Here is a 70,493-nt window from a genome sequence, read left to right as displayed (position 1 = left end):
CCAAGCCTTCTTAGAAAATAATCAGCAATTTATCACGTTTTGTTTTGTTTTTTTTCTCCACAGTATGAACCATTTAACATTGTACTGGTAAACACACAAATGCAGAGAGCCTGGCATTGTTCTGTCCTTACTTTGCAATGACAAATAGGGTTTAAGACTTCCTGAGGTTGGTCACAGTGCGGCGCCAGCATCCTGGAATTCTTGCACACGCACACACAAACACACGCACGCAAACGTACACAATGAGTGACAGGTGTAAACAGTTTAACAGGCACGCCAACAGCTGGTCTTTCAGCCCACAGTGACTCGGCAGCTATAAAACCTTCCAATGAGCTCATATTCTCGGTATAAGCGTGGTTCTGCACCAGTGGCTCTGTAGTTAAAAGTCCTTAAAGGCTTGCAAATTAAGTAAACGGCTGTTTTTTCTTTTTTTTTTTGAGCGATGGTTTCCTGATGAACAAGCAGAAGAGCGCAGTGCCAGAGTGGAGGAACGCAGACTATGCTGGGAAGGAAATGAAGGCGTATTGTTCAGTATGGATGTTTTGGTTCGGGGAGGGTGGAAAAGTTGCTGGAGCGCCATTACTCCAAAATTCCCCGCAGAGTAAGGCAGGTTCGGCATGACAACCGATGCTTTGGGTCGGGGTGAGAACATGGGAAACAGCTGGGACGGGCAAGGTATAGGTGGGGGAGGAAACGGGGAGATGCCAGAACTGAGCTCAAACTTCCCGACAAGGACTAACACAAACAAACAAGTTGCAAACAGCCCGAAAGGGGCGAGAAGTGATCGTCTGATCATTATACAATGAGTTCAGTTGTTTGCATTGTTGCAAGTTATGCCTAAATGACTGAGCTCAAATGAAGAACCACCTCACATGTTTTTTGATTACAAGATTCGAGCAAAACTGGCATGAATAAAAGGACGGAGTAAGGATTTTGAGAGGTTTTTGGCAAAGATCTATCGCCCCATTTAACGACAGCACTCGTGCATTCCGGTGACAGGGAATCTCCACGCTTTGCTTTCTTCAGTACATATGGAATTATGCATATAGTTAAGCATTGATGAATAAACCTTTCATACTCACATTCACACACTTAAGGACAATTTTTCAGTTACCCTTACATGGTCATGTCATTCGTCATATTCCTCTTTCAATGTCAATCCTAAACATTTTAAGTCCGCAGCAAAAGTATCACTGTTCCAATACTTTTGGAGTGGAGTGTGTATTATTCTGTATTTATTACCACCTCGGATCGGACACTTGCTGAAGGGTAGGAACTCTCTAGGGTAGCATTTTTTTCCCCTCAATACTACTCTTGCATGAAATGAATTTTTTTCTTCACAAACCCTCCAAACACCAGCGAAAGGCCCTTTCTTTTGGACGGGGCACATCGGATTTTTAGCCCTATTCTCTTCAGTCTAAAATGTTGCGACGTCAGCTTTACAGCTGCCATGTGTCCTTTACAGGCGAGGTTTCTGTAAGCTTCGTTTTACCTACTGTGTTAACCATTCCTCGGCCTATGGTGCGGTTTATTTGTGGGTGTGTGGTTGTTTTCATTTCGCCTCTTAATTCTCTTCACCCCCATATCCTCACTAATGAGGCTGCATTTGACTTAGCCCCCTCGTTGGTTCTCACGCGTGGACCGTTTCCCTTGTGACGATTAAAGCGGCATCGTGTCAATCGGGTTCGCCCGTTGCGCTTATACGTCCATTTAAGTCACTAGCCACTGGCTGAATAACAGTGACTCATCCTCACAGTGCTTCCCGCCCCCGCCCCGCACAACCCAGACTGATCAGGCTAAATCCAAGACTCCTCAATTGGATGCCCTGGATTCATCCCGCAGGATAAATATATACAATGTGTTTAACAGATTAACAAGCCTCTGCATGCACACACACACACACACACACACACTCACACTTTGTGTACATTTGGCAGTGTCGGCAAAAGAGGGCAGAAACAAGGCCAAGAGAACACGCTGAACTCTATGTGCCTTGGGTTTCTTTAATTCATGTCTTGACTTTAATTACTGACATTAAAATCCACAATTAAGACAAGAAAAACAAAGTATAAAACTACAGAGCTGCCTCCAAAAGTATTGGACCGGCAAGGTCAATGCCTTTGTTTTTGTTGTATGCTGTTGGTTTTCCTATCAAAGGACGAAGAGAACACAAAAGTTATGAATTCCAGCTTTCATGTTATGGTATGTACAACTCAGGACAGAGTACTAGTCCTTGCATTCTGAAGTCTACAAAAACATTTTTACAGTGGATTTACAGGAAAATGCGTCCAATTTAATGGGGATAAATGGGGGAAAAAAGAAAACGACGCAAAACACACTGCCAACACAACAAAGTACTTCATCGGGTGGAAAAAGCGGAAGGCCATTCCATTCCACAAGTCAATCACCGAACCTTAACCCAATAGAACACGCATTGTATGACAGAGGAGACTGATGGGAAAACCCCCCAGAAACAAAGCAAAACTGTAAGAGGCTGCAGAAAAAGGTGAACTTTTGTGTAACATTCATCTTTTGATCGGAAACCCTAATTTCTTCGGTATACAACAAAAACAAAAGATATTGACCTTGCCACTCTCAAGACTTTTGGAGGGGACTGTATGTTAACAAACTATGGTCGTTACTAGCTTCAATATAGGAAAATATTTTCTTGGAATTGGATTGATAGCATGCAGTAAAATCCTATCGATCCGAAAGTGTCCTGTGTAGTCGATGGCTATCCCACTATACCGTTGATTGACCTTGATAAGGCAGCTTGTTGACCTATTGGGAGAGCAGGCGGGCACATTTAAAGAGCCGGGTCTATTCTAAATGCATATCAACGGTAGCAAATGGCCCTGGGCAGCGTTGGACAATGACTGGCCTTGAAGGCGGACTTGTTCAAGGCCAAAACTGAAAGGAATAAGGGAGCTTGACGGGAGGACTGAGCAGCAAACACCGCCGTGGTAATACATGTGTCTGTATTGTTGGTGCGGATGTGTGCGCGTGCGCGTGCGCGTGCGTGTGACTGTGTCGTGCCTGCTTCCATCTCCCAAACCTCAGTGTGCCTCTAATTCATAGTGACCGCTTCATTGTTGCAGAGCAGATGAGCTGGGTGCAGCGCCATACTGATTGAATGGAGTACTCCGGAGCCGCCTCGGTGTTTTCTCCACTATTCCCCTGGCTGTCTCCCCTCATTCTCATCGCGGCGTACTGTTAGAACCGAGATGCCCGGGCGACACATACACACGCATTTACAGAGAGAGCCCAGGGCAAAGCAAAAGGGCAAGGGAGAGGGGTCCTTCTTTATTGCTCTGATCAAAACATTCATCCATCCTATCCATCCTTTTTTCCCTCCATCTCGTCCAGCCTCCTTATTAAATCATTCCCCTCCTATTTCGCCTGGATTTATCCACGGATATTACCCTTGCCCCTGACTCGGTGGGCGCCCAGCACACCAGCTCGCACACAATCACACGCACAAGTGGCAATTGTGGACACATTTGCACTATTTTCCTTCAAGATAAATGAGATGGAAGTGGAACCTTAAGAGGAGAATGTGACCTTAACGTTCATACTACATGATAAGGTCAAATCAAACACACATTTTCGTGTTTCTTTTTACTTACATAGGTCAGTGAAAGCAGATTAATATAACCCATCATAGATTTGGTAGAAGAGGAAGGATTTTTAGCTTTCTTTTTTTCCTGTGGAAATGGGTCAGAGAACTCGAATTACTTGCAAGTACTCGTCAGCGCTTCCTTGCAAAAAATCGACTGCCTCTATTGAGAATGTCTTGGGGAAAGTTAGAATTAGAGCAAAAAGGATAAAGCAGGGAGCGGCGAGGATGCTGAGGCGGCATAAAATAGCACTCCAAGGGGAGTGGGGCGGAGGGGAGGGGGGGGGGGCGCTCAGTCGTGGCGTTTGAGGAATTCAGTAATCCAATTACCAAACTGAGAACATATAGTACTTAAGGGTGCAAGCCTGCACAGATGTTTGTGAACACGCGCATGCACAAAACACTTCAAAGACACCCGTTGCCAATGAGAGAGAATGCTACACATGCTCCCCGTGCTCTTTTAAATGCGTGCATTATCTATACTCAAACAGGAAAGCTCAAGTCGCGTTTGATCAACTCTTGTTTGTCGGAGAGGACCAAATGGGTCTGTTTCTACTTTCCTCAAGAGATAAAAGGGGGCAATTAAGTGCACAACACAAAAGCAGCCACTAATCTAGTAGTATGGCAAGACATGTTTGACTTTAATAATCCATGTTTGGCAGAGCAATAGAGGCGCGCAAGACTGCTAGGTATGTTGGAAACCGGCCCAGTCGATGGCTTGATTTGCGGCTCGTGCCACCGGAATCAATATTAATTTAAAACAGCTGATAAAGTTTAAAAAAAAAAAAAAAAAAAATGAGGAGCCGGGATAAAGCGTTAGGTCGACCTTGATTTGATGAGGGACTGCCGGGCTCAGAGAGGCCGCGAGTACCAGATATTTCACAGGCGGAGGCCATTGTCACGATAAAGGCGCTTGGATTGTTCCCATGGAAATCGAGAAACCCGACGCACTGGGGCACACTATCGGTGCGGTGATTGTCATTATTTCAGACCTAATCATCATTATTGAGTGCTGCTAATTTGAGGTCAGCGGCCTGTTATATAAGCACAACTGCCAACCTGACCAGATGCTCCATAGGCTAAATCACAGCTGCTCACTGGGATTATCTTCCCGCACACACACAGACACACCCACACACACACGCACACACGTCTTGACCAACACTGCACTCAAATCACACACATGCAGAATTAAAAGAGGTGTCCAATGTGACTAATCTCATCACCCGGGGCAGATTGGTATGTTGTAGACACATCTGTCACACCTAAATAAATCACTCCCACACAATTTCCCTGAGTCATACGCAGATAAATATTGACTATGTGTGAGTGTGTATGTACACGGCCATCCACAGGAATGAAGGGGCTCAATAGAAAATGTCACTGATTGATCTTTTTACCATTTGGCCCTGATTTACAGAGTGCTAAACATATGCGGGCACACACACACACACTATATAAGCACCTGCAGATTTAAGAGTCAATTGGTTCTGGCCATATGATGCAATCAAACCTTTTATACTAATCCATGCCTGGTCATCACATTACTGCTGATTAGAACCTCGTTGTCTCCATACATCCACTAAACCCGAAAGTCCTGGCTCAAAATATACGGCCGAATTATCCAAGTGTTAGCCTACATTGCAGCCACATGCAGTTCTGTATACAAAAAAATAAGGATTGGGAAAATCCGACTGTGACGCAACGCAATCCTTTACATTTCAAGCTGTGTTCATCTGGATGCACAGCCCTGCAATTTGTATTAACCGCAGCGCACCCTCATAGGAGGAGTAGGGATTTGAGGAAATGTAAGGGATTTGGAAGATGGAGGTATTGAGTGGAGCCAGAAAACCAATAAACTTAATGTGAAAAGGTTAACTATAAGCACTGTGTTATTCAAGGGAACATTTTCACTTTGATTGAGCACTGGTGATTTACTAAAAAAAAAAAAAAAACAACAACAAAAAAAGAAAACGAGGAGCACCATACATGAGCAACCAGATCATTTCGGTATGACTTATGAAGTGGGACGTGGCCCACTGGCTCTGGAACACGGCCTTTACTCATTGGACAAAAGCACCGCGAATGGGGTCATGGGAGCCACCCCAGATGGCGCAGATGTGGTACCCCCCCCCCCCCCCCCCCACCCCCCTCTTTCGAGAGGCCATGACCAACGTGTCGTGACTCCCGACCCCCTGATGCAGTCATCAGGCTGAAAAATGAAACCTTAATAGGAGGAATCATGGGATATTGATCCACATGCTCCAGCCATTTCATCACAACTGTCATGTGTTAAAACATGTACTTAGGGGGAGTAAACATCTAATTAGCACAACATTGAAGGGCATCGAAGGGCACCAGTAAGCAACGGCAACATTTTGAACCTCAAGGCTTCAAGGTTTTTGTCAAAGCGCCACAAACTTTTGTCAGTTCTTTTTTTTTACTCGGCAGTACATATTACGCCAGAGTATTACGAGTTTCTCTCAGTGATGAAGACAAACTACATTTGTACATTGGGGATGTTTCGGTAAATCTTTTAGCGGCTGAGTACCTAATTGTGTTCAAGTCAGAGTACTGCCACTTTGGAATAGTATGAACACCCCCCAAAAAATGCACTCTGTGAATAAACGGCTTTTGAATGTATCTCAAGTTTGCACTGTATTTGGCGTTGGTTTTTATATCAAAACTACACAGGACACATTTACATGGCTTGTGTGTCGATTGATTGACAGATTGTATACTGATCCAATGTACTTAACCGTTCATCTGGACTCTAACCGTGCCCAAAAAAACAAAACAAAAAAAAAAAAAAAACACTCCTACTGAAAAGAAATCTGGCTGAGTTTTCCCCAGAATGTCATCAAACAGCCTCATATCAAATGTTTGGACGTGCTGATAAATATTTTATTTGTAAAAGTAACACCAGCAGGGTGTCATGCTGTCACACCAGATTTAATCCCTTTACGAGAGTTCCCACCTTCATTTTCTCCTCAAAACTTTGACACCTGATCTATTTTTTTCGCGTTCTGTGGCCGAATCAAGTTGAAACCCTGACTGACCCTGATCATTACCACCACCGCAACCATCATCCCCCTCTTCATCGTCCATCCCCGGCTCGTCCCTTTCTATGCTCACTGGGAACTCTGATCTGATTAAGGCATTAAGGGCCTTCTCCAAACAAACAAGTACAGCGGGAGGTTGCACTCACTCGTATTTGTATGTTTTCATCAAGTAAAGTGCTCTTCAAATGAATAACATTGGGCCGTTGCCTGCTTATTGTAAAGCGTAAGAACCTTACCCGGAAAACTGACCTCCCTGACATTAAGACTCCGGTGACTTGATGATTATGACGATAAATCACTAATCCCGTGTGTTTAGGTATGCGACTTCAATAAGGTAGCAGTGAGTGTGTGCAAGTATGTGGTCGATCTCGGGATCTGCCAAGTGCTTGAGTCATGGCGCCCGAGTATTTATATATTTGGGGAATATTTACAGGAAAACACTAGCAAGCATTAGACTGAGCACTTGCGTGTGAAATCTAATCTGAAAAAAAAAAAGAAAAAAACGGAAGCAGAATTAAAAAAAAAAAAGGAAAAAAAAACAAACTTTAAAAACAACAAACGGCTGATGCTGATTCTGTTATAGTTTGGATTGGGGACAGATTAGTGGAATATTAGGATGGGATTGACTGGCCAGGTTAAGCTATTTGATCGTCAACTAAATATGGCTTAGGAGCTGCAGACGAGCTGATGTCATACAGAATTAATCCAGCCATGATTTCGTTTTAGAAACTCTGCTTTAATCCACTCATGATTTGAACATACTGTCACACGAGTTGGGGATGAGGAGGAGGGTCTGTTTGTTTCCGTTGATCATGGGCATTCATCAAGCTCTATATGGCAACCCGACATCATTTCAAATGGACTAATTTTACAATATTATTTTTGGGGGGATATTTCGATGGACACAAATAGTCACAACGATTATGTGGAGGCATGGATCAAATTCGCTATGCAGCCAGACGTTTCACTTTATTATTGAATTGTCACAATAATTACATTTTTCAGCAATTAAACACCAATTACTTTAATAATTTGAGAAGGATTACACACGTACCATTGGTGCGAGGGATTAACAATACAGATTTGCGACTTTGCCAGCATGGCAGAAAGCATTAATGGATAGTCAAGCCATTGTTGATTACAACCCTTTGTTTGTTTGTTTGTAGATGTATGATGTAGAATTTGTTCAAGGCTAACAACTTTTGTCTACATTACATAGAAAAAGTATATACACCTCTGTGATGAGAAAAGAATGAGACCAAAAAAACTTTTTCCACCACTATTGTGACCTCTAACCTGTACAACACAAATTGGGGGGGGCGGGGGGGGGGGGGGGGGGGGGGCGGCTGGTAATCGAAGAGGTGGAGTAAAAATAAACATCTGAGATGTTATTTTAGTAATGAGCAGTTTTGGGTGCCAACAATACCTTTTGAGAATTATGGGAAGACATTTTTAAACATGGTTTTACTGGACCAGAACATTTCCTCACATGCGGTTGGGAGATTTCACGTGTGTTTTTGCAACGTTTTAAAACCGAGATTGAAGATTTTGACCGTAATTACAAAAAGGCACAACACACATAGAGCATGGTGATGGTAGCATCATGCTTTGGGGCTGTTTTGTCTTCAGCCTTGGTCAAAAAGGAGGGAGTTATGAACAGTTCAAAACAGCATTTCGTGTTAGCACAAAACCTTCAGGCTTCTGCGAACAAGCAAAAACAATGTCAGGAAAAGCCTACCCCGACCATCTGAAATTGATTTGGGGTTAATCAGAGGCCCTTTAAATGGTGGCAGGTGTGTGCTAACTCCCATTGAACATGACTTTGAATGTGATTGGCTGATTGTGAACACAGCCATATCCCAAGGTGGAAAAAGTTTTGAAATGATTTAGCTTAGTCTCTAAAAAAAAAAATGGTATTTCGACATATATACAGTATATATTCATATACACATATATACATACATACAGTATATACATACACACACATCCATTTTACAATTCAGTTGGAACGTGAATGAAAAAAATAAATAAATGATTGAAAGGTTGACTGAACCGACTGTGACGGTGATGAAGGGGTGTGCCCTGTATTTGTTTTTCGATATTCAATCACATCTGTGTCAAAGCCCCCTGGACTGCTCTTCATAAAAATAAAACGCATACTCTCAGACTCGAGCTCCAAAATCCCTTTAAAGCTTTTGATCCGGCATGAATGTGGTACTAACACCCCCCCCCCCCCCCCCCGCCCCCCCTCAAAATTGGGATTAAAACTTGCTCATATCAACACTGCCACTGATTGGGGGAATCTCTTCCCTTAAAAGAGGGTGACAGAATGTGAGAATGCTGCGTGGTGCTGATAGGTATGCGCATGTGTTTGTGACAGCTGTCTCATACAACCGCAGCATTGCCGTCTTCAAACGGCAGCCGGCGAGAAGCGTGTGCGGGAACACGCCGCAAGATCACCGTTTTCGCCTCCGGGGGGAATTCTCCCCACATCCCAGCGTCTTCACCTCGTGCAAGATGTGCGTACAGTGTGGCGCCGTCGAGATGATGAAAGTGAGCGAGGGGTGACCTAAAAATGTCACCACAGGATAAAAAGAGGGCAAAACAGTAATGAGAACAAGACGAAGAGATTTAAGGGAAGGAGTCAGGGCAAAAAAAAAAAAGAAAAGATGATTCCATTTACGTTTTTTTTTTTGGTGCAAATTATCTTCCTGGTGTGCACATGGGATACATGTTCCGGGAGAAAAACAGGATTTCTTTTTGCGGCCCCTCCCACACGTCTACATATAGAAGACTTTTGCCACTTTTTCTTATGCTGACTTTGCATATAAATGAGAGTGAAGATTATCCAAATGTCTGATGCTGAAAGCATGCACCACCCTGCGCATGGGATGGGATGGCTCATTACGTTGCCGTGGCAACAGACAGCCAGAGAGAAAGCGCAGCGGGAGGGATAGTGGGGTAGATATCCAGTCAAAACATTTGACGCGTGCAGAAGGCAGGTAGGGCAGGTAAAAGGTTTGTGGGGGGGGGGGGGGGATGGGGGGGATTCGAAATTCATTGGCACAAGTGAGGCAGCATATGTGGCCCCAACCTTATCTTCACCTTCCTCCTCCCATCTTTCCCTGTATTTCTTTCTCCTCCTCTCCTGGGCAGAGAGATGGAGCAGAAAGTGGCGTGTAATTACATCCTAATCTTGACTTGGTATCTGCTCTGCTACGGGCTGTGTCGCTACAGAGAGCTGTCAGGGACACGCTGACGCACACACCCACGGCTCCACCGAGATCTTGGTCCACAATTCTACACGTTTAATCTGGTTAAATAGCTGCGCATGCGAGCCAGACATCGCCGCTTGACTGACGGACCAAGACGTTCCCACAGACAGATGGGCGACTGATTTCACTTCAGTATACACGTTATATATGCGTTGGGTTATATAATCGCACTTTGAACAGAGACCGGCAGTGTTTAATGATTTCATGAAGACTGATAAAAGTCTGGCTCTGTTAGCGCATAAAAGCTGAGCATCTTGAATGCGAACTCGGCTTATCAGTTTACTTTATAAGCCATCAAATGCCTCGCTAGCTCTTCCCCGCGCCAAGTTCTAAGTTCCGAGTGATGGAGATCTCGGAGCCAAACGGGGTCACACCGCAAGCAAGGCTATGCATCTTCTACATGCGCGGGCAAAATGTAACCGTCACTCACACGCACATAAAGCCAGCGGCCGCGTCTGTGGGAACGCGAAGCTAAAGATAACCGACTCCCCCCCCCCCCCCCCCCCAAGCATGACGGTATATGGATCCATGGCCGAGGAGTTCTGCATTATACATGCAACGCTAATTTGCGGCGCGTACATATGTAGCGGTCAGACCCTCGCACAAACATGCACTTAAGTCAGTTTAAAGTGCAAGAAAGTCTGGGAAAGTAGGCCAGGACTTGCTGGGCCTGGAAAGTGTAAACAAGTAGTGATCAGTTTGCTTCCCGTCTAGTGCGTAAACTATGAATTAAACATAAAAATTTATGCAGGGCCCAGGCGCGGACCCGGGGCTATGTTCAATCAATCCGGCTGCAATTTGAAATCAAAGGTTTGCTTAGAATATACAGTCCTGCCTGTTGTAGTTTTAGGTCATTGAATCTGTGGATTAAGCGGGGGCTGCGAGATATCACCATCTAAGTTTGTAATTAGTATTCCAACGGTGCACTGACAGACCGCAAGGTGGGAGGTAAAAATCTAAAGGGACGTTACATGAGAATTACAGGTGGTTCTTTTATGACCATGATATTTCGATTGATTATTAATGAAACTGAATTTGGCAGACATGAAGAAATGCAGTCATGCATTGATCTGAATGATTCCAACTTTCAGTTCAGTTATCATCACAAAAATCAATGTGGTTCAAGCCAAAACTGTACATGAGGAACATCAACTTAAATGAGGAGGAAAGCTAGCAATAGCACAACCGTTTACATCCCACCAAGTGAGGCCAAGAGCGTTCAACCAAAGAAAACAACAAGCAAAAATAAGTCATGCATAAACACTTCATTAGAGCACACATGACATATTTCCTCTCGTGGTAAGAAAACTCTGCTAGTCAATGTGAGGTCACCTGGACCGGATCGTTGACTTTTTGAGGAGCGTTATATCCTAAGTTGACATTGGATCAATCGCTACACGTTGCTCCTGCAAGACCATGATCAGGGTTTAGAGGCACATACCGCCGTAATAGCAACGAGCCCAACTATTTTTGGAGCGTTACCCATTTGCTGTTCAATCTACAGACCTCAACTGGAGACATTGTTTTGCACTAAAAGCGCCGCATACCTCATGCTTTTTATCCAATGTAAAAAGAGGTGAGAAAGTGCAGGTTTTTAAAACTGCATTAGTGACAGGCAAGAGGTTGAGAAAAGTCTGTTTTTCGAACAGGGTAGCTTCAGTGCAAGTCGGGTCAAAGTGTTGATTAAACGCACCAGCGATAAAGAGGAATGAGTCAGAGCAGATGAGAGCCTTCCAAATATATCGCATAGATGAGACTTTTTTTTCAGCACAGTAGATCACAGCTTTCAATGCGGTGCAGTGTTAAAAATGTTTGTATGGGCAAGGCAACTATTTAATCTCTGGTTTATTAGGGCAGCTAAGGTTGTTTTCACAAAGAATGCATGAAGCCTACTGTGTAAATATAAAACAATCAATGGAGAAATGGATGAAGTGAGGTTCTCCATGGGAGCAAAGATTGCGCAACAGTACTTTGGCATGCAAGCAAATTGGATTTTGGAATATTACACAAAAAGTAAATAATTAACTGAGAGTATCTGTCCGTATGGTTATAAAAACTCTGTGCAAAGCTAATCCGCACGCTAATGGCCGAGGCAGCTTTGACAATGCTTGCGCTGTGTTGTGTTGTCCAACAGGACCCTTAACACCATCAGCGAATGTCACTGCTGACGTGCCGAGCAGCATTCCGCCAAAAGCGCTCGGTGCGCCGGGTCATGGAGCGGCGCCCCGGGTCATCCAAGGTCATTGTGGACTGTGTGTTTATGTATCGCTGTCCATTGCCTTGCTGCACTTTTACTTATTAATGTCTGCAAGTGGTTTTGTGTGTGTTGCTTATCACAGCAAGCTGTAAAAATGGTCCGCCGAAACTAATCGGGTGAAACTCATTAGGAATGGGGCTGCAGAGTATTTTTGGGTACAAAGCATTTATTGATTCACTGTGCTGGGAAAGGGCCTGTTGCTTGCTTGCTCTTGGAGTTATTTTTTTTATTGTTGGAGTATGTAAAGGGAATGCAAGTTGAAATGAGAAAACAATGCACGTCAATGGATGAAATAGTTAAAACTCAATTCACAGGAGTTAGAGACCCTGAAAATGTTTAGAATTGCTTACATTCATTAAAAAAAAAAAAAAAGCATTTAAGCCATAATTATATACCACAAACTACAATCTCAGATAATTAATTATCATGTCAAACTCATTTTATAAATTTAATAAAGAAGTGGCTTATGGGTAATTTGATTTTGGAAAAGCGAGGATGCTGGTGCTTCACGACCGGTTAAAAAAATAGATATATAAATAAATTACTACTTCCCGATTAGCAATCTTATTACATTTTTAACTATGATAGATAAGATATGCGTACCGCAATAACTATCCCATACATTCACCAGCTAATTCAATTTCCACCACCGCCACTAATGATCTGGACCTTTCACTGCTTCTACAGAAAAGTTTGGGAAATACTGTACTCGAATTGTGAATCATGTAGGAATGATGTATTCTATATCGTTTTACAGATGAGCAGACAAAAAGAGAGTCAAGAAGACAGAATAAATCCCGTGGAAGACATTTTGCAGCACCTGTCACTCATGGAAGATAACCAGGACCATCTGCCAGATTCCAAACTAGATTTGATATGCAGCCCACATCCAATTATTGCCAGTATTTACAGACATTTGATAACAACAAACTCTGGACTTTGCTACAACATACATGAAATTCAATCCGTGACAGCCCGGGTTCATTAAACCCCCTTGTGGCTCTAACAGCTTCCACTCCTTTTGGAAAGAGTTGTAACGAGAGTTTCCAGCGCGTCTCTGGTGATGTTTTGTCGGTCCAGAGGAATTTGTATTTGTGAGGTCAGATGTCACTGATGTTGGAGAAAAGGGCCTGGGTCACCACCCCTGGTTCATCCCCAATGTAGTCTCCTAAATCGCTCTCATGTGACACTCCTCTGTGCATGTGGACCATGCTACATCATGCTGGAACAGAAAAGGGTCTTCCCAAAACTGTTTCAGCGACGGCTTCCAAGTTGGGAGCATAGCATTGACAAAAAAACGTCTCGATGAAATGATGAAGATTCGGGAAGAACTAAGATCGATTATCAATGGATATTCGACTCGAACTGACTCGTGATTATCTGGTGTAAAAGGTGAACTACAGTTGACAGCTAAGATGATGACAACGAGTTCAACAACAACTCGGCTAGAATTTTACAGGGCTACACTTTAACTCTAGCAAGACCTAAACACACACACACACACAAGGAAAGAGATTAAAAACTATCCAAACACAGCCAATGCAAACCAGACACTGCCTCTTAATCCAGGCAACACGGTGAGATGAAAAACAGCGATAACAGCGTAGAGACAAATAAAAGATTAATCTAATAAGTCTGACTCACTCAGGCCACCACATACAGAAGAACACTGCTGTATAAACAGACGTGGCTGCGGTTATGTGTGTGTGTGAAGGCCTAACGGACAGAGAGGCTGTGCAACACTAAAGCTGCCCTCACCATCTGGCCTTGGCAAAATGAACACAGTTTTCCTCCAGTCTCTCTCTCTCTCACTCACTCTCTCGCTCTACCTCAATGTTTCGCTGGCGGATTTGATACTCATCCACCCGCAGAGATTAAGGAGGTCCATATTTCAGTCATAGTCCCTGTGTTGTTTTTGCTTTCTAAAAACACTGAGTGTGTGTGTGCCAACATGTTGATGGGACAGTTGGGAAGACTAGTCGCTGGGCAGAAAGACAGCAAAAAGAAAAAAAAAAAAAAAAAACTCGTATGAAAGGGGAGGAATGGAAAAGGGTGTGAAGTGGAAATAAGTCTTCAAATGAAGGTGTGGCATTCAGTCTCTTTGTAAACACACGCTTTACTGGACAAGTCATTTGGTACATGTACGGAGATCCAATACTACAAATGCATTATATGAAAAAAATAAATTATTTTTAAAAAATAGTCAAATATTGGCCCGAGGCTTTTACTCAATAGTATCACATCTTCGTTTCAAGGAGGCCTCTATTTCCTAAAGATGTTTTCATTTGGAAATGATTTCTGTGAAAACCAGCACACAAGCGCCAGCCCTTCCACACTTATGATAATACGAGGCAAAATGTAATTCTTCAAAGTAGTAAGCAACAGAATGACTGTTCCTGACACTTTTGTGAAGTATATCAGGTACTGTTAAATGTCAGGTTTTCACGAGTGCTCGCCACTGAACGGCAAACAACGACTGATGTTTCCTTTGTTGAAGTCGTTAAGCTCTTGCACGGTGACATAAAAACTGCTACCGCGGCTATTTTCCCCACACTTTGAACTATGCAGCTTTTAAATGTGATGTGGTTTATTTATGCATGTTTACTGACGAGTTTGACGCTGTCAACAGATTTACCGAGAGCATAGGGAACAAGTGCCATAAATACAGCCACCTCTGCAGTGCAACCAAAGTCTCTCCGTTGTTTGTTTAGCAACCAACTCACACCATCGCTGGCAACGGACAATAGGCGCTAGTGGCTAGCCACGGAAGACGGCATTTCTGGCAATGGAGCGACATCCCATGCATCTCCCCTAAACACGTAAGAAACGAGTTTCCAAAGGTTGCGCATCCACGGATTTATGCAAACCGCTACCTGATGAAGCATGTTGGCGAATTGGCCTCGTGTGAAAAGAGTGACTGAGAAAGCGTCTACCTGGGTTTAAAGTAGATAAAAGTTTGGAAAAATACATCAGTGAGAAGTCTTTCTTTGCAAATATCTCATGTTTTAAACGTGGGCACCGTGGCTATCAATACGAAGCCGCCAGTGGATGTACAAAGTTGTTTTAATGGTGAAATTTAGGTGTTTGCGTCTTTTAATCAGGTGCATTTTGTCGTCCGGAAATGATGGTAAATACTCAAATTACTTAATTAGCATAGTTGACGTGTGGTCATAATAATAATTCATTCATTCATTGCAGTTGGCGTGAAATGAGGTCATTTAGGAAAAATCATCTCATTTGTACAAATATTTGCCCCTCTGTTGTTTTCCTCATCTTCGTCTCCTCTTTGTAGGAGGTGCAGGCATATGGTGAGCATGTAGTGGATTTATCATGGTACGGCTTCATCAGATACCTGCAGGGAGCCTTGTGGGTGTTAAAAAAAAAAAAACGTGTGTATGTGTTAGTGATCATAATATAATAGGTGTGTTTCTGGGTGTGAGGTTACGCTGAGGTTTAGACACTTCTAAAGCTGTGGAATTATTGTTAACTATTCCTATGAGGGCCTCCATTTACTGATGGAATACAGAAAAATTACGTGAAATGCTTTGAATGGGGAAGTCAACCCAAACATATTTTTATGTATTCACCTTTAACTCAAAATCTAAAAAGGTATAACTCTCAATAAATGGAAAAAAACATTAAAAGATTCAGATCATCTGTCTATACTTTTGAGGTCATTTAAGAGAGAAAAACATGAATAGACACAAACTCCTAAATCACTTGACAGGGGGTGTAAACCCACATCATTGTAAGAGGCTTTAAACTGAAAAGATCGCACAAACCAGCAGTGGCCGAATCAGCTTTTGGACAACTGCACTCCAGTCTTTCTGATGAACACTTGTCACTTGTGGACACATTTTATCAGCCTAGATGGTATCAAACCCCCACACGAGACCACGTCCCTCCATCCAAACAGTATGCTTCTGATTCGAGGTCTTCCTACGAAAGCCTGGGCGAGCGTTCACGCTCGCACTAAATAATTCAGGCAGGACAACAAGACTCGCCCCATCAAGAGTCTTAACCCCCCGCTGAGTCTTATCTGGCCCTCTCACACAAACACTCTAGTATTCACTCTTTCCAGGAGACCGTACCCATCCAAGGACACACAACCCTGCTAAATATTCCATTATGTGGCGTTGCATGTTTTCCTGTGGCTCATTACTGAAAAGCATAATGATGATGAAAAACAGATTGCCAGGCAGAAGGGGGAAAACAATTGCACCCAAATCTCAAGTTTCTCTCACATTAACAACAGCTAGTTTTTTTTGTTTTTTGTTTTTTAACAGCTGCATATTTCTTTCGAATCCTAGAGGCATCCTGTTTCCACTGTCACTTATTGTGGTTTTACCAGCTAAAACGCATTTAAAGTACCTGGCACAAACCAGGAATATTGTTTACTCAAAGCTGTTAAAGTCATCTTAAATGTTTTTTGGCCCAAAAAGTGATTTGGTCCATGTAAAGTTTAACAACCTAGAAAAACCTGTCTTATTACTTGAGCACTTTTCATACTCAGGGGGGCAAAATGCTTGGCAGTGTCGCACATGAAGGTCTCCACATGTCTCTCACTCTCATGGTCACACATACACGTGGACACATACACACAAGGTTTAACAGCCTGGCTGTGATATCTCAATGCACACCAGATGACCAACTGTTTTGCCGGTTAGTGGTTTTGGGATCGCAACACGACTTCCAGACATTAACATGACTCACTCTTTGCTGCAGTCACGAGCATCCAATGTGTATTCTCACACAAACACACACACACACAACGCTCTGACAATACCGGACAGGGTAAAGTTTGCTAGTAGAGTTGCGGAGCAGGGTTTGATGTGTTATTAGTACTCCTACAATGTAATGAATGAGTCGAATCAAGCAATTTTTTTCTTGGGGTGACACGTTATATACTGGCATGGGGGGGGGAAATGTGGAAACAAATTCCCGCAAAAATCGGAAATCATCCTAAAGTCAATTATCTGGCCTGACACTGGGGGGGGGGGGTCCAAGAATATTTCGGGTGAATTGTGTTTGGCGACAGCAATAGACAAGTGAACCGAAAGTTCTTGCGCCGATTGGAAGAAGAGAGAGGGAGATTAACTCCTACTGAATGACTTCTCAGACTTTGCACAGAATTTCACACTAAACATAAAACAGCTCCAAATAGCATGACTGATTTTGAAAACGTCTTTGCTTCAAATGCCGGCCTTCTCACCTCTCATTCTACTAAGCAGACTTGAAGGATAGAAGATGTTGCGGATGAGCGAGACAGACCGCAAAAAAAAAAAAAAACAAAAAAAAAAAAAATACTTGAGGCCCTCTGTCACGCACACACGCTCAAGAACTTTGACTTGAATTGAGGCTGATTGAACACCCCGCCTAAAGTCTGCGCTTTGTCCCTCCAAGCTCTGTCTAAATATTGAAGCAGATCGCAGTGAAAAGAAATCGGCTATCCAGAGGATTCCATCCAATCTGCATATTCATACAATTAATTAGGATTCCTCTCTCTGCTCTGTGATTTTTTTTTTTTTTTCCCCCCCTGTCTTTCCGGCTTTATTTCTCGAGAGGCAGCTGTAAGACAATGGTGGGGCGGTGATCGGAATCAGTCATTAGTGGGGGCGGAGGAGGGTGGGGTACAGACGAAGGAGCCGCGCGCCCACACACCTTTCTTCTGAGTTGATTGTCTGCATCAGATATGATGAAGACGGCGAGGAGCGCGTTGCCTCTGCAACTCTCTCTGTTGATACAAACTTCGGCTGATTTGTCTCACTTTGTCTTTTCGCCTCCATTGTCAAGTGACTGAGCGCCGCCATTGTGCGGTGGCGCGCACTAACCAAAAGACGCTCGGCAGACGTCACGCGAGTCTAACTCTTAATTGCAGATGAGATATTGGGGTGAAGAAAGCAAGAGTTTAAAAGAAAAAAAAAAAAAAAAAAAAGTTGTGATAAATGCGTCGTGTGGTATCACGGTTCGAATCAAGTTTTGAAGTCCTATTTCCGAGGCACGACTGATTCTCAACCGGCGCTGAGTGCGCCAAATCTCAGCCAGTTTTCTTGTAGCGTACCTTAAATTGGGCACACAAATAAGTCGTTTAAATAATAGCACTTGATGGCCCTCGCGTAAGAATGACGCGATCTGCTCAAAAGGATACGAGCCCTGCTTTTAAAAATAATGGGCAACAATGGCACATCACTTTATGTAGCATAAAGTGGGACTCAACCCAAACGTATTTTTTTTCCAGAATATGTTCTATGCAGGCCCACTAGTTGAAATACAGCATTCTGACTAATATTGCGTTTGTGGAATATAAATTTAGCAGAAAAATGCATCCACTTTTAGCCATCTCAGAGGGCGGCCATTTTGTCACTTCTGTCAACTGAAGATGACATTGAAGTTGCTCAGGGCTCAGATTATTGACCTCAGTGGTGTATTCATGTCGTGTCATAAAACTGGTAGGTTTTCAAACTGACATGACATCATACTGAGATGTTTTTTTGCACTTTAAATTGGCAACAAAAGTGCAACCAAAACCAATTAGGAGCTGTATTATGTTTGTAAAAACAGAATGTAACCTGAAAATGTATCATTACTTACAAACATATAATTACTTTGTCAGATGCTTCTTTTCAACGCCGCAGCACCCGACACCAACGTCAGCCTATCCACTTGTGCATTTTGTCAATTTTTTTTTTAATTTTTTTTTTTAGTCCACCTGACTGTATAATCCAGATAAACAGCACCCAAAAACCCAAGCCTTTTAACTGACCATTAAAATATACCAAGTTATACCTCTCGCAAGCAGATTAAACATACATTATCATTCTCAGAAGATTTAGGAAATCACTGTCAAATTAATTCTTCACCCTAAGCCTGTCAGCGGTTGTACGTCTGATTGGTCTGTAATCTAGTGAATTTAGTGCGGAGAGGAGTGTTAAAAAAACACACAGAAACTCCGGAATAAAAGGGGGATCAAGCATGTGACAGATGACAGAAGTTGTCCATTAAGCCGGCAGAACAGTTCTGGCGTGAATATTGCATTTCCATGTTTACCACGATTACAGGCCTGTTCGCCGGTTAAACTCCTCCAATGTGCTCAGACTAGGTTGGCGGGGGGTTGGAGGGGGGGGGGCAATCCTTTGGGAGAAATGCAGGCTCTACCCTGTCAATCTTACACACGCCCTTTCTGTGCAATGAAAAAGTCATCTTGCGCATTTGTAATGGTTACGCAGTGATAGGCTGTAATGTCAACAGTAAAAACGTTATTTTGGAGTCTTACACAAGCGAATTTAGAACTATTTGGTCAAATTTGGTAAAAACACAAGAAATTGTGAATTGTCTCACAAGAGCTACTTGCGGAATCTCAAGGAGTCATGTTAAATGCAGCCATACTACATAAAAAAAACAAAAAACTTTTGTTGTATTTACTCAACTGCAGAGTGGGAGGGGCCACAGATCGCGGCTGTTGCATGATGGGATTCGTGTGTTCCTTGCCTCATTCTGTCTTCATGTGCGTTGTGTTATACCTTTGTTTTTTCTCAGTCCACCTAATTAGTAACTACATAAATATAATTGCATTGTATTATTTAAAACCGTCATTAAAAAAATGTATTCGGGGGAGTGAAAATACTGAGCCCTTTGTCGCGTAGCTTGCTAGATAGCTAGCTGGCGTGTTGATGACTTTGCCCTTTAGTTACTGTTGGAGAAGAGCAAATTGTCAAGGTCAAATGCTCAGAATATGTCCATAAGAGCACATATGTTAATTGGATTGAATGAACTTGAAAAGAAGTGGTGTCGAACATTTCGCTTGCTTTGATTGGTAACTCTTTTTTGGTACATGAACTACTATTTAGCCAATCAAACGTGACTAGAAAGTAGATGCAACTTTAAAAGAATTGTGAAGGTATTTGTTAAAAAGTAAGTTTATCTACTCATAAAAGTGTATTTTAAAACTCAAGTCAGTAACTAAACTGAAACACAAAGAAAAGCTCAAGTAGGATGAAAACAAAAACCCAAGTAGGATTTATTTGCAAATGTATATATATTTTTAAAAACTTTAAAGACTGTGTTTTTTGTAACTACTTGCTAAATTGATGCAATTAGTTGCCTTACATTTTCGAAGGAGATTGAGCTGAGATTTTTTTTTTTTTTTTCCGTGTGGTTGGTATTGCTTTCGGCGAAAATGACCGTTTACTACTTTGAACTAGGAGGCCATGCAAGAAGTGAAACGAATCAAATAAAAGAACTGAAAAAGTGGATTTGCGAAGTAGAAAAAGAAGGCTGTCGTGCAAGGCTGACTCCTACACAAACCTCGCATGCCGGGGAATGTCCGAGGCCCCGTAATGGGCCTTTGTGTTGCCACGGAAAAAGCAAGACTGCTTTGGAGATATACACGCAAGGTCCAAATTAATAAGCCCTGCCGAAGGAGCCTGTCAGGGTCAAAGGCCAGTAAAATGACAACTTTGAACCGAAGGCCAAAACACAGTGGCCCCCCCGCTGCTGTTAATCCCATCTAATGATGTCCTTGTGAGCTGACATCCTTTCTGCCAACGTTCTTGTCCTACCGCATTCTGCGACTTACTCATCTGCGTGGGTCAAGATAAAAATCGAGGGCGATGGCGTGTTCCGACTTTAGCTCAAACTGTCAGAGTTGCTGATGATGTGAAATTGCCTACTAAATTTTCAGATTAGCTCTCATTTCTTTAGGAGATGCTGTCACGTAATTATCTTTTTAATTATCTTTGACCTTGCGTTCATGAATGGCTCTTGTATCTTTCCAACCTTCCCTTTACCGGTTGCATGTCGATACATGGCGCCATTTGTTCTTGGCCGTTGCCCGCCTTTTGAAACAGCCACTAATGATGAACAAACCGGCGGACGAAGCACGGTTAGTCACAGCATAAAGGCTGTCAGGAAGTGATGAAACGCTGAGCTCGTTGCATGGAGAGAGTTTGAACGCAGTTGCGACTAGTAGGGAATAAAACAAGCCAGATGGGGCTTTAGCCTTCCAAACCGGATAAGGGCAAGATCCGTACAGGCCATCATATCCTTATGATGAGTCATGTCAACGTGCGGAGGGCGAAATCACCTGCTCCACTTTCAAACCGGCATCGTAAATCTTCCTTAGTTTGCTTCAATAAAGCGGGAGGTATCCCCGCGGAGCGGCAACACGTTGTAATCCCATTACTTCAAGGTTTACCTTTCAAATGAGCTGCTAACAAGGGGCTGGTGTAAAGGTTACAGCGGAACATAATCAGTTCCACGACGCCGGTCGACCTCAGGAGTCTTTCTCTTGGGAACGATGGAAATGTTCTGTTCCAAAGACGACACCAGAAAAACGTGCAGATGGACGCGAGTCTCAACAACTTTGGGGCTTCCCTTCGTTATTGACTTTGCGTTTTGCACCGAGTAGCCACGACAAGATCATGGTCATTGTCATTTTTTTTCCTCGTCACAGCACTGCTAGCCTTGTACGTTGGCATCAATCACAAAAAAAAAAAAAAAAAAAGCGAATCACATCAGGAGTTAATCCTTAATATCGAGGCAGATTTTTACCCGAATATTAGTTGGCTTCCAACGTGTTTGATGTGTGAAGTGTAAATATTGATCGGGACTGTCTTTGATTTTGTTAGTGCTTTACTGATTATTTTTCATGCACAGTGAGAAGCACTTTCAATGTTGTTGTTTTATTACGATGACAATAAAGAAAGTTTCACTACATCCGCTATTACGTCGCAATTATAGAAATGATCAATACTAAAGAAAAAACGCAATAAAAACAGCATGGCACGTATATCATCTGGAAACATTTCGAATCAATATTTATCTAATAACATGACAAAAACATAGACAATCTAACTAAAATACATCATCCTCACCTGGGATTCTGATTATTAAATGTAATAGACCGACAGACATGGTTCATCTGGCGAGGGAAATTAGATCGTCACAACGGCAACATTCACACCTGTACACTGGTATCAATAAATATAGGAACCATCAACAAAGTAAAAAAAACGAATACAAGATCATCACTTGGGAGGAATTAAAGACAATTTAATATCAACTAAGAAGGAAAAAAAGGACAGAAGATTAAGGTGCTGCCTGTTGTTCTCCGGTAATGAATAAATATAGTCCTAGAGCAGTTTTTCTACAATTACTGCCAAAAGGGAGCCTAATATCGACAGGAATAATGACATATTGATTAATTAAGATACACCCCGTGTGTTAGCATAAAAACCTGCTAATATTCATAGTACGTATTAGGGATGTAACGATTAACTGAAAATCGATTAAAAATCTATTCAAACCGATTAATCGCTTTTAATTGAGACGAATCAAACTCGGACATCCGAGCACTCATAAGCCTGATACAGCAACACCTAACAAAAGACATAACATACCTACAAAGGTCATTAGAATCGACAAATTTAGAGTGCTAAAAAAAACGATCTGGTCTTTAATTTGGTTTCCATTCCAGATGCATGCTACATTTTGAATGTGTAGATCAAATTCTGCGCTTGTGCCAAACATCATTGCGTATTGCGTTTGTGGATGGCTGCAGCACCATGCCAGTGCACAGAGACGAGCATGGTAGCGATTTAAAAAAATAAATAAATAAAATTGGGAACTGAAAATCGAAAATTGAACGGGGCTTGAGTGAATCGTTAGATCCCTATTGCGTATGCATAATATTGTACCATGAATGTCATATTTGAAAAATGAGTGCTCATTGAGGGGAAAGAATATGAAATAGCATTTATGCTAGTACGCACTATATTGATTGTACATTGGGTATTTAGTATGTATAACGTTATTGCAGTATACAGGAGTATTTTTCCTCACTCCTCAGTGGATAATTGCTCGATACAGTGAGTAAATGAATAGTGAACGGTAGAAACGCTCATCGAAAACGTTGCTTTTCCTGCAGCTAAGCAGTGTTTTGCTAGTCTGGCTAAGTTAATATCGACGTCACTATGGGCCAGCTAGCTAGCGATTCTTTATAACGCTGGCACATATTGCGCAATGAGACATTTCAATGTTACGCAGTACTGTGCTGTGATATTTTGGAATCGGCGCTGATGCTCTTTCCTCCCTCGCACACTTAATAACACGGACGGCTCCAAATTCACAGCATGCTTCCGGTGAAAGAACCAGCTGCTTTCGAGTATGCGTGCGCCGCACACACTCGCGCGCGCGCGCGCACATTGCCAGGAAGAGGTCATATTAATGGCTGACTTTGCAGCTCTCGGGCAGACGCTCAAACACACACAAACACTCCCGGCGCGCACGCGCAATCATTTCCATTTCACTTCTCCCTCTTCTCCACCCCTTCTGCTCACTGCCGCCGTCAGCCCCAGCCCCTCTTTCCCCTCATTTGCATAATATACTTTCTCCTTCTTAAGCTCAGCGTGCACAAACGCACAGATCTGACAGATGGCACCACTGGCTCCAGAAACAGCAGAGAGCGGGAATATGAGGGGAATGAGAGGAAGAGGAGAATGTTCTGGTAAAGTAAACACACAGACACACACACACACACACGCGCTAACACCATACAGTAATTATCCTCGGCCTCGGCACTAACCTGGGGAAAACCCTGATGTGCCAACTCACCGCACCCGATGACCTACTAAACCGGCCGTGCCCAAAGTCCGGCCCGGGGGCCAAATGTGGCCCGTGGTCAAATTTTATCCGGCCTGCAGTGTCTGTCATAAAACGAATAAGGTCTGTCCCGTAGCCCCGTTGACAAGCGTAGAAAAATCAACTAAATGCAATTTCACATTTACACACAAGAGGGCAGCGGCACTCTGTCCAAGTCCATAAACCTGTGTGACCCTTTCCAGACATTTGTAAAATGGCGGCAATGAATTAAAAAAAAAGGACAATTGACAACTAGGGCCGACAATTTAAGGAAAGGTGGAGATTGGACCCTTTTCTTCACTGAAATTCGCAACAACTGTGTCTGCCTCATTTGCATGCAGACCGTTCCTTATTTCCCGGTTTTCAAATCTAAAAGTTCACTGAACGTTTATTTTCAACATTATGCCAAGTTTCAAATTAACCCTGGCCTGTACTGGTGAATGTGATATATATTTTTTACGTATTTCCATTATTGAATGAAAAAGCCACGAGAACATGTAATTGCCAGTTGTTATTCATGCTTGAAATGTGATTTGCACTATTTTCAGTTTATTTCCATGTTTTTAAATAAAAAACTTCAGTGAACATTCAATTGACAGTGATGTGTCATGTTCCAAATGGATCTTGAAATTTAAATTTAAAAAAGCCAACAACGAAAGACCGGCTTGCTAAAAAGGTGCTTAGATTTATCGGTGACCCGTGTAAAAAAGAAGGCCGGGCTAAATGGTCGCCCCGACCCCCCGCCTTTTCACCTCACCAAATCCGTCTAAAAAGTTTGGACACGCAGAGTCATGTCAAGCAGAGCCAGGTACACTAAAATATATGCAAAAACATGCATATGCAAAGTCAGTAAAGCAGGAAGGAAATCTTGCATAAATGAGGTGAAATCAACTCAATCAATCAATAAACGCAATCAATCTCCTTCCCTTTCCTCAGCCCCCCCCTCCCACCGATTGCTTTTGAAAAAATTCTTCCGATGGGACGGCGACGGCCGTTGGAGCGTGTCCGTGCTGTCAGGCGGACTTATCCTCGTACGGCTCTGGGCCTGATTATCCTGTGATGACTCATCCGGAGAGAAGGAGAGGTGAACTCAGTGCACAAGAACCCAACAACCAGGCCACTGATTACATAGAGGGAGAGGACCAAGCGAATTCCGGGCCGATTCCCGGCCGGCGCATGTGACAAGAACCGCCGCGCTTTTTTTTTTTTTTTTCGACATTCGTCATTTCGCCAACGTTTTGTTCGCCGCCGCTCGCTGGCCGTCAAGTGGCGGCGCTCCCCGAGCGGTTTTCCTCACGTCATGTCATATTAACGTCTTTAACTTGATCATGTCGTCGAAGATTCGCGGCACCGGAGAGAGGACGATAACAAAAAAAAAACAACAAAAAAAAAACAAGAGGCCCATCTGCAGCCGGCAGCCTTTGTTGACACGCTGATGTCTTTGGCAGTCGGGGGGGGGGGGGGGGGAGAAAAAAAGTTGCGTAACGTCGACTGCGCTATTAATAGTAATGAGGGGGTGACGAATGAATTCTGATGTGAGCATACGTGAATGTCTTCTAATTATTACATTTCTAGACTTCATATACTTAAAGGGCGAGTCTTTTTCCACAATATGTTGTGAATTCTGATCAATATTGCATTTGTGGAATAGGAGTAAATCCACCTGTTTTAGCTAGCTCAGGGGGCGGCCATTTTGTCACTTCTGTCGACTGAAAATGACAATCACAGATGCTCGGGGGTCAGATAACGACCAATCATGGCTCAGCTTCAGAAAACGGGTGAGCCAAACAAACGCAATGTTAAAGCAACACCGATTTTGTTGATCATAGCGGCGCCGTGTGGACAAAGGCGGTAGTGTTTTGACAAAAGTCAACCACGTTTCCCACGCGCGCCAGGGCGCCGTGTCGTGAAATCCTGAGCTCTCGCTGGCCTGAAAATTGGACTGAATTGCATTTCCATTTCCAGTGGCCGTGTGAAAGTTGAATAGCGATGAGGTAATCAATCTAATTTTGCTCAAACAATACTTTTGTTTTTTGGTTTGTTTTGGGGCTTCTGCCGTAAACACCAGTAATAGCGCGTGGACATTTGAATCAATTTACGTCCTTATAGCGAAAGGTGGAAGTGAGTATGCCGTAAATCAATTCAGGACATTTGTATTTTTTTTTTTTTTTTTTTCGGAGGTGTGTGCCAGGGTTACTCCCATCCTCATTAAAGTTGCTTAGTGCGAGTAGAAACAATACCCACCCCGCCCCCCGGGCGTGACAAAAGCCCCATTCAACTCCTTTGAAGTCAACGTTCCAGCAAAAGAGTTGTGAAAAATGTTATTGAGGTCGAAATCTTGCCCAGTGCTGCTTTAACTGGTGGGCCCGCAGTTGGAGTTGTGCTGCTTTTCCTTGAAATTTACATTGCGAGGCACTTCGGGTTAACTTATAGTTTATCAAGGTGGAATGTGCTCGATTTGAGCTGAATGTTTGCGCCAACCTTCCGCTAATGCGCGCTCAAAAAAAAAAAAGAAAAAAAACACACACACACACACACCTCTTGAGCCTGATCGAATGGGATCGGGCAGTGTTCTCGCAGCACCAACTGTCACCGCGGCGAGAGGTCAAGCAGAGACAGTAACACAGCTTATATAAGTCACAATAACAGGGGAGGAGTGGTGCGGTGTTGGTGTGTGGGATGGTTTTTTTTTTTGGTTTTGTTTGTTTGTTTGTTTTAAAGGCGGTTATATATTCAAGTTTTCTTACTTTTCTTGCCAGGATTAAGTTCGACTGTTGACACATTAAACCGCTCAAAAAGATGATTTGAGACAAACGATTCTTGTGCTGTCTAATTCTATGCTTAGAATGCCACCCCACACCCTCCCTCCAAGATTATACAATGAACCCTCCAAAACTTATCGTACGATAGTTAATCAACTTGTGAATTAATTCATTCATTTCCACATTTAGGCCCGCCCCGCACCGAGCAATGTGGCCAAACGCGAGGCCAGGCTGTGACCTTTCTCTTGCTTGGCTTCCCTTTTCTACCACACTCTTGGCACACTGGTTAGTTGATTTCAGTTAAAGCAGCACTGGGCAAGAATTCAACCTTGACAAAAAATTTTCGCAACTCTTTTGGTGAAACACAAGTAGTTGAACGGGACTTTTGTCATGCCCTGGGGGGGGCGGGTGGGGGTTGCGTCTGTATCGTTTCTATTGGCACTAAGCAACTTTGAGGAGGGATGGGAGCAACCCCGGCACACAAAAAAAATATACAAATGTCCTGAATTGTTTTACGGCACACTCACGTCCTCCTTTCGCTATAAGGACGGAAGTCGATTCGAACGTCTACGCGCTATTACAGGTGTGATGGCAAAAAAAAAAAAAAAAAAGTATTGTTCAAACAAAATTAGATTCATTACTTTATAATATCAAACTATTTGTTCAATATTTGTGAACCTTTGGCTTTTAGTTATACAGTATTTCACCAGCGGCCAAATCTTAAAGTCCTGCCAAAAAAGTATATAAGACAGATGGTTCGGATACTAAGAAAACTGGGGATGAACAACAACAACAACAAAAAAATCCAAAGATCATCGCTCAGAATGTTGGAAAAAAGAAGACTGAAATCAAGACAAGACATTCAATCTAACAGTATGACCCAACAAAGTTATATTTGGTTTGCAGGAAGAGGAGGGGTGGGAGAGATGGGGGGGGGGGGGGGGTGTCTGTATTGAAAGAAAGTTTGACAACGGATTGGAAGGCGATGCAACGTCACATGGGGAGGACATAAGGACAACAGAGGGAGAGGGAGAGAGAGAAAAGAGAGGGAAGGAGCTTTTCTATAAGCAGAAGCTAAAGAGGTCAGACTGCTAGTTTCTGGGTCAGGGCGCATTAAACAGGCGACCGCGCCGAACTGTCGTCCTCGTCCCTGTGGCGACACAGCAATGTGGACAGGCCTCCTCCAACTGTGACCACACATTAGGCACTTACTGGAAGCTATACAAACACTGCTCTGGGCGTCAACACATAACGTTGCCCTTTACTCTAATCCGCAGCATATAGGGACGCACGCAGACTTGCATCCGGGAGGTCGACAGCTAGTGTGTGCGGGCGTGTGTGTGTCTGAGTGGGTTGGGTGTCGCTGATTGGGGTGAGCACGAAACGGCACGAGAAAATAGCCAAAAGGTATAAACGATTCGGTGTGACGATTCCATCGAAAATCGATTCAAACCGATTCATCGGATAATCGATTCGAATCGAATTCTGGCATCTCAGCGTTCACAGGCACTACACAGCGACACCTACCAAAGGAGAATACATACCTAGGTCATTAGAATATACACATTTAGCTAAAAAAAAATTCATTATTTTAATTTTTTTTTCCATTCCAGATGCATACCGCATTTTGAATCTGTTGAACAAATTATACGCTCGCGTAAAAAAAAACATTAGTTTGTATTGCGTTTGTGGATGGATGCAGTATCACACTAGCGCACAAAGACAAGCACGGTAGCGATTTTCTTTTCAGTTTTCGAAATCGAAAACTGAAAATCGAAAGGGGGCTTGAGTGAATCGTTACATCCCTCGCGTAAACATATTGTAGGTTGTAGGTAACAGCAGCAGTATGCCGTGCGAATATTCGATCAATCGAGTATGATTTAGCCCAACAGCAACTAACGTTCAGTGGATAGCAATCATGTGGTTAGCATGAACCCTGAAGGCAGACCCTTCATTTTGAGTCGTGAAACAATGGCGTTACACTGGATATGTAGGTTAAGAAACTTAGCTAAACGCATCTAATCTGACCCATTCCAATCAAGCTCTAGTTCAACAGGCTGCAATTTAACATCGGGGCCGGTATGTGACCATGAGAGAACCTTGCTCATCCGGAACGGTAGTTCACATCGCCAGTATCGAGATGGAAGACACGATATCCAGGAGAATTACAGCTGTTTTGTTTGAGTGAAAAACCAGACCAACATCAACTGCGGGTTTCCGCTGAAATCAAACACGTTTGGGGAGCCGTCTGGGCCTCGCGTGTTGACATGACACACATTCAAGCGATATCCAATTCCCGCCGGCTTTCCCGCCTCTTTGCTCCTCCCGTTTATTTCCTCGCACAGTCGGCGGCCCTAGTTTGGAGGGCGCGAGAAGAAGTCCATCAACCGAGCGCGACTAAAAGAGCCAAATTATGATTGGGGGGGGGAAAACAGGAAAATAATCTTTCATGGGCAAGTAGTAGCAAATGCAGCCATTAGACAAAAGAGACAAGAGAAAGCAATGGAAAATGGGCAGTATCTTTCCAATTATCAGCATGGCGCATGTTCTTTCGAGCGAGCTGAAAGGACAGGTTATTAAGCTTTAATGCTTCAAAGCATGAGGACCATTCAAGGCCTTCTTTCTCATTAGACCTACCACCGGGCTCACCGCGCGCGCGCGCCCGTGCGCCAGCGAATGCGTAAGCACACGCGTGCAAGTACATGTCCACGGTTAAGCACCAAACACAAAGCCTGGTAATGAGAGTGCGAGCGCTGGTTAGCCCGCGTCGAGATTCAGTCAACAAGGGCATTTCCCTTACACGCCGTATACGGCCTTAGTGCATCGGCGGTGAAAAGAAGCCATATACGTTCCTCATGAAACATTGTAAATCATTGAGCAAAAACAACATTTGATTGATTTTTTTTTTTTTTTTTTTTTTTTTTTTTTGGTCTGTGCAGTTCTTTGAAAGCTAGCTACAAAAAAAAAAAAAAAAAAAAAAAAGCCACCACAAAAGCAAAAGCGCAACTCGCGCCGGGGGGAAACGAGGGGAGGGGGGGCGATTTCGTCGCAATGAGAAAGGGTGAGAAACGAGTAGGGGTGTGAGGTTTCGCTCAAGCCCCCGATTCCATTCGATTTTCAGCTTCAGATTTTCAATTTTTCAATTCAATTGAAAAATTCAATTTCAAATGTTTTTCCCTTTTTTTTTTTTTTTCTTTTTTTTTTTTTTTTTTTTTTTTTTTAAATCGCTACCATGTTTGTCCCGGCACAAGCGCATAATTTCATCCGCACATTCAAAATGCGGTATGCACCTGCAATGGGAAAAAAAAAAAAAAAACGATTACGAGGAACATCATTTTTTTGCACTCTAAATTAGCATGTCGTCGCTGTCATGTGAAAAACACTTATCTCCATTTTTTTTTTCTTTTTCTTATTTTGACATGAATCATGTTTCCGCGTTACAGACATCGCATTAAAGTGAAAATTTAAAAAGTGTTTTTCACAAGACAGCGACGATATTCTAATGACCTAAGTATGCTATGTCTTTTGTTAGGTGTTGCTGTTTAGGGCTTGTCCCAGTTCATAAACGCAGCACTCGATTCCATTATTCGATGAATCGAGCTTAATTGTTTTACACCATTGCACATTTTAAGCAGGTCGAATCGACTTTCAATGGATTTTCGATTATCGTCACGACCCTCGAAAACAAGGATTGCGGAAGGCGGGAGAGGGCAAAACCGAGCTCTCCACAGCAGGCGTACCGTAGCTAAACGATTTGGCCCGCATGCGGGACCATTCAGTCGGGTGCTGCCGTGCGAACACATTAGCGGGACGGAACACTGTCTAACAGCCAGTCCAAGTCCCTCGGATCAATGAAGAAGTATTGGCTGCGCTGCTTCTGCTCACTCGGCCACTAACTTCCCTTCTGTCCGTTTGTGTACCCCGCAGTGCACGCTCAGGCGCAAATACACGCACACGCACACACGCGCGCTGGCCCCAATGCTCCGATGAAGACGATTTTCCATAGATGGGATGATTAATGTGCCTGCCCGAAGATGCTGATGGAGATTGATGCTGCCTGCTATACTCTCCATGCCTAATCTTTCATCCTTACAATAAATATGGCACAATGTCCATATGCGTGCAAAAAGTGCCTGATTACAAACAGCTTGCAAGCCGTCGTCCCTTTTAACGATTACATCCAAAGGCACTCTCTCTGTCAAACGGCTGTTTCCCTTCATGAAATGAGAACCCGTCTCACCGTCTGCGGGCTACGCGCGCAAGGTAAGGCGTTTCCGCCCGGGTCAGCCGTCCAAGTCGCCCGAATGCAAATGAGATGCAAATCGGGCTCAAACGGAACACGGGTCCATTTGCCCCGCTGACATTGCAAACAGTCGTATGGGGATCGGATGCAAATGACATGCAAATGACGAACGACAGCCCTCCCTTCCGTCGGCGAAAGGCCGGCGGCCTTTGGCTTCCGCTTCACGCCCGGGTTCTGCCCGCGCAAATATTTCAAGTGAAGAAAGTAAACACCCACTCCAAGAGGAGGGGAGGCGGCGTGGTGGCTAAATGCTCCCGACCTGGCAGTGCTGTCATCGCGGCCACTAATGCGGCAGCCTGAAAGGGGGGGAGTGGGGGGGACAAGAAGGAACAAGAAGGAAGTAGACGTCGCATTCCGAGCGCTCCGCATTCACCGAAGCCAGGGCCCAGCTGCGCGCGATCCGGCCAAGTCGACAACATCATCTGGCTTCTCGCATTCTCTCCCCCAGTGAGCCGAGTCCTTTTTCGAAAGAGCCAAATGTGCAAAGTTGACAGAGGGCGCGTCGTAAGCCAAATACTCCTCTGAGGAGGTCAAACCTCTCGACAGACAAATCGGAAAAGACCACGTGACTTAGGGGGGGGTTCGGGGGTGTGGAAGAGAAATCACTCCCTCTAATGATCAGTTCGAACACCTACGGTATGGATTCGTGCACTTTATCGATCGCCTTTTTCAAGCGTCCGCTGGGGTGGAAAGTAAATGAACCGCAGCTTCTGCTAAGTACATTACATTACGAACACAAATTATCTTCTATTCCACAAACGATACATTGCAACGCAGTCCGGCGTCTCCAGCACTCAAGGGCTTGCGTTTTAACGATACGCCATCTGTCACCATTTTTCGAAGCATGTAACGATTCACTGGAGCTCTCGTTCGATTCGTTTTTCAGTTCCCGATTTTTGATTCGATTTTAAAAATACGTTTTTTTTGTGTTCGATTTGTCAACGATTCTAATCATTCACTGCCAACTCATTCACTGCCATTGACGAATTGACTTGTCTTTTCACAGTCCAGCCATTCAATCCCAGGAACTTATATTTTGCTTCAATTTTCTTCAAACGTTAGGGTAAAAGGGGGTCTGAAAATGTCTGGCAGTGAATGAGTTAATCGGTTTGAATCGTCTTCCGATTAATCGTAACATCCCTACATTTTTCAGTATCCGACACGCTGCCGCACACTGGTGATCTCTATCTACAACTAAATAAATCCTCCTGAAATGTCTCCTGGAGGGAGAAAGAACATCCGCGGCCTTCACCCGCCGGACCTCCTTTCTCACTCTCACTCCTAAGATAGAATGTCGAGGATGAGTCATCTGGATCCTACCTCGGATAACTTCTCGACTGTGCTTTTTATGTGCTTGCTAAAACTGAGGAAGCACCCACTTGAAGTGTTCCAAAAATAAATCTCCATTGGTCAATGAGAGTGCGAAAAGATAAGCAGCGAGGAAGAAAATGCATTCGCTCACTTCACGACTGCGCCTTTGTGGTAGGAAAGCGCTTTTTGGGGTCCGAGTCAGTCTGACAGACTAAAATGACAGACTGACGATTACAATTGAGTTTGTTTGACTGACGAATGACGGACGATTCACTCAAGCCCCGATTCCATTCGATTTTCAGTTGCCGATTTTAGATTCGATTTTTTTTTTTTTTCTAAATAGCTACCATGCTTGTCTGTGCCAAACTCAAATCACCCCCCCCCCGCCCCCCCCAAAAAAAATATATCTGTCTGTTGGGTTATTCCTTCTAGAGCTGAAGTCAACCGCACCTGGTCCAAGTTGGCTTTGAAAAGCTTGCTTTTCGGTCTACCTCGGAAAAAAGATCGTTTTCACGTTGACCGAGCCTCACTAAAAGAGCAATCATGGCCGAGTTATTTTTGCACAGCCTTTAAAAGCTCGTGTCGTGAAATGTGAAAACAGAGACGACAGGTTTGTTTCAAAGCGTCACGTTACTGATCCAGGCATGGACAGTGCTCGGGGCCCTCCAGAGGGTCTTCACTGAGCACACATTTCTTTGGTCTACTCAGGCTTGATGAATCAAACGAGACTCATCCCGCTCTCTCACTCTTCTCTCCATTCATAAACCCAAAATATTTGGGAGGCAGCTGATTGGTCAGCGTCACGCGACGCAAAATTACGGCGCGCTCTTACTAGCCAATGCAAGGCGAGTAGTACGTTCTCTCTCACCCTCTCTCCCCCTCTCGCTCGCTCGCTCTCTTACTTTCGGGCTCCCACTTTACCACACTCTCATGTTTGTGTTGTTTCACTTTATGTGCTCGCCACAAGGAGATGCACTCTAAAAACGAAACTCCATCGACAGACCGATCGGGTGATTGACAGCTTTAATGAATGATCTTTAACCGTGTCCTCTTGAGGCGGGGGCCAGGCTGACGTCAGGCCTAACTCAATACGACCAGGTTCAATATTCATAGTTGTTTTGTCCCCCTTCCCGCCCCACCCCCCCACCACCCCCGCCCCCCTCACGTGCAAGATCTTTACGGCACACAAAGAGAGACTGAAAAATTGAAACGCACACAAATCAATCACTGCAGAGATCCAGTGACTCTGTGAACTCTGCGTTTGTAGGGAACTGGGTTGATTGGGTTGACGGGGGTTGAAAGGAGCAATACTGCCACCTATGGACGAGAGTGGGTACTCAAGTCTCCCAATGGATTACATCATCAGGTTGAGGTTGCTTTTATTATGTTGACGTTCTAGATCAGACAAAGAGAAGCAGCAACAGAGATGCTTGGGCTCTGAACTGAACCGATAGGGGGGGGAAAAAATATTTTTAGTCTCAGATATTCCAAATTTGCATGAGCGCAAAGCAATTCTATCAGACAAGCTTGACAATTTTTTTTTTTTTTTTTTTTTTCAGTGAAATTTTCATTCAGTACCCATTTCAGGTCAAAGTATGGAAAACGACATATTTAGAAATGAACACCACAATATGAAGCATGACCAATATTTATGAGTGAAATTTCCGATTGAACTAAACAGGTTGTTTCCACAAGTATTTTTGTGTGATTTATCAAGCGGTGGTTTCTAAATCCAAGTGGTTGTTAATGAATTGGAATGTGATTTCCCACCTTTGGAAACGGCACTCTCCGTTCACCATGGCGGCAAAATAAAGGGTTGATTCATCATCACAAAGGAGCGTTGAGAACTTGAGCATCTTGGACCAAGTACTGCATGTGGGAGGGGGAGAAGTGTGGTTATACTTTAGTTTCAAATCACCACGGCCTTGAGATTATGCATTGGGTCAAGGAAGTGTGTGGGATTACACTGCCATCTAGTGTCAACGGAGATACGCGCAGGCCACACTATACCTGGAATAATAAATGTACACTTTGCCGGGTGGTGGCAGGGGGCTCACCTCAGAGAAAAGGATAGTCGTCTAGGAAAATCTCATAAAACATAAAATAATTGGGCTTTTTTTTGTGTCATTGGAATGGGGCAAAATCGAGAAGAAGAAAAAAACAGCCTGATTGTCCACTCATCCCTCAATGAACGCAAAGAACTCGTCAAATAAATATTATTCAATCTATTTGTTATTTCGGGTAGTTATCACTACAATAAAATGTACAAAAGTCAGTTTCCCCTGATGTTTTTCGTTCTTTACTTGACAGACTAAACACACATCTTTCCGAGCTTTTATTTAGGTACTTCCGTTTTGCAGCTAAATGTTCCTGTTATATTCAGCGTTAGCCGCTTTACAAAAACGCACCCAAAAGATTTTATTGTTACTAAAAGTCGCAAGAGTGGACACTGGACAGTAACTGTTTTGTTTTAGTTCTGACGTTCCAATGATATATTTGGAAAAGTCACTATTCATTTCAACAATATGCAAAAAAAAAATGCTCTATCACATCAACGTGATTATTTTTATTTAATCGAAGGTAATCAAGTTATAATTATATTACATTTGTGCTACGGAGACACGAAGGGGACAAAATTGGCGAACGTAGTACCTAAGCATCATGATTACTGCATGTGTAACATAGGCACACTTACTTCATGACTTGAGAGAATACTGGAGGTCGTTTGTGATGACATTTTTCTTGCACGTCTGCAGAAGAAACGGTTGGTAGGCTTGCGACGTGTGGTCTCTCGGAGGCACCGTAGTGCGCTTGCTTCAAAATGCAGCGATTCCTTCGTAGGTTCGTTGCTCTTCACTGTGTTGTCTAGTTGTTCTTGTTTTTGTACTGGTTACTACAATTGCTTCTTATTTCCTAATTTTGTATCGTCTTCGTTTTACAAAAAAGAAACGGGGGAAAAAAAAAATCGTAGGTCGTTGCATTCTTTTAGTTGACCACGAGATGGCAGTAAATTCTACACATTGTCCTTGTAACGCGTCAAAAGCGAGCCACCAGCAAGCACCGCATTGTTGGATACTCTCGAACATAATCAACCACTGACCTGTAGTAGCGTAATTATTTTGACAAAGAAATGAGACCAAATGTGTTCATGTGTGCTGCACTTTTAGTTTCCAGTCGTCATCCGTAAATGTCATTGTGCTGTCACAGGTGGGCTTGCAGACTGGAGATTAGGCCCCGCCCTCAATACACACCTGCTTAAAACGGATAAAGTGCTTTTCCCCCAAAAAAACTTTATTAACATCGGTATTGTTTACAATGTGAATTGGTACAGCGTATTTTTAAAATTCACATGTTCAATGCAAAACACACGCACACACAAAAATACAACTTTGTAGCAGATTATCCAGTTGTGATTAAGAGTAGACAGTAGGTCATAAATGCTGTCATACTTTTCAGTCTAATACATTTTAGGGATTTCAAATATATCTCAGATTCAATTACAAAAATGTTCAAGTTGGAGGGTGATTTAATGAAGTCTTTGTGAACAAAAAAAACAGTTACAAAACTTCATTTATATAGATAAAGCACAATGCATTGTGTCAAGGCACTTTTTTTATTTTAAACAGGTGTGTGCCCCCACTCTTTACAGACATAATATATCCATAGTGAAATGAACATCTGTGAACGAAACTTCACTTGAAGAGAAAACCAACCAAAACAACAACAACAAAAACTAGTTTTAAAGTCATTTAAACCTTTCCACATTCAAACATCACATTAGTATAGACTCGAGAAAATATTCAGTTGACATGATTGAACTATTTGGATGCGTGGTACGGTTTATGGTCATATTTGAAGGCAGCGAATCAATTTCACTGTTGACATCGACAGCACATGGAAGCTAAAAATGCTGTATGCATGCAACTGCAAAAAAACTGAATGAATCAAAACAAAGCTATGAAAAAATGTGTAAATAGTGACTTTGAAACAACAATTCAGATAAAGTATGTGATGACAACTAGCTCCTTCCATCCAGTATGCCAGTCAAACCAGTGACTACAATTTCGGTACATTCAGTGTCACGGAGGTAAATAAACGGCTCCTTTTTCAGTGCAACAGTTTGCATGAAGATGGCAAATATACAGCGAGGAGTGCAAGGTTCTGTGGGTCTTTGGACAAAGGTTGGTTCAATGTAACCGAGGTGTTCTGGCTATTAGGGAAACGTTTTGGATGGTGGCATCCTTAAAAACAAGGCTCACTTTTCAGGGGCATCTGAACAAGCGAGGGGTATAAGGAGTCACCGGCGGCGGCGGACTCGCGGTTGCGACCGGCGGCGCTGTCCGCATCACCATCTGTGACTTCCATAGGAAGAGGCTCGTCTGAGCAGATCAACACGTCAATTGGTCCACGAGTGCTCTTGAGGTGGACTTGGAATCTCTGAGGACAGACGGAGGCAGAAAGTATTTTGATACCTCTTGATAGAAGTCATTAAAAATGGGATGTATTGCATATACAAAACGTACTTCTTTTGGGTGCGTCACGTCCAGCGTCGTGTCTTCGGGGGCTTTGACCACAAGCACGGTTTGCTCTCTCATGATGGGAATGGTTTGAATATCCTCATAGGTCACATAGGCAAATGTGAAGAATGTTGTCAAGGAATGCAGAATTCTACAATACTGACAATACAGTTTAAGACCAAAATAAGCATGCATAGAATCAAGGAATTATATTTAAAAAAAAAAAAAAAAAGGATATCTGCTGGTCTGCTCATCTACACACATCCCATGAATCGCTCCTGTGCAGCTTTCGATCAGCTCATCCAGCTTCTTCTCTTCTTCAGTGAGATCATTCATCATTTGAATGGTGTCTTTGTTGAGCCAGCCGCCCCTACAAATTTGGTTGCAAACGGCGATAAAAAAATGTGGGGAAAATGGATTATGGGCCAAGAAATGAAAATGTCAAGGAAAGCCCACTTGAACATCTGAAATATTTACCAGATTTAGCATGAGTTTGAATGAGATTGGTTCATTCTGATCAAAGCCAAACGTCCTAGTTATAAGGTGTGTACACTTTCAATTGAGTTGTATGGGTTATAAGTAGAACATTTTTGACATGATTGATCTTTTTGTTGTGTACAACAAAAACTCATTTGCATTTGAGCAGTGGCTGTGTCAACCACACGCACTTTGTATACTTACAACCACTGGACATGATTCTTATATATCTTTTTGATGAGGTTGATCCCCTCCAGGACGTTTGTGACATCATAAACGCGTCTCTTGGAGGAGTTGAGTTCCTGGGTCACGAGGTTCAGATCCAAAATGCCATCTTTCGAGCGCTGCAGCATGTTCAAAAACTTCCTTGTCAACAAAACGAGCGATGTGTCGTTTCGTGACTTTCTTAAATTGTATGGAGTAATAAAGGGAGAAGCTGGGAAGGAAATAAAGAATGGCCAACTGTTACTGAATGTATATTTTTTAATTAAATCCATTAATTCATTTCTATTTAATATGTTGTTGCTATAAGTGTTACAAAAAAAAGTTACTTTCTTCTGTAGGTGGTTGTAATGTGCTGGGTTCGTAGAATGCTGACGCCATGCCATCTTCCTGACAATTTGGGTCACCAACATCTTCCAACCCATCCGTTTGCTAGGGAATAAAAAAAACCACACACACAAATGTAAGATTCTGGAAAAAACTGCCTACAATGTCCAACAAAACTTAACCCGCCGTAGATCATGTGGGAAATGTGATGGTCTTGCCTTCGCAACCTACGAGAGTGTCATAAAAGTTCCAGGATATTTCAAATCCGAATTACAAGTTGTCCTTTTGTGGTAAACAGCGTTCTCCACCAGGAATTGTCTAACTCTCATGGTGAGGCAGCAAAGTGTTTCTCCTGCCACAAGTTTTTGCATCTTTTTGCGCACTGAAAAAAGCATGCTCAATTTGTAGATGTGCTCGTTGAAGCTGAAAACTGAACCCGTGCCTTTCTATAATTACTTTATCATCATGATGTGTTGTCTGTGTTTGGACAGTTTTCCAATGGCACCTTATAATATCAGTCCGGTTTTGGTATAAATCAATTCATCTTTGGAATTACGAGTGCTCAACGACTTCGAGCGAGCTTTTCAAGATGCATTGTGGGCTATTGCTCACTCCCACTACACATTCGAACAGAACCACACAAAGGAGACCTCTCTATATAACGCACCCCGTTGTGCATAAAGACTTTAAACATGATGCATTTCTGGTTTGCTTGTTAGATTACCTTGGCTGGCCGATCGGAACTTTGATCCGAGGTTAATAACAACCGCGGTCCGGCCTGTGGCGCCTGCTGCGACTCGTCAAACGATTTTGACGGCTGTTTCTTTTTGCAGGAGGAAACATCGGATGTCCGATCTTCCCAACTTTCAGTAGTTTCTTCTGATGCCTCGGTTGTGATCATTGCGTCGCTCAGCATGTCCAGAAATATTCCAGCGGTTATTCTGCTAGCAGTTAACGTGCCTCACTAGCACACACGTTGGACCTACCGTGACCATTCCAATACGATTATCTACATAAGCACTGTGATATATGTCTGCACCGCGCTGCTTCTTGCATTAAACGTAATTTAGGTTGTTAACATATACTTCTCTGCAAAATTCTAACCTGGTTTTCGCATTAGTAGCGAAGCAAGATAACCAACGCAGCTAGATGATGTTACGTCGTGACGTAAAGAAATGCAGACCAATGAGCGGTGAGCTTTGCAGACACGTGACTTTTGTTTTCAAATCTCCAAGGTACACCCCGTTCAGTCTCTCACGAATCAAAGACTACAAATAAAATAAAGCTTGGCTTTGTGATTTTTCAGAGGTGGAGAAAGTACTCACACTATGTACTTACACGTTTTCATTTTTATATTAACATAAACTGTATTTTTTTTTTTATTTCATACTGTACCACAAACAGGCCACTTGTTAATTTTTTTTTAAGAAATCTTTCTAAACTTCAAATTAAAAAAATTAAATATAAAATGGTCTTTTTTTATAACCTGACCAATCCCCCTGTTAATATAATCTACTGTTTATAAATACTGTATAACGTTTTATGAATATTGAACCATTTCTTCACAGCAATAGAGCAGACTGGCAAGCTGCTCCACTTACTCTTTTTTTAGTTTTTATTTTGAAGTCCAGATATTTTTTATTTTGAGTGGTGGAGGACCGTCTGCATTCACAATCACAGCTCTCTGCCAAATACAATCTGATGTGACTTTATAAGTTTGAATGTACCATGCTGCGACTCCAAATGTTTCATGTTTGTTTTTGAAGATGGATGACACTTGGCGGCCAGCAGTGTACAACTCACGGCATTTTTCATCAACAACTGACAATCTCAATTGCGAACATATTGCCAGATGGGAAATTAAACTTCTACTTTACTGTCCTCAACCTGAAAACATGACTTGGCGTATGTGGCGTCATTCCCCGTGGCAGAAGAAAGGAAATACAGTTCTCTTTGTAGGAAGAAGGAAAATGACAAAAATCGTAAAACACCAGATTTATTGACAGGTCTGGAAATAGTAGAGAGTTAGTACTTGTTAACAGTGGAACCTGGAATTGATTCAAAACCTTTTGCATGCCCTTGCACTGAGCGTTGTGATAAACATACTATTTTTCTGTATAAATCTGCTATTCATACAATGGAATATGAGCTTCCGTTTTTCATTATTTAAACAATACAAAAACTTTGAAATTTGTCCTTTAAAAACCACAAATGTACCGGAAGCTCTTCACGATTACCCCCCCCCCCCCCCCCCCCAAATATACATATACAGATCAGTCATCATCGTCAAACTTGATCTTCTTCCCTTGGAAAGGCAGAATTTTCCCTTGCTGCTCTTTTCGTTTCTTGCTGGCCTCCCACGATGGATGCAGAACCTGTTGCGGTGCCCGCTGGGAAAAGCCGCCTGGACGGCGCCGATCCTGCTGCCTCATCGCGTCGCCTCGGCCGCGCCCTTGAAAGTTTGTTCTCTCTGAATCCGAACGTCTGGCGTCGGCCCTGTTGAACTTGCTGTCCCCCGTTGGTCCTTTCTCCTCTTTTTGGAACTTGGTGTTTTTGTCAAAATCTCCACGGCCTCCGCCCCTCGTTTTCCCTTGACCCCGAAACGGCTTCCCCCTTGCGCCCCGACTGGGTTTTGTTTGCGACAAAGAGCAGAAGACCGTCTGAAGTTTAGGTGCTTTCGTCTTTAACCGTGACTCAAGCTCATCGAGTTCACACTGAACCTTGTCGGCCGGCTTTAATTTCCCAGCTAAATCCTCTTTAGTCTTGTCGCCGTCTGTGTTTTGACTCTTCTTTTTCTTAAATTTGCTGACTTTGCCCACAAAAAACTCATTATCACTGTCGCTCTCCTCCTGGGACGACTGCTTGTGGAATCGTTCCTCAGTGCTGTCGTCGAAGTACGGTTTGTCCTCCTCGTCCGAGAGCTCGAAATCGCTTTCTTCTTCTTGTTTTGAGGGCTTGGACACCACTTTTGGTTTATTTTCCTGAGCCGTCGCTTGCACCACTTTTGGTTTATTTTCTTGAATTGTCGCTTGCACCACTTTTGGTTTATTTTCCTGCGCCGTCGCTTGCACCACTTTTGGTTTATTTTCCTCAGGCGTCGCTTGCGCTTTCTTCCTCACCTGCTCTTTTGGCTCACATTTTTGGACTGACGCTGGTTTGACGACTTTAGCCTCCACTGTTGGTGTCTTTTCAGCAGCAGGAGCAGCTTGAGTCGATTCCATTTTGTCCTCGTCAGGTTCAGAAATAGCAGTTTCATCTTTTGAGTCTGTGTCATCGTCGTTTGTGATTTTCTCCACTTCTTTGGAGCTCTTTTCCTCCGTCACTTTCTTCCTCTTTTCTATATTTTTAGCTTTAGCATCTGAGTGCCGAGCTCCCGTTCCATCGTCCATTTTCTTCTTTGGTTCCGCCTGCTTCCCTCGCTTCCTCCTCTCGTCACTGAAAGCCTTCACGGCGGCCTGGATGTCCTCAATCTTTTTCTTGAACTGGGGGTGGGAGGCGATGCGAGCGATGGCTCTGTCGGACATGGTCGACTTTGAGTTCTTGCACACCTCGTTAAAGTTAAGGTTCTTCTGCAAGGCAGTCTTGGTGACCTACGGATGATTCAAAATAAGTCTGGTTAAAATGTGTTTTTACATTTAGTGATAACTCCTCAATGTAAATATACATACAAGGTCCGGTCGGAGCACTTTCATTGCGTGGATCTCCTCCAATAATCTGGCGACCCTCCTCTGATTCTTCTCAACGGCCGCTTCCGTGCCCTTCTTGTTCTTCAGCCCAGCAATCTGACGAATCATCTTCCTGCTGAGTAGTGCCCTCACTCGCTTCACCTCTTTCCTCATATTCACCACCTCATTGTTCAAGTTCAGGACCTCAGGCTGCTTTTTGACTTTAACTTGGTCAGGCTTTTTCTCCATGTCAACTTTGGGCTGTTCAGCTTCTTCCTCCTCTTCTTCATCACTGCAGTCCCCTTCCTTAACATCTCCTGAATCTCCCCCATCATCTTCCTCTTCTTTTTCCCCTTCTGCTTCTCCTCCCACGCTCTCCGCCTCTTTGTTGTCTCCTTCAACGTCTCCATTATTTGACTCTTCTCTTACATCTTCCTTTTCCTTATCCCCAATATGTGACTCTTCTCCCACATATTCCTCTTCCTTATCCCCAATATGTGAGTCCATTTTCTCCATGTTGTCCTGAGAAGTGGTCATCTGTTAAAACATGAGCACATTTGATCAGAGAAGAGACAAGCAGCGGAAGATACAATTAACCTAATATAATTGTCACAGTAACATGCAAAGACTGAATCGAGGCAACTGAACTCTTGTTTGTTGAATTTGTTTTTTTCGCCCTTGCTTTCTGAAAATGTTAAAAAATAACTTGGGGAATTATGCTTTTAGGCTCATGGTATAGTTTGAAGTGCATTCAGAAATTTAGAAATTGTAAAAGCCGAAATTCTAATTAAAATACTTTGAACATTTAACCAAAATAAGGACAATTTGCACGTTTTCACACGGAAATGATGCAGTCACTTTATTAACTACAAATACGGAATGCTTCCATGATTATACATCTATTGATCTAATGATAGATATAGTGACAAGCAGAATAATTTAAAGATATAATAAGGTACAATTAACTGTTCTATCAAATATTTCATTGTAATGTATTGCGGTGACATTAGTATGCCGTGAGATTTTTCTAACGTAAACTTCACTGGTGGGTGATTAAATTGCAAATACGGTCTTATTAAAATGTTTATAACATTAACTAAAGAATGACATTTTGCAACGCAGATTTCAGTGCGATTGCATTTTAGATGGGGAACATTGGTGAACGCTGCGGTGATATGCAGCGAGCGCACAAACGTGGCTGCGCGAGCATGGGCACGTTTGGCCGTGCTGGGTTGAACAAAGTTGCTTCAATGAGCGTTCTGAACGACGATAAACTCGCAGAAGCCTAAAATGAATAAAAAAGCGATCAAAGGACGTCAAACTACCGCAAGGCTTACCGTAATTAACAGGCAACCGACGTGCGTCGACAGTAACACGCGCCGGGGGCGGCCATGTTTGACGTCGCCACGCCTCTGATGTCGTCATCACGTCAGACGTCGCGAAAAGGGAACGCTGCGTGTCGTGAAAAGGGGAGGGGCCATCGGCGCACTGTTATTATTTATTTCTTTGTTTCATGTGTATTTAACAATAACAACGGTGGCTAATTCACGACCTGTGCATATTTCGCCTGAGCGAATGACAGTCCCGTGCTCCTGTTACCTCACCGACACATCGGGAAAATCATCTGGGGGAGGATGAAGCGGCGCAATGCGGACTGCAGCAAACTCAGACGGCCGTTAAAACGGAACAGAATCACCGAGGGTATATATAGCAGGTACGGGGGAAAAACGGATTGGAGGGACGCTATTGTATAACAATGGCGCCTATCTCAATGTCGACATTGGTCTTGCACGCTTTGTGCCTTATTCATGTTGAACGATGCGGTGCATTACGAGCTATTCAAACAGCAAGATTAACATTCTGGTTCATGATGTGGGGGGGCCCAAACGTGTGTTATTTTGTTCCTGGTTAGCTAACGTTCCTCCATTCAAATCTGGCTCCGCATTTAATAGCGTTTGCTAGAAATCGCCAAAGTGGCCCGTGTGACTCATCCAACATTGTTTCCCCCCAAGTAGCATCTGTCTCGTGATCTTGAAGTAATTTTGCAACATTTTGAGCATGCAAGATTGCATGCAGTATTCTAAACATCCTATTATTAAATCACATTTTGCACAAATAGCGCTGTCGCTTAATTAGCGTTTAATTACCGCACATACCATAATGCATCATCTTAATTCTACTATTCTATTTTTTCCCCAATTTAATTTACATATCGGGATGAATAAAGTACCTATGCATCAAATGAGTTACTATATCTCAAATAATGCTGATCGCTACTAAACTGCCATGTCATAGAAATCCGCACTCAACAATTTGAAGCAGCTCGCTTTTGTCCCAAACATAATTATCTCCAGAGTGTGTCTTTTGTCTTCCTTTCCCTGCAGTACATTCCTGTATCTGAAGTTCCTGGTCGTGTGGGTGTTAGTTCTGCTGGCTGACTTTGTGTTGGAGTTCAGGTTTGAGTACCTGTGGCCCTTCTGGCTTTTCCTTCGCAGTGTCTATGATTCGTACAGATATCAGGGGCTGGTGAGAGTTTGTTGTTGTTTTAAATAACAAAGATTAAAATTCAGTGCATCCCAAAAGCACTCCCGTCTCGTGATGTTTGCATGGGAGATGCTTATTTGTAGCTGCACGTGTTTTTTTTATAGCATGATTAATTTTCTCTCTTTTGCCCTTTCTGTTTCAGGCGTTCTCATTCTTCTTTGTGTTTGTGGCACTCACGTCAGACATCATCTGCCTCCTCTTCATCCCTGTCCAGTGGCTGTTCTTTGCTGCTAGCACCTATGTATGGGTCCAATATGTGTGGCACACAGGTTAGCTCACTGTTTATTCTACGTCCTCCTTTTGTTTTTGTGTGGAGCACAGATGAGTTTTATTTGGCATAAAGTTCTGGCCTTTGAATCTGCAATTTACCTCATGACCCGCTTGCTGGTTGAAATGTGTGACTGAGTGGTAGTCCTTGACTTTGTGCATGTGTGATACCACTCAGAAAGAGGAGTGTGTCTACCCACTGTGTCGTTATGGATCCTGTTCGTGTACATCGAAGCTGCCATCCGCTTCAAAGACCTGAAGAACTTTCATGTTGACTTGTGTCGACCTTTTGCCGCTCACTGGTAAGTCATCTGCAAAGTATCCACGTGCCGTATGCGTAGCTTTTGGCTATGGAGTGCCATCATAAAATGCCCTTGTAGGTCACGGCTGTACCAATCTGAATATGAACTCTTTAGTGCATTGTCTAATGTCTCATACACTCTAAAAACACTTGGGTTAAAAATAACACCGTTTTGGTTAAAAAATGGACCAGTACACAAATTGAGTCAATTTGACCCACTTTCTTGGATTGTTTTGTACAAAACAGCCCATTATTTGGGTTGTTTTGTACAAAAACAGCCAAGAAAGTTGGGACAAATTGACCCAAGTTGTGGATCTGTCCATTTTTGACCCAAAAGTATTTTTAGAGTGTACAACTGCTGAGTGAGCTTTGGCTACCATGGTGACCAGGGGCGGCGCTAGTCCGTAATGCGACTACCCCGTGTTGTCAACCTAGCAACTTTTCCCAACCCCCTTCTTGCAGCTTTTTAAAGTACTGAGTGACAAATAGTGACTTTGTGGTGTATTTGGAGACTTTGAGACTCATGAGACGCTCACCCCTCTGCGTTCGGATGCAAATGAACGATGCAAGCTCGAAGCCACCACTGGCTAATAAAACCGTATACCTCAGAGGAAAATAAATTGTATTCTACATTCTACAGCGAAGGAAGTGTACACGTGTCGCATCACGCGGACCAACTTTTGAATTATTTCGACTTATTTAGTCACTCTCATACGTTCCGGAATGAAATCAATAATGATGAATACAAATCAGAACTGGTGCATTTCAACCTCAATATTTGTCTTTTTGCTTCTTGACAGTATTGGCTACCCAGTGGTGACTCTGGGCTTTGGCTTCAAGAGCTACGTGAGCTACAAGATGCGGCTAAGGAAACAGAAGGAGGTGCAAAAGGAGAACGAGTTCTACATGGAGCTACTGCAACAGGCTCTGCCCCCCGAGCAGCAGATGCTACAGCGACAAGAGAGGGAGGCCGAGGAGGCTGAGACACGCAAAGGTGGCGATAACAAAACGGACAACGTGGTACACTTTTCACGGAAATTCTTTTCATATCGTCTAATACTGCTTTTATCTGTTCTTCAGCGAAAGGCATTTCAGAAACAGAACCTTCCATCGGGTCTCAAAACGGAGGACCCCCCAGTAAGAAAAGCACCTCCGTCCCATTACCGGAACTGGAGTACAGGGAAAAAGGGAAGGACAGTGCTGCAAAAGAGCGCGAAGGCAAAAAACAAAACACAACTGGAATCAATAACAACAACATTATACACTCACTGGACTCCAAACTACAGGAGACGGAATATATTGAGAACTACATCAGGGCAAAGAAACTGAGCAACGACGCGGCGGGGGAGAACGCGCACGGCGACTCCAACGCCGTCGCCGCTTCCAAAGAAGAAGCGGCGGCGAGTGGCAAGAACTTAAAAAACGCCTCCGCGGGCGGCGTCTGCAACGCATCGCCGCGGAATCACACTTTCAGTAACGGCAGCATTCCGACGGCGGGTTCATCGTCCAGTAAGAATGACAAAAAGCAGAAGGGGGGTGGGAAAAGTCCGAAGGAGCCACTGGAAAACTGCATCCCCAACAACCAGCTGGGCAAGCTGGATGCTTTAGTACGGTAAGAGATGACATCAGGTTCGCGTTATTATTATGATATAAACAAAAAAAAATGAGTAGGATTTAGCCATAAAGGGATAAAATGACCTATTTTGGGGGCTAGTTGATTTTAACATTTTAGAATTGTGTTGGATTACGGAAAAAAATATTAATCACGAGTATTTTGAAAGCAATTGAAATCACAATTATTCAAACGCTCATTGATTTTTATTATTTTTTTTTTTTGGTACAACACAAGAAAATGTTTAAACATAAAAAATAAAAAAAATGTACACACTATGTAAGCTCCATTTGGACCAAACAACGTTGATCAAATTAGTTATTATAAAATTAAAAAGGTGCAAATGTATAAATTCAAGTATGATTTCCTTGTGTTGGATATAAATGCATATTAATAATATTTTTTTACGATTATGCCAATTTTGTAATCGTGGACTATAATAATCGTAATTGTAATTGAATTTCGATTCATTGCACAGCCCTACCTCCCAATTGGCCGCGGATAAGTCACAAATGGTTACGATTGAAGTCCAATGAGTCGTAATTACCGGTAAAGACAGAAATGGGTATGAGCATGTGTCCTCACTTTTTTTTTTCTTATTCCTGGTATGTATAGGATGGAGCATGACGTGAAACGGCTCAAGGCAGACCTGCAGGCCAACAGGCAGGTGGAGTCGGATTTGCGGAGTCAGCTGTCCTCTCTGAGCAGCCAAGACCGCAGCCTTCGCTCTGAACTGGGCCAGCTCCAGCAGGACAATGAACTGCTCCAGAACAAGTGGGTGAATGGAGAGCCAAAGTGTTCATAAATCTTTTTCGAGACAGTCTTGTGTGACTCGGGTTAAAACCCTTACAAACACAAAGTATGTGTTTGAGGATATTCAAATCATTTTCAGTAACAAGCTCTGAGCTACAGAACGTTTCAAAATGCCAATTATGCAAAAACCTGGCAACAGTCATCAGGACTGTTCTCGGGATTGTTTAAACGTCCCTCTTGAACACAGTAAAAAAAAAAATGGGCACATTTATGGCTTGTGCAGTTTAAGTTTCAAGACTGCTGCCATTACTTCCATTTGCTTTCTCAACTATTTCATTTAATACACACTTTGTAGCATTTACAGAATTGGATTTGTAATTGTTTTCATTTTTGTGCAAAAGTTATCAAATTGAAATTATATTTAAAAGGGAAGTCAACACAAACATTTTCTTTGCAATAATATGATTTATGCGCCCCCACTAGTCTAAACACTGCATTTTGATTAATATTGCGTTTGTGAAATACGAGTGAAAAAGCAAAATCCACCAGTTTTTATCCATCTCAGGGGGCGGCCATTTTGTCACTTGCTGTCGACTGAAAATGACATCACAGTCGCTCGGGGCTCAGGTAACGCCCAATCTCGGCTCACCTGCTGTCGACAGCAAGTGACAAAATGGCCGCCCCCTGGGATGGATAAAAAAAGGTGGATTTTTCTTTTTAACTCATATTCCACAAACACAACATTAATCAGAATACCAAGTTTGGACTAGTGGGCCTGCATAGAACATATTCTGGAAAAAAAATATGTTTGGGTTGACTTCCCTCAATGTCACAACCCATTTCCACAGGCTCCACAGTTCTGTCCAGGCCAAGCAGAAGGATAAGCAGACCATCTCCCAGTTGGAGAAGAGGCTAAAAGCTGAGCAGGAGGCGCGGGTCCTCGCTGAAAAACAGCTGGCCGACGAGAGGAAGAGGAAGAAGATGGAGGAGGCCACGGCCGCCAGAGCGGTAGCATTAGCCGCCGCCACCAGGTACTCGTTACAGACAAGTAAACAAAGAAGCAGTCGGAAAGGTGGATTGCCAAGATTCTTGTTTCCCCTTCCAGAGTGGAGTCGACCGATTCCCTGCGCGGTCGCATCCGAGAGCTGGAGACGGAGTGCAAGAAGCTCAGCGTGGACGTGAAAGTCAAAGAGGAGCAGATCCGAGATCTGGAGGCCAAGTGCCAGGTAGGATTGTGGTGTAGACACCAGTCGCCGTTTTGATATCATATTAGTGCTTCCATCACAACGGGGGACTGCGGCCCGCAGGAGTTGCGCAAGTACAAAGAGAACGAGAAGGACACAGAGGTGCTGATGTCGGCGCTGTCAGCCATGCAGGAGAAGACGCAGCACCTGGAGAACAGCCTGAGCGCCGAGACCCGGATCAAGCTGGATCTGTTCTCGGCACTGGGCGATGCCAAGAGGCAGCTGGAGATCGCGCAAGGTGGAGCTTTGTAAATTCCGCGCGTGGCTCTCAGCTTCCCAACTCACCGCGCGGTCTCGTCCTAACGTACGCAGGTCAGATCCACCAGAGGGAGCAAGAGATCGCCGAGTTGAAGCAGAAGATAGCAGAGGTGATGGCAGTCATGCCCAGCCTCTCCTACTCGTCTGACAGCAGCAACCTGAGCCCGGTGACCCCGCACTACTCCTCCAAGTTCATGGACAATAGTCCCTCCTCCCTGGACCCCAACGCCTCAGTCTACCAGCCCCTCAAAAAATGACTGGACTGACTTGTTGGTTTCTTTTTTTTTTTTGGGTTCCACTTTTCTTTTGAAGCTTTGTTTCACTTCGGGTCATTCTGAGTTTACAAGCCTCTGACAGATTTTGCACTGAGGGACAACTCCTGCATACATATCTACATTTGAAGTGAGTCTTTTTTTAGAGGGTTTTTAACCATTCAAGCAGTTTGATTTAAATAAACGGGGGATGAGGAATGGTTTGTTGGCCAAATGAAGGAGACTATTTTTTCCTTAACAGGCGTTTCTTTCTCATGAGTCAACTTGGGATTCATTTAAAGGCACAAGAAAGCGAGTTGAGAGATACATGAATGTAAAACTAGTCATGCTTTGAGATCCCTGTTAACATGAAGCAATGATTGTTTGGGAACCCCTTCAAAAGTATCATTGACCCACTCGATTAATCGATAAGCTAAATGCTGTTTAATTAATCACGGCACTGCCAAAACTTTCATTTTCATCACCTTGTTGCCGCAAATACCATTCTTTTCCACGTGGACCAAATTCCAAACTGTTAGGCCATATCCTTCAATGAATTTAATGATGTCTCCCTAACTTCGTTACATTTCTTTTTATTTTGCAGATTATTCAGTGCCTTTCAATTCTGCAATTTCTCGAAACACAGCCGGATGCTTTTGGATGTTTTTCGTATATCGAAAGGCAAATACATTTACGTGTCACCACCTCAACTAAACTTGCTTTGCGATTTTCAACCTTAAATATGACAGCTTGAGTTTTTGTCCTAAAGGGAAATAGTACGTTTTTGAAGTGACAGTCTTGGTGTGCCAAACATCAACCAAACTGATTGTCTCCTAAAGCCTAAAAGATGGCGTCTCTTTGTTTACAGCAATGTACATTAACTTACGGAGGATTGTTGCTTTGTTTAGTTAAGTGCCAAGTGTCGTGTTTTTATCCATTATTAGATGTACTTAGCATAACATTTTTTAAGGAAAAAAAAAAAAAGGGTGCTGTTCAATTGTTTTTGTGTCGCTAGAACGTATCTAGAAGGCCGATCGTGATGAAGCAGCAGGTTGTCACTTTGATTGTGTTATTCATACATGTGGATTTAATGATGGGACAGTATTTTTGTATTTCTCATAACGTTGAGTTGACTTTGCGCGTTTTTTTCCAACCAGGTAGGATTTTGTGAATGTGAACCATTTGATCATTTTTGTGCTATCATGTGACCTACCCGGAACAATTGTTGTTGTGGATCACTCCGACTTTTAGTACATTCAGTTAATATTGTGAGGAAGGAAGAAGAGAGGCAAAGAGAAAAGTGAGTTGTGTTCTTTTTTTTCCGCATTCATTTTCAACATCTCAGTTTACTCAGTGACCATGTCACACTTTTCAGTTTGCCTATCACTATTAAAGTCTTGCTGGAGGCAGTGCAAGCCATTCAGACTGCGTGATCTTTATGTCTACCATATATGAAAAACTGTTTCCGTAATCTGAAGTCTTAAAGATGAAATACTGTTTCATATGTAAGGGTCATTCCAGAACTGGAGGACATTTTCTGTCCCCTATTATACATTTCAGATAAACTGCCCAAAATACAAAAACATGCACTACTGGGAATTAGTTATACTAACTTCAGTTAATGTAACCATTGTTGAGGCAAGCAAAATACAAAATAAATGCTTTAAAGAATGTTAAGATACACAAAAGGCAACTGACTGGCGAGTTATAAGAGCTTACATATGCGATCTAAATGAAACCCAACTTTCTACTTTCCAACATATTTTACGCAGCTTTGTTGTGATATTTTCACGTGAGTCGTAAGATTTCTGACAGCCGCTGAAGGCACCACGAGGACGAGCTGGCACCCAGCAGTTCGCCGGTCAACATTTGTGAAACTTCTCCGGACTTTCTGCACGTTGTGCGCCGACATGGATGCCCTGAAGTCGGCCGGGAGAGCCATTATCCGAAGACCCAGTTTGGCCAAACAGTCCTGGACTGCCAGAAGACACAGAAGTAAGCTGCACATGTTTTTTTTTTTTTTTTTTGTTTTTTTTAATCCAAATAAAAACATGATCGCCAGCCAGATTTGCATAACACGAATGCATTTTTGTTTTCTTGTGAGTTTGAGTAAAATCCCTAAATGTGTTGCTTAGTTTTCCCACTTTAATACGTAGACTGTAACCCCCCTCAAGAGTGCCCCTTTAAATAGTAAATAGATTTCCCTGATGTAGTCACTTGCTATTTATTACCCAGTTGTTGAGTATATTTTTTTCAATCACATACACTTCTACTTCCATTTGACTTAAGGTGAGAGCTGAGGGCCTCCAATAGAGCAGGCATTGATTTTAGTGCCTTGCTCCGAGGTTCCAGTGAGCTAAATCGCACTTGATTTTAATCAGTAAATTCTCTAAGAAGTGAAGAAAGCATCAAGTGTTCGGTTCCGAAAAGCACAGCTAGGCTCAGTCCAGAATTGGATGGCAATTTAGGCACCAACTTTTTGAAAACCAATCATTTCTTTTCAAGCTTTTATATGTTTTCAATAAAAACTGGTAATAAAATCTTTATATCACTTGCATCGTCTGCGCATCTCCAAAAACCACCCCCCAAAAAATCCAAGTTGCCTGAATTACACCGCCTGATTAAAGTTGCTGTTAGACCTCAACACAACACCGCGTCATAATCATTAGCAATAAGAAGTGATTATCAGAGGAATGAAGGTTTCCTGGTAAATACGGCAAGTGACCCAATTGTTGTAGAATTAACACATTGTGGTAGATTACAGCACAGGATCGGGCTTCTGGGAACATTCCCCACCAGCGCCGACCCATATTCGCCGTACTTGACTACCCAGGTTTGAACCGAGTCGAAGTTGCGCCAAACTGCAAAGTACTTGGAAGTTGATGTTATTCATGGATGGGTCACATACTAAACGATAGCGGCTGTTTGTCAAGTTTTAAATTGAAATACAATTTTTTAAATACAAGAAACTTCACTAGTTTTCCTCCAATTGGCCTCCTCCACCACCTGAATTTGCTTGTAATCCACTTTCAGTGGTACTCTATGCACACTAATCTGCCCTGGTTGCATACATTGACTTTGACTTATGGTATGTTTGAACGTTTGTTTAAAAAAACAACAACATTTGGCTCCAGAGGTGTATGGACACAGTTGACGGTTTCCATGGCGATTGTGTGTTTAGCCAAATGTCTGCCCTTTTGGACCAGAGTGGAAATAGATGCTCTAGAGTCGAAATTGATGGATAAATAATATTGCTTGCTTCTATGCCACCCTTTATACTCTTTTTTTTTTTTTTCGGTTTTTTTTTCTACAGTGTGAATTTGTTTTAGCTGCTAGCACGTATATGCATCGTTTACTTTGGTTTGTTTTGGTTTCAGTCCATGTGCTGATGCTGCTCACCTCCTGTAGGAGGAGCTTTTGGAAGTGCTTCCGCCCCTCTTGTTGAAAGAATTAAAAACTACACACGACAAACGGGTTCTATTTCCTTTTTAAGTTTAAAAAAATGTATTGAGGCACAATATTTGCTGTTTGTGGCTTACTTTACCGCTCCTTCATTTTGCTCCCTCTTTTCTTGCCCTGAGGAAATGTATGTAAACACAGATCCAGGGTCAGGGCCGGATGGTACCAGAACTGATAAGAAACCTTGCAGCTGCTCCTTCAGTGGCGACTTTTCAGTTTGAGGCTGCTGTGTTGCTTTCTGAAATGTAGTAAAGCGCATATCCGACATGCTCGCGACTCTTTGCCTCTAACCGTCAAGGACTGTATGTTGAGTTTGGAGATGATATACTGACTTTACACTGACAGTACCTCTGACCTAGATATGATGTCCTCAGCCCCTCCCCTTCAGGAAGAGCGAGCAGATGAATCGGAACTCAAGCTGTTTACATTTCTTTTCTTTTTTTTTTCTCCCATGTTGTTTATGTAGGTATTTGAAATGCTATATTAAAAGCAGTGGCCATAACAAGAGGGAGGGGACTTGAGTCGCATGACTTGACTCAAGTCAGACTTAAGTCGCCAATTTTAGGGCCACCTCATTGGTGAGACACAACAGCAATGACATCTAGCTTAATCAGTCACTACAAAAGCGAAGCTTCATGTCAAGCATGTGTTTAGCTGAGAACAATTTAAAGGGACGTCAACACAAAAATTACCTTTACAATAATATGTTCTATGTGGTGCCACTAATCTCAACACGGCACTTTGATGCATTTGTGGAAAATGAGTTAAGCAGCAAAATCCAACTGTTTTTCGCTGTGATGTCTGTGATGTCATTTTCAGTCAACAGCAATTGGCAAAATGGCCGCCCCCTGAGATGGACAAAAATGGGTGGATTTCACTGTTTAACTGATATTCCACAAACGTAATATTAATCAGAATGCAGTTTTTGGACTAGTGATGCTGCTTAGAACAAAATATGGCAAATATTTTTGGGGTGTTGACTTCCTCTTTAAAGTAATAAATAATATTAAAACCAAAATGTGACGTAGTCCCACTTGTGTCCGAAAAACAGAATCACTCATTGATTCGGTGACTTTCATTTTACATTGGGAAGAACTTCCAGAGAACTGGACTGACACAAGAGAGACCATCTTGGAGGGGATGACCTTTAGCCTCCGTCACCTCGGCATGACCTTAGTGGACCAGCCCAAAGGCGAGGAACTGGCAGCCGCAGCGGTGAAGAGGATTGCTGCCACGGTAAGAGCCAAATATTCCAAAAATAAAATACTTCAATCAAGCCATTAATTTAATCAGGACTTGATCAAATGATGAGTAAGGATTTGTTTACTAATGTCAACAAAGTTCTGTCCATTGCCACCCAAAAGTACAGTAAGAGTAGCATCCTAGTGTATTTTTTTTGTGTGTGTGTGTGGCAGGCAAAAATCAGTGGGAAGAAAGCACAGAAAGTCAACCTTAAAGTGACTCCACAAGGGATCACTCTCTACGACGGTTCCACCAACATTTTCATGGAAAACATCTCCATATACAGGTGTGTGCGTACAACTGCGAGAATTGTCATCCTGTGCTATGTATGTCTTAACTTCTCACCGCCGGCCCGCAGAATATCCTACTGTACGGTGGACAAAGTCCATGACAGAGTGTTCGCATTTATCGCCCAAAACATGCTCAACGGGCTGGAGTGCCACGCCTACTTGTGCTCCAAGAGGAAAGAGGTAACGGTGCTCTCTAGTTGCGTTCAGCTAGTCGTCGTAATCGGTTGACGCGAATGTGTTGTCATTCAAGTCTTTGGGTGGTTTCTTCCATAGGCTCAGGCTGTAGCTTTGACAGTCGCTCAGGCCTTTGGAGTAGCTTTTGAACTTTGGCAAGTCACCCGGGAAGGTAAGACTTTACTCCCCCTACTGCCGGGGTCAAGGAATTGGAGCATTTTCCCACCCGCCCCGTTTCGAATCAAAGTCAGCAAAGGCCCAATTCTTGGATGTGCTGAAAACATTAGCATGGCGGATGATTCTGTGGTGTGGAGTTTGTCAAGTGGGATTTATTCTCCCTAAGGGGTTGCAAAATGGTCCAAAACATCCTGGATGTAGATGCCGTTCTTGTCTCTGTTTTAGAGAAAGGAAAGCGAGTCCAGTCCGGTTCTGGTGACGAGCTCAGCAGTAGTTCCCACTCTGAGAGATCTTCCAGCCCCAAAGGTGAAAAAACACTGTCACCAACAACCAAAATATTAAGACAAATTGTCACTGCTCTTTGCCGTTTTTTTTGTTGTTGTTTTTTTTAATCTATCTTGGTATGTGCATGTCCAAGCATGATCTTGTTTATTGTTGTCTATCCTGCAAGACGTTGCCACGGTCAACTTGTTGGACATTGCGGACAATGGGAATGTTGATGAAATGGACAAGCACAGGATATCTGAGAGGAATAATAATCCAGACTGGGTAAAACATAGCGACACAATTATACACTTTGTGATGTCTGAGAATATAACACTTTTTTTTTTACAATTGTAGGACCTAGAAGTTGATTTGGATGAAGCCTTCTCCAGGTGAGTTTGGTGTGTTAAGTGTTTCGGTATTTGGTGATATTAATCCTTGGTAATCCCTCCCACCAATTAAATCCGCTTGAAAATATTACACTTATTTTGCTCGGTCACTTGCTGCTGATTTTTTGTGTACTACTGCACAATGAAAACCAAAGAAATAGTTGAATCAACTACAAATAACAGCTGCAATAGAAGAAAGAAATACAGTGTCGATATCTGCCTTGGATATAAAATGTTGATATAACAACATTTCTCACTCCTGCTTTGTAAAATTCAATTAAAGTACTTTTTACAATGTACAAAACTACCTCACAAGGTACACAAAATCTTTGACAATGTCTTATGAATTCAAATGATATCAATAGCTCAACATTGGTACGTTTGTGTCTTCAGCTGTTCTCTGGAAAGCTCTGGTTCGGTTCCAGGTGACGTTGAGTATTGCTATCAACAATTTTGTGTCCTAATCCCATTGATCAACCCAAATCACACCTCGAAACACTGTCGCGTAAATTTGTGCACGTGGTAATTGCTCACGTTAATGCTGTGACTCGATTCGTTTCACGTTAAATTCCTCCAAAAGGAGAAAAAAGGAATCGGATAAATTGTCACATGGGTCAATAATAAATAATCGACGTTGTCGCAAAATGTGATTTTGGAATTGTCGCCCTCAGACTGGCCGCGTCGCGTACTAACCCCCAGATCTTGGACGTTGGGTTGATGGCCCAACACTGACTGCATGTGCGAACCCGTCAAGGACATCGCCCAGTGGAAACACCTCCTTAACCCTCTTTGGGGGCCGGTTCACATGTATGCACAGTGATGTTATGTGGCTTTACTGTTTATTATAACAGCTAAATGGAATTGTACTGTATTTATGGGCAGGACATGGGATGACGGCATGAAAATCACCAAAGTAGTAAGAACTTTTTGTCTTGTTATGGTGCTGCAAACAACCATAAAAGATCGATTTACTTTAGTGTCAATGCAAAATAAGTACAGTAAGAATGACTTTTAGCATAATATCCAGTTTTGTTTTGTTTTTGGTCAACTCAAAAGAAAGGTTTGTAATAGCCAGAGATGCCACAAGACGGCGGCAAAGCACTTTTTACCACCCCGATTAGAGAAGTATGGCCTTACAAAATGAAGTCGTGTTATGGAGTTTGGCCTTCTTTGTATGATCATATACCCTTTGACTTGAAATAATAAAAAGTAGCTCTGAAAAAAATGTGTCATTTCAGCAATTCTGTTAATCTAACAACGTGATCATTTGATAGGACGTTGGACCTTGTCCATGTGCATACATTATACACTGAATGAAATCAAATGTTCATTGTTGTAATAGCTATTATATCCTGCAAGAGAATGGGTGTATATTTTTTTGTCATCTTCTGTCTATAATTACCGAGTTTATTTGGCAGTTTTATTGACGTGTATGAGACTTTATAAAGGCATTGATTATCGTACGAGCTTTGGGGAGGGGAGTAACAAAAGTGCAATACTCTTTCTAACCCGCAGGTAGCGATGTTGTACCAGAGACACGGGGATCAAAGTGTGAAATTGGGTTTTCAAATCCCAGTCTCACATGATGTAGTTTCCATTACGTGTATTTGTTGTCTTTTGTCTTCACATGTCTGTTAATGCTATTATTACTTTTTACGATTATTATTATTTTTGTTTCTAGTAACTCGCTATTAGAATGGTATGTCACTAGTAGTGCTCGTAGTGTCTAAACACGTTGCCTTGGCACGTTCTGCAATCTGCACTCGGTCGGAGGCTGCAAGTCACGTGATCCACGCCTCACACTTTTCAGTCTCAGCGAATCGGTGCGTCAGGAACATTGCGTCCCAGCCTTCTTACTTAACCACCTGCATTATTAAACATGCCTCCCTCACGCTTGCTTTAATGGAAGCGTGCAGGCATGCCGGGAAGGGCTGTCTCACAAAAATACAAAAAGCCTACACTGAAAATATTTATTTCTTGATCATGTAGTACAGTACATACTTGGACATTCACATTTTCTCGGAAAATAGGATGGGCGTTTGACTTCATTTCCTCACTAGACAATGGAGAAAATTAATGAACAATTCATTGAAATTGTTTTGACGTCGATGTTTAAAGTCCATGTGGATATGCTTATTTCAAGAGCATCTTTTACAGTCGTGTAAACAACGGTGCTTTGTAAAAAAATAAAATAAAATAAAAAGTGTACTTTATACAGGTCCTCTAGTGCACTCCATTTGGCAAGAGGTGATGGCAAGCCATTTCAGCATGTAGGGAATATCCTACTAGTGCTTGTCCATGTACTAGTATGCTCTTTGTCCACACCAGTAAGACAATTGAACACAAGTGGATCGACCAGGAAGCACTAGTAGAATGGCTGTCTTGCTAGTACCTTTTTACACTACAGTCTGACAATTTTGAACACTAATCGAATAACTGGGGCATACTAGTAAAATGACTGAAATGAAAGTGTTGTTTTTCCGCTACTGTATGTCAATTATGCACACTAGTAGTACTAGGGCACCCTAGTAGTTTCCACTACTATATGACAATTACGCACACTAGTGCAATGACTCTCTTGCTGCGCTTTTTCCACTACTGTATGGCAACTCTGGTAGAATGATTAGGACGCACTAGTAAAATGGCTAATGTGCACTCATGACTTTTTCCACTACTGTGTGACATTTATGTACCCTAGTAGACGAACTACTATGTCTTACTAGTGATTTTTTTTTTTCATTTCTGGATGACAGTTATGCACGCTAGTAAGACTGGGGTGCCCTTATTGAGCGACTCAGGTGCACTAGTAGAACACCTGTCTTGTGACTTTTTTTCCCTTTACTGTATGCCAATTATGTACAGTAGTATAACGACAAGTGCACAATAATAGAACTACTGTCTTGCGCTGTTTTTCCACTGCTGCATGACAACCGTGGGCACTAGTAGAACGATTAGAGCACACTAGTAAAATGACTTGTGGCTTTTTCCACTACTGTATAACAATTATGCATACCAGTAGAATGACTATGCGTTACTAGTGACTTTTTTCCATTACTGTATGACAATTATGCACGCTAGTAAGACTGGGGCGCTCTAGTTGAACGACTCAGGTGCACTAGTAGAACTGGTGGCTTTTTCCACCACTGTATGACACACTAGTACAACGATGCACACTACTAGACCTACTCTCTTAGAAATGCTGTTTTTCCACTACTGTATTACAACTATGCACACTAGTAGAATGACTTTGGCGCACTAATAGAATGACTACCATGCCCTAGCGCACTGAATGGTCCATGTGCGAGTGTGTTCTTGGTCCGAACTAGTAAGATGGTTCAGCCCACTTGTCGAATGATGATGGTGACCTTTTACCCTTCCCTATGATGATTATGCGCACTAGTTGACATTCTACTGGGGTGCCCTAGAAGACCAACAAGGGCGCAGTAGTAGCGAGTGCAATATTACCATTTTTTATGTTGTGTTTGTTTTGTAAATAACATGTCAACCTAACTGTAAATGTTGTCCCCCCCCCCGTTACATAATAAGTGCATATTATTTGGTATAGTGTGGCATTCTCACAGCACAATTCTCCACCGACTTTTGTAAATACATTTGTTTTCACCGAAGAACAATAATTCATACACAAATACACTGTGGATAGCATAGTATTTCATCATGTCAATGCCACGGTGTAAAATAAAAACAGCAACCCAGGATCAACCTCAATTCTGAAGTATGCATTATTCCCATCTCTCCACTTATAACATGCCCCGTTGGCATTCTCCATCCAGCCCGGGGGCCATTTCAAAGTTTACAAGTAACTTGTGGACATCAAAGTGCATGGAAGCTCGTTTAAAAAGCAGTGAGACGTCACTTATAAAATCTTTAGGACGGATTCCCGTAACGATCATCACAATCTGCGCGAGTCACGGCGTCGCACGTCTCGTACAGGAGAAATACGGTGTGCTGTAAAAAACCTTGTCACATTTTATTCCCTAAATGTCAAGGCCGCCCACAAGCCAGAAAGACGGCGGTAAGTGGGTGACACAAAGGACCCCACAAAACAACAGATGTGACAATCAGGAATTGGATTCTGGATGAAAGTCAAGTATATGCGCACTAAGGGTGGCTTTTGATCACAGCAAAATGTGATTTATCCTCCATTGTTCCCCCGTTTGATTCCACTTGTTCAGAAGTTCCTTCCAACAATTCTTCATTGTGCCAAGAGGAGTTGAACGTTGAATCTGTATTCCAGCATGTTGGGCTGCAGAATGGCTCTCAGGCTCTGAAACAGAAGAAAATGCACTGGAAGCAGTTCTATAATCATATTTTGATGGCTAATCGTATTTCTTCCTCCCCTTCAGCCTATTCAACGGTTCACCATTAATCCTGCTTTGCCAAGATAACTCTGGAATATTTATTAAGTCGACAGTGAAGGATTGTATTACCTCAGCCAAGGAGATTGTTTCCCCTCCCAATTTGCTTGTTAGCAGAATTACGACCCAAAATGGATTTACGCCAAAAAGGAGGGGAATACATTTCATGACATGATGTGAAATGTGTAAGTTTTAGTGTGCGGCGACAATGTTGATCTGAACTAATGTGTTCGTGGGGGGCAAAAGGCAGCAGTCGTCACCTGTCCTGAGGTTCGAGGGGTCCAAGTTATTGCAGGGTGGACAGATGGCGAGTGGCTGTTAAACGTTACTGCGCAGGAGCCCCCCTTGCGGATGCTCGGGAGTGCTGCACTCCGACGAGTTCTTGGCCTTGTCTTTATTGTTATTGGGTTCGTTGTCTTTGATGATGTCATACTGACGGCAGAACAGCGCAATCACGCCTGGGACACACAAAGAACGGGTTGCTGTGTCAAAAGCGGCCGGATACAGAGGCCCGATGGAAAACAAGAAGTGCGCGGGGAGATTGACACAGACGGTGCGGAAGCGGAATAACTCATGGTGGAAGAGTTGAGGACGCTGAAGTTTCTCCTGACACATCCGTCCACCTCTGATGTACCTTGAGGTCTAATTAGACATGGGAAAAGACGATCTGTCCTTAAGCAGCTCTTCCCCGCCTCATTTCCATACGAAAATAAACAATCGGTGGGCATTTTGTATTGTTTTAAAAAGGCATTTTATAATAATGTTTCCTTATAAATCAGTATTGACAAATAGCATGCAAAGAATTGGTAGTAGAATATATGCATATGTGTGTACGAAGAAGACGGTCACAACTGCTCAAAAAGTTGAAGTAATATGACTAATTTTCCAACGTTAAAGAGTACATGCCTGTGAGTGTTGTTATACTGTGCGTCTACATGTGTTGCGCCACTGCTTCTGTTGCTATTTGTTAGCCCGTCTAGGTTATACGCATTATTTGTTAGCATTACGCTAAATAGACTTCACTGAGGCAAAGCTATGTTTCTTTTATATTTAGTTTGATGGTAAACTCCAACTCTGTCCCTCTTTTTTGCGTCCTCTTTTTTTTCCCTGACGAAATGTTCGCGACCTGCCAAATTCCTGCTTGTTGTGACGTGCGTCGAGTTGAGCTGACTGCCACCATACAGCGCTCGTATCGTACACATTTCCCGTTTGCAAGTCAAAAAAGTGACACATCGCCTGTGTTCCAAAGTGCCACGCGTGAATGGCTCCCTTCCATTTCCCCCGTGGACTGGTTACCTGCCCACATGACAAGAACCACCGCGATGATGATGACCTCGCCTGCTCGGAGCTGAGCGGCCTGGCCCATTTCCTCCAGCGTGAGCTCGTCTGGCAAGAGAACATAAAGAGATGACCCCTATATGTTGCTTCCTCAAGGACACTATATAGAAAAAAAGTTTTGGTACACTGGACCATTACAGGGCTTGAAATCGGAAAAAGTGTACCGGTACTCGTTATCTTGCTCTTCCTGTATTTATGCACAGTATATTTGAAACTTAAACTATTCTCCTCACTCTCAAGGATGTTTCTTTGAGATACGTTGCTCCCCACTTGCTTCCCTTATCACCACGCCGCTGATGAGGGTTTAATATTTGCATGGTCCCTCTGAAGCGGCCGCTGTTGACGTTGTAACTGGGTCAGCCCTGATAAAATTGGAAGCGCCGCATGCGGCGGCTTGCAGATAAAACGTTTCGCCCGCATTTGAGAGGGAAAACAGTCCAGATGGAGATTGTGGGTTTTTTTATTTTGCGGGGAAATATCAAATTGGCCTCCTCTTAACAACACTGAATAGTGTCGTTTTGAGCGTTGCTTTCATCGTGCTATTTTCTGTCCGTCCCTCACCTGGACTCTTGGACTCCAGCTTCTCGGATTCTTTGGGGGTTCGGAAGAGAACGGGCTCACTGGGGGGACTGCTGCCCCCCATGCTGATGCTCTGAACATGAACGATGTACTCGGTGTCCTCGTCCAGTCCCCACAAGGCACAGGAACGAGTGGTGGTGTTCACCTCCTGGATGAAGCGCATCATGCGCACGTCCTTCTTCTGCGCAAGCGGGATTACTTTTGTCATTTCTGCTTGCTAAAAACGTACCGAAATACCGCGGCCGGACGCACCTGTTGAGTGATGGCGAACCCGATGACAGGGTCTCCCTCCAGAGTCTCCCATGTGACCACGGCCGAGTTGACCTCGATCTCCTTTATGGTCACATTGAGCGGAGCTGACAGCAGGCTGTCTGATACGGCCACAAAAAAAGTGCGAAAAAAGGGATTTCATAATATGACATGTAATATTCATGCAGAATATGACCACAGTCACTCACTGTGTAAGATCATCGCCCACTAATAGAATAGAAAGAAACTTTCCAAATACGTCTGTTTATTTTACTCATTTGCTAGCTTGTGCATTTAATATTAGCATTACGCGACGGAGACAATTTGACATGCGTGAAGAGTCAGTCATAGTTGGATGTGACGGAGAGAATCCGCTCACTTTTCCAAATAAAATGTTTTTCAGCCTCGGATAATAAATGAACTGGAAGTACTGTACTTTTTTTTTTTTTTTCATCTGTGCGGCCCGCCGCCGCCCGGTCCAAAGTGGCCTGCTGCCCGGTGGTTGGGCATCCCTGTTGTAAAAGATTCCAAACAAAGTGCATTTGATTGTTATATTGTGTGTTTGAAGTTGAAGTTAGTCCAATATATTTCTAGGGATGTCCGGGTTACATTTTTTGGGCCCAAAGTATCGGATTTTGAGTATCTGCCAGTGCAGTCTCGATCTGATACATTGGCAAAGTATTAAGAAGAAATCAGACTCCTTTTTTTTTTTTTTTTAAGTCGAATCCTGAAATGATTCCTTTTTATCCAGCAAAGTCTGGTGCAGCTGTGGTGCAATTAAATCAAATCTTGATCATCTGATAAAATAACTACGCAAACAAATTACGTTGGAATAGGCTAGTTTGAATTTCAGTCCATAAAATGCACATCATTTAATGACTTATCACGGGTGTTTTTATTAAATACATTTTTGACTGATATTCTTTTTGCTACCACCAACCAATCAACAATCTAAAAAAAAAAACAGAGGGGCTCAAATAATGATTCCCTTTGCTGTGTATTCACCTTTAAATCCCTCAAAAAAAGGGACAAATAGTCGCTTTGCAGGCCAGGCATGTCGCGCATGTTGTCCTTGACGTCAGCGTAAGGATTACTAGAATCTTTGTTGGCATTGCAAGCCCAGCTGGACAAACAGAAGAGATAATGGGACCGTCTTCGACAGGTGATTTGGAATTACACGCAAAACACGATCGTATACGTACAAAAAATATTCATTAAAAGTTTGAATACATTTCGGGGGTTTCAGAGTGGATGATTTAGCTCTGGTTGATGACTTTTCCCTGCCCAAACCGCATCGGCGTTTGGTCCCGCCATCTGTCTTTCTGACGCGGGTCACCATGACGACCGCATCATATCGGGACACTGCACTGCAAACGATGAGCAGTCATAATGTCTCACAAGCACAAGAAGCACCAATAATGGTGTTCTCCAAAGATAAATGTACTGTCGCCCGCTTTCTCGTCTCTGTTCAATACTAACAAGAGGAAAACTGGATTACATAACACACACGGTATTGAATTTTTTCGGGGGTGACAAAACGCCTCGCGTCCCCCAGAAGGCTTTGAGTGTGCCGATGCAGTGTTCAAGCATGCATGTGATGCGCTGGGAGTGCTGATCTCAGCGGGTTTTCTCACACATCGTTCACTTTTATCACAGACGTCAGGACGGGGGTATTGGGATGACATCATCACCCATAGCGTGACATTTGTTAAATGATGACATTATTATGAAATCACCATTTTGCTACAAACTGCGGAAACTGTCTGCTTAGTTGTGTGAAAACAGAGTCAAGAATTCACACGCTAATGTATCACACATTGTATTCCATTACTCAACACATTGGGTGTTAAGGAAGAAAATGTGCAGCCCATTTTTGGATGAGTCACCGGTTTATATATGTATTAAGATATTCAACTGTGATGTACGTAGCACAGAAATAGAAAAGGAGTATTAGTGCCACGTTAAAAAGTGAAATCAAATATAATTGAGAGGGGGGTTGTATTCATTACAATTAGACGGTAACAGAAATGCAATAGTCCGCGTAAACAACTTCACAGGTAAAAGTGGAATGTTCCGTTTTAAATCTCATTTGGTCATATTAAAACGTTTTTTTTTTCATCCTTTTTATCATGCATAAAATGACCACTCTTGGTTCATAAAATTAGATTTTTATTCTTGTAACTTGAAATAAATGTAATAAACTTCCAATTTTATTTCACATAGTCACAATGTGTTAGCTAACTCTTTTGTTCCAACTTTATTTACATAAAGTTACTTTTCTGGGGCAATAGCATGTCTATTCTTTGTCACAAAATAATGAATCATTGCTAAAATATGATTTTTATTCTTTTCTTTAGTCACAAGGTTGCATTTTTCTTGTACTAGTTTAACAATTCTCATAATGACTTTTCTCTTTTTTATTATTGTACTTTTATGAGTCTCAAACCCACCAACCCCCCAGCCCCCCCCCCCCCGCACTGGTGCGGACCATATATGCATCTCCCCACTGAGGCACTAACCACCCATTCCAGTATTATTACATCTGCTCTGTTTACAACCTATAGGGGGCATATTTGCATGCTATATGGAGATTGCTTTAATATGTTGTTTTGATCGACTTTTTCTTTGTCATTTTCACTCTCACTTTCGAAAATCCGAAAGGGGAATTGCATCCGAATACACCCAAGGTGAGGTCGAATGTGAGGTTTGAAAACACTCATCATTCACTTTAGCTCATCAAGCACCCTGATTACAGGAGACATTCGCCGCACACACAAAATCCATTTCGAGCCGTGGACATGTGCTCCCTTCCAGCAACACGTGTTGTAGTACCGCACGACTGCCTGCATGTCAGAATGTGAGGAGCTTATTTTACTCACCAGCTCTAACTGGGGACACGCACAGGAAGCCGAGAAGGATCACAGCCTGCCACAAAGAGCCAAACATCCCTCCTGCCTCCCGCTTCTTCTTCTTCTTCTTCTTCTTCTTCCTCCTCTTCTAGCGCGTCTTTGCACGCTGCGTGGCCCATTTAGAGCATCCCCCGTGGGACGCACGCATCATCCCGAGCTCCTTGCGTTTGTGGCGGAGGCGTCGACTGAGGCTCGCCGCAGCAGGAGGAGGATGAGGAGGGTGATAATGAGGAAGAGGGGGAAGAGGAGTGTCCAGCTGTTGGAATGGAAGTGGTGCAGTCTCTCTCTCTCTCTCTCTCTCTCTCTCTCTCTCTCTCTCTCTCTCTCTCTCTCTCTCTCTCTCTGTCTGCCTTATATTTTGTTCTATGCATTAGGTGCATAAAAACAATAGAAACAAGGGTTTCATCCTCGCTAATGTCCCAGGTTTGAAGTCAATCAAATGAAATCTGTAGTAAAAGGGCACCAAAGTGTGACCCTTGCAAAGGTGACAAAAAACGGGCCAAAATTGTGCATTCGAATACCCATAGTTCACTTCATGTACATTTTAGTGTGTGGTTACCAAGATTTTTTTTTTTTTTGTGTACGTCTTGCGGTGCTACATGTGCCTCACAATTTTCGTAGTCCTAGGTTAAATGTCCGATGCCTGATGTGTGCGCAAAGTTTTGAGTTTTTGTTTATGTTTAGGCCCTCAAAAATGAGATTCATTCTGGAATGAATGATCTGAATGATAATAACAATTTCTACAGAAACAATAGGAACCTCTCAGCAGTCATTGCTCGGGCCCTAATAATAACTGTCAGTAATACCTATTTTACATTGTTTAGAATATTTTTGGGAAAAAATACAAATAGATTATTCCTCGACATTGCATCTATATATATTAAATAAGAGGCAGGGCCAGCACTTTTTTTTCTCAAAAGAACTCAACACAGCATGAATGGCTAAAGCGCTGGCAACAAAAGTGAGTCCACCCCTCGGTGAAAATTGGTTGGACAACCATTTTCCCTCCCTGTTCCGTGTGACATGTTACAAGGTCTCAATGAGAATGGGGAGCAAGAGTATTACATTAGTTGCTCCCTCATGCTGGTCACTGAAAGTTCAATACGACATATCCAGTCTATTAGGACTCTTAAAGGACATGGGATTTAAAAGAAGGGTACAGCGTCCTGCTGTAACGTGAATGAATGACCGTCATTGCTCACACGTAGAGATCCAGGGAAACCAATTCCGCGGATCGATATCTGATTAACATTCCTAACAGAGGCATCTGAAAGTCTCTTGGATGGCCTCAAGGAGAATGAAAGCAAGCAGAGACTCTCTTTCCCAGCTCCTCTGTGCCCTCAAGGTTGGAAAAGCCATTCCAGACGAGCGCCGCGATACGTCTTCACTTTGCTGCTGACAGTTTTACGACTCAATTTGAACTCAAATGTGTAAAACCTCCCCCGATGACCGACGTCGACCACAGTCCACCTCCACCCCCGGTTGGAGCCCACCCAGCATGCAAATACCACTTTAATGGTTCGACTCATTAGCTGTGATAATGGCCCATGTTTATGTTTCAGGGGAGATGTGAGTTTACAGACTTTGTTTTATTTGCAAATAATCATCCCCTGCAGGAGTAAATCAAGAAATCGCATCACGACAGAGTTTAGCGCTGATTCCTGCAGGCAGTGGCAATGAAGCGAAACAATCCAAATATGACCGAACGTCTTGCAGGGGGCTTCAAAACACAATAAAAAGGAAGTCGGATTCATGTTATGGCCTCGAGCCAAAGTCAAAGATGACATCTCCATTTTTGCTCGTGCAATGAGAAACAAAATTACAACATTTAAAAACACGGTAAAAGCATTGTGACTGTTAATAGGAAGGCAAGTACAAACTCAAGTGGTATCCAAATTTTTATTGCAAAACAGCCTTTCGTGAACAATGCAGCTAAAACAGCTTCCACTTTATTAGGAACACCTTGAACAAGACACTGATAATGCAATCAATTATGAGGGGTCCTTGAAATGAAAACTTGACCTTCAAGGCTAAATCAAGCCAAACATGTTTTTTTTCAAGAATATGTTCCCAGCAGGCCCACTAGTTGAAACACGGTATTCTGATTAATAGTGTGTTTGTGCAATATGAGATATGAGCAGCAAAATCCACCCGTTTTAAGCCATCTCAGGGGGCCGCCATTTTGTCATTTCTGTCGACTGAAAATGACCAATCACAGCTCGCCTGTTTTCTAAAGCTGAGCCGTGATTGTTCGTTACCTGAGCCCTGAGCAGTTGTGATGTCATTTTCAGTCGACAGAAGTAACAAAATGGCCGCCCCCGGAGATGGCTAAAAACGAGTGGATTAACTCTTATCCCACAAATGCAATATTTATCAGAAGGCCTTGTTTCAACTAGTGAACTTGCATAGAACATATTCTTGAAAAAAATCTGTTTGGGTTGACTTTCTTTTTAAGGAGTCCCTGGACCCCAAAAGTGTAAAACCCCTGTCCTCAATTAACCCTGACTGATTGATGACTCAAATGATGACAGGAAAGAAGAGAGAGAAGGTGGCAAGGGCTTATTTCCCTAAGTGGTCCCAAAGTGTTGGCATGATTTGGCTCGTGTGTCCTCGCCAGGAGTAGAGGACACACATTTGCTCTCACAACGAGTGGACTGTGTAAGCAGAATAGAGGAGAGCCGTCTTTGTGACGTTGGCATTGCATCATCCGTCAAGGTCATATACAGGTGCCCGGTGTTGAAGGTCCAAACCTTTGTTACCTAGCATGTTGGCGCTGATCGGTTCCCCGTTGTCGAGTCTGTTAAATGCCATATACGGGACCCTCTCAATGATATAGAATACATATAAAAAAAATTGATTCAAGTGATTCTATTCAGAAAGCGAAACGCAAATTACAGATACGACGGTGATATTTCGTGCAATTGTTTGGGGTGAGGACTCCTCCCAAATCTCAAATCACGCCTCCCGTTCTTTTCAAAGAGCCGGCACTGTATATGTGAAAGGTGACACTGCGGCAGATCACATGCCAAGAAATAGAAGGAGAAAAAAAATAAGAGTTCACACAAAGATAGAGAAGCTTCTGCGGAGTCGTGCTGTATGGCGGCGTCAGATACGATCAGGTGCAGTGCGATGAAATGAGGCTTGATTGCGGTGCAGCTGATGCTCCGTAATGAATTGGGCAGCACCTGCTTTTACTGTACAAGCAGGAAAAAGGCTGTGAAATTAAATCCTGACAAAGCGATGGAGAAAAAGGCTTCATCAGTGTCATCGTTTCCCCACACCTTCTAACACCTTTCTGGAACTTTATAGTGCTGATGTAAGTCTTATAGCACTTTAATGTTTCACATTTATGAACTCTGATGACATTCGGCAGAGCCAAGACCGTCGCTATTCGAATACAGCAGCATAGTAGACCTACGTGTTCTTAAAAAAAAACAACAAGGTTTTATTCTATAAGGTATATTTTAAATCATGCACAGTTTGTAAATTCAATATGATTGAATAAAATGTATATCAAAGTTAAGTTGTTTCTATTTTTTCCTCCTAGTGCAGCAGGAGGAGCTGTGTGATTTAGCAGCAGAACTCTTAACACATGCAGCTCTGCTTTATCTGCCATCATTCAGTAGAGAACAGGTGAACTCATGGAGGGTGTCACCAAAGATGGTCTCCCAGATGAATTACAACAGCCGAAGCTCATCTTTTATTCCTCTGGTGCTGAAAGAAGGCCCGGCGGGCAGGTAAAGCCCCGTTTGAGCAGAAGCCATTTTGGAAGGCGGCGCCACCGTGACAGCGGACAGCTGCGCGCCATCATAAAACACAAACGCAAGACTGAATCTTTTAGCCCAATAAATTATACTCGGCCACGTGTTTAGGCCGACGTCTTTTAACTGCCGATACAAAAGATTTGTAATTGCACGCCATGTATAGTCATGTCATGTTCTGAATACATTAAGCAGTTGAGGCTGATTGGCCTCATGGTGGGGCTCACTCAGTGGGAGGCAGGTTTGCCTGTGCCAACCAGATGTCCTGGTTGACAGGTGAACCATGTGACGCGTGCCCTTCTGTGCCTTCCATCTCTTTTCACTAATTACAACAGCAGGAATTGTGAGTGCTGGCTGTCTTTCCAATGTCACAGAAGGACAGAACAACGTGGGACTCATCACATTCGTTTCGATGCAAAAACGACTTAGGTCGGAGCAATCTTTCCAAATTATGATTTTGTTCTCGGTTTTTAAAATGGAAACGGCTGCACTTGACTGCGCAAAAAAACAAACAAAAAAAAAAAAGTCAAACAGCTGACACCCGATTCCGACGATAACATGCATAATCAGCAACAGATGATTTATTTCTGAAAGGGGTGGTTTATACTTTCAGACGAGAATTAGAGAGTTGTTGAAGCTGTTTCCAGCCGTCGGTGTGAACTGGCACCACTTGCCACACTTGTGACGGAGCCCTTTCACACTGATGAAGGGCATGAACGAAACTGTTGCAGTCCGCCAGGTCACAGTTTTGACTGAAGAACGAAGCGAGGCCCCCCTCTATCGACCGCAGATTGATATTGCACACAGGTACCGTGAATTTGAAAAACAACGTGAGATAAGATATTATAATTATAATTATAATATATATATATATATATATATATATAAATTTTTTCCACAATTATTTGTTGTTCAATTTCCAACTTGGTAGGCAGGCAGACCCCACTGCCTGTATGCAAATACATGTCATTTTCCATCATATACTGAGCAAAAATATAAAGGCCTCAATTTTTCATGAGCTGAACTCAAATAACATGTACTCTATGTACGCAAGGGGCCCCTTCCTCTCAAAACTTCACAAATATGTATTACTCATGTTCGGTAGTGATTTGGACATATGTGAGGTGGATAGATTATTTCGGCAAAGGAGACGTGTTCACTGCCACAGAATTAGATACATTTATTCAGAATATTTGCTCGAAATGCGCCTTTTGTGTCCAAAGAAAACACAAGGTACTCAAGTGTAGCATTTCTATTTCTGTCAGGCGAAAATACAATATTATTACAGACACCAGAGGGCAGTGTAGTCTTCTCAATCCATCCCTATTCCCCAGCCAAGCCCCCTCCTCATCCTCCTCTTCCAGCTCAGTGGGCCCGGCGCGACAGTCAGAATCTTCTCGCCATGCCGGTCACGCCCCACACAGATATCAGCCTGTTTCTCTACAAAGACACCCTGGCATGAGCAGCGTGCACATGCCATTACGTAAGCGGGCGCATATACTGTAGCGTCAATCATACACATGCTCAACTCCATAGGCCTCCAACAAGCTGCAGCTTTTTACATATTGTGGACCCCCCCCCCCATCCCACCGCACTCCCATCCCGCCCCTCAATCAAATTGCTGTGTTTCCAAAGCCCATCGGAGAGAGATGAGCCCACACAAAACTATTTTTAACCATTATAACAGTCATCAGTGAGTGAGATCTTAATGGCGGCAACACGGTGCTCAAGTGCAGAACACATCGGCACCTTATGGTCGATAAGGCATTTCAAATCAAATGTAAACTTGTTAGTGTGGTGCAAGAATCCCCATTTTGGGATATAATTCATTCATACATAGATATATGTATATATTAGTGTAGTTTGATGTGTCTGCTGTGGAATGTAAATTTGCAGATGTCGTGACAGGATCAAGACTTGAAAAGTGTCCTTGTCCTCAATGACGTCTACATGCCGACAACCCCATCCAGACCACCCTCTCGCCCCCCCCCCCCCCCCCCCCCCCGCCTAAAAAGAAGAAGAAGAAAAAAAAAATGGCGTGCTGTAAAATACACCACTAAAGCCTCATGCAGTCCTGGATCAATCGCAGCAGCTCTTAATTACTGCCGTGCCCAAAAAATAAACACTGTTGCTGGAAAAATCGGCGTTATTTATTGACAAAAATGCCATGACACAAACACGAACACAAATGCACACGCGCATATTTAAGCACCATCCCGGTACGTGGTGGAGACAGAGAGACCATCACCATGGAAACAAACGTCATGTAGCCTCGTCTCCTACCCCCCGCCGCCGCCGACATCCCCCCTCCTCCCCCCTCCTCCCCAATCTGAACTCGCCCCTTCGTCTTCCTCCGTGTTGCTGCTGCCTGTAATTCTGTTCATCCATCCATCCATTCATCCACCTCTCCATTTATCCATCCATCCATCACCCATCAATTGGTATCGAACCGGCGGCCTGCTTTGGGCAAAAATTGCACTGCTAGTTGCCATTAGGGAGCAACAGATGGACCCCATTTGCCTTCTGTCAGTCCGCAGAGGTCAACGCGGTCACAAAGGCCTATCGCACTACGCCAGCGGCTCTCAAACCGGGGTTCACGAGCCCTTAATTGCGTGCTCCCACAGT

General features: G+C 43.0%; 5 protein-coding genes and 1 long non-coding RNA gene across 7 annotated transcripts; 3 read left to right on the top strand and 3 right to left on the bottom strand.

The window, feature by feature from the left end:
• Positions 1-23,644: 23,644 nt before the first annotated feature.
• Positions 23,645-30,651, top strand: LOC147132086 (uncharacterized). Its single transcript, XR_015082033.1, has 3 exons — positions 23,645-23,713; positions 24,784-24,931; positions 30,537-30,651. It is a non-coding gene; the product is annotated as an uncharacterized LOC147132086 (long non-coding RNA).
• A 4,842-nt stretch (positions 30,652-35,493) lies between these two features.
• Positions 35,494-38,956, bottom strand: e2f3 (E2F transcription factor 3). The gene is made up of 6 exons (XM_086014257.1): positions 38,491-38,956; positions 37,769-37,871; positions 37,422-37,653; positions 36,979-37,110; positions 36,747-36,861; positions 35,494-36,660 (listed from the first exon to the last, which is right to left on the bottom strand). Exons 1-6 carry the CDS (start codon positions 38,680-38,682, stop codon positions 36,466-36,468), a joined length of 969 nt encoding a protein of 322 aa, XP_085870383.1. The 5' UTR covers positions 38,683-38,956; the 3' UTR covers positions 35,494-36,465.
• A 1,069-nt stretch (positions 38,957-40,025) lies between these two features.
• Positions 40,026-42,917, bottom strand: srfbp1 (serum response factor binding protein 1). The gene is made up of 3 exons (XM_086014943.1): positions 42,769-42,917; positions 41,435-41,968; positions 40,026-41,356 (listed from the first exon to the last, which is right to left on the bottom strand). Exons 2-3 carry the CDS (start codon positions 41,966-41,968, stop codon positions 40,040-40,042), a joined length of 1,851 nt encoding a protein of 616 aa, XP_085871069.1. The 5' UTR covers positions 42,769-42,917; the 3' UTR covers positions 40,026-40,039.
• Positions 42,859-50,080, top strand: maco1a (macoilin 1a). Its single transcript, XM_086014942.1, has 11 exons — positions 42,859-43,145; positions 43,816-43,957; positions 44,118-44,244; positions 44,421-44,544; positions 45,344-45,537; positions 45,624-46,155; positions 46,771-46,929; positions 47,757-47,939; positions 48,014-48,134; positions 48,216-48,390; positions 48,465-50,080. The coding sequence occupies exons 1-11, from the start codon at positions 43,066-43,068 to the stop codon at positions 48,665-48,667; spliced, it is 2,040 nt and encodes a 679-aa protein (XP_085871068.1). The 5' UTR covers positions 42,859-43,065; the 3' UTR covers positions 48,668-50,080.
• A 422-nt stretch (positions 50,081-50,502) lies between these two features.
• On the top strand, positions 50,503-55,875 carry ldlrap1a (low density lipoprotein receptor adaptor protein 1a). Of its 2 annotated transcripts, XM_086014553.1 has the most exons (10): positions 50,503-50,656; positions 53,214-53,356; positions 53,536-53,648; positions 53,721-53,832; positions 53,926-53,998; positions 54,229-54,309; positions 54,455-54,552; positions 54,625-54,659; positions 55,050-55,081; positions 55,328-55,875. In XM_086014553.1, exons 1-10 carry the CDS (start codon positions 50,572-50,574, stop codon positions 55,372-55,374), a joined length of 819 nt encoding a protein of 272 aa, XP_085870679.1. In that variant the 5' UTR covers positions 50,503-50,571; the 3' UTR covers positions 55,375-55,875. The 2 variants fall into 2 exon arrangements, with proteins under 2 accessions (XP_085870679.1, XP_085870681.1); XM_086014555.1 differs by lacking the exon at positions 55,050-55,081.
• Positions 55,876-56,612: 737 nt separating this feature from the next.
• Positions 56,613-64,336, bottom strand: fndc5b (fibronectin type III domain containing 5b). The gene is made up of 6 exons (XM_086015335.1): positions 64,078-64,336; positions 61,202-61,320; positions 60,932-61,130; positions 60,329-60,418; positions 59,293-59,490; positions 56,613-58,941 (listed from the first exon to the last, which is right to left on the bottom strand). The coding sequence occupies exons 1-5, from the start codon at positions 64,142-64,144 to the stop codon at positions 59,351-59,353; spliced, it is 615 nt and encodes a 204-aa protein (XP_085871461.1). The 5' UTR covers positions 64,145-64,336; the 3' UTR covers positions 56,613-58,941; positions 59,293-59,350.
• Between the last annotated feature and the right edge of the window lie 6,157 nt (positions 64,337-70,493).

This window comes from Filicampus tigris, chromosome 18 (assembly GCF_054856515.1).
Source record: "Filicampus tigris isolate MCC_2025a chromosome 18, RoL_Ftig_1.0, whole genome shotgun sequence".
Taxonomy (NCBI): Eukaryota; Metazoa; Chordata; class Actinopteri; order Syngnathiformes; family Syngnathidae; genus Filicampus; species Filicampus tigris.
Note: the sequence above shows the minus strand (reverse complement) of the source record. Positions and strands in the feature narration are given on the sequence as shown.

Bases quoted from the DNA above. Each gene is read 5' to 3' on its own strand.
- srfbp1 (XM_086014943.1), bottom strand. From the start codon at position 41,968: ATGACCACTTCTCAGGACAACATGGAGAAAATGGACTCACATATTGGG. The intron at 41,357-41,434 runs GTATGTATATTT...AATCATCCGTAG, and splicing joins AAGTGCTCCGACCGGACCTT to GTCACCAAGACTGCCTTGCA.
- e2f3 (XM_086014257.1), bottom strand. From the start codon at position 38,682: ATGCTGAGCGACGCAATGATCACAACCGAGGCATCAGAAGAAACTACT. The intron at 37,111-37,421 runs GTAAGTATACAA...CCAAATTTGTAG, and splicing joins AAGAATCATGTCCAGTGGTT to GGGCGGCTGGCTCAACAAAG. The intron at 36,862-36,978 runs ATATCCTTTTTT...AACATTCTTCAC, and splicing joins GTAGATGAGCAGACCAGCAG to ATTTGCCTATGTGACCTATG.
- maco1a (XM_086014942.1), top strand. From the start codon at position 43,066: ATGAAGCGGCGCAATGCGGACTGCAGCAAACTCAGACGGCCGTTAAAA. The intron at 43,146-43,815 runs GTACGGGGGAAA...CTTTCCCTGCAG, and splicing joins ACCGAGGGTATATATAGCAG to TACATTCCTGTATCTGAAGT. The intron at 44,545-45,343 runs GTAAGTCATCTG...GCTTCTTGACAG, and splicing joins CGACCTTTTGCCGCTCACTG to TATTGGCTACCCAGTGGTGA.
- ldlrap1a (XM_086014553.1), top strand. From the start codon at position 50,572: ATGGATGCCCTGAAGTCGGCCGGGAGAGCCATTATCCGAAGACCCAGT. The intron at 50,657-53,213 runs GTAAGCTGCACA...TACATTGGGAAG, and splicing joins GACTGCCAGAAGACACAGAA to AACTTCCAGAGAACTGGACT. The intron at 53,357-53,535 runs GTAAGAGCCAAA...TGTGTGTGGCAG, and splicing joins TGAAGAGGATTGCTGCCACG to GCAAAAATCAGTGGGAAGAA.
- fndc5b (XM_086015335.1), bottom strand. From the start codon at position 64,144: ATGTTTGGCTCTTTGTGGCAGGCTGTGATCCTTCTCGGCTTCCTGTGC. The intron at 61,321-64,077 runs GTGAGTAAAATA...TGGCCGTATCAG, and splicing joins CGTGTCCCCAGTTAGAGCTG to ACAGCCTGCTGTCAGCTCCG. The intron at 59,491-60,328 runs GTAACCAGTCCA...TGTGTGTCCCAG, and splicing joins GGTTCTTGTCATGTGGGCAG to GCGTGATTGCGCTGTTCTGC.